The sequence below is a fragment of the Cupressus sempervirens genome, chromosome 3 (genome assembly GCF_028749045.1).
Source record: "Cupressus sempervirens isolate cs-2001-9-10 chromosome 3, ASM2874904v1, whole genome shotgun sequence".
Lineage (NCBI taxonomy): Eukaryota > Viridiplantae > Streptophyta > Pinopsida > Cupressales > Cupressaceae > Cupressus > Cupressus sempervirens.
The window spans coordinates 864,108,342-864,180,430 of NC_143120.1; the positions used below are offsets into that span (position 1 = coordinate 864,108,342).

At 34.3% G+C, this 72,089-nt stretch overlaps 1 pseudogene; it reads left to right on the forward strand.

Moving 5' to 3' along the window:
- Positions 1-35,385: 35,385 nt before the first annotated feature.
- On the forward strand, positions 35,386-38,546 carry LOC149569507 (ribulose bisphosphate carboxylase/oxygenase activase 2, chloroplastic-like; annotated as a pseudogene).
- The last annotated feature ends 33,543 nt before the right edge of the window (positions 38,547-72,089 follow it).

Sequence of the window (72,089 nt, forward strand, 5' to 3'; positions counted from 1 at the left end):
AGACAACACACAATTGAACAATTGTATCCAACATGATCAAGGTTCATAACCATACAATGCATTGAAGGGTGACATGAATATTGACATGTGATAGGTAGTGTTGTAACAATGCTCACATAGATGTAACCAATGCACCCATGCCTTCTACTGTGTTGAAACATAATTCCTCATATAGCCCTCCAATCATTTGTTCACAATCTCTATTTATCCATTTGACTGTGGATGGTAGGTCGTAGTTGGTGACAACTCCATTCTTGCTAGCCTAAATAACTCCATCCACAAAATGCTAAGGAAATGACTATCTCTGTCACTTACTATATTTCATGGAAGATGTTGTAAATGGAAAACCTCACAAAGGAACAACTTGACCACTTGTGATGCTTGGTACTAGATGGAAATGGAAAAGAAATGAGCATACTTGGTCAAATGATCAACCATGACAAAAATGTAATCCTTCCCCTAAACTTTGGGTAGCCTAGTGATGAAATCCATTGAAATAGTTTCCCACTTTTGATCAGGGATTGTCAATGGTTGGAGAAGTCTCAAAGGTAGGGTGTGCTTAGATTTGTTTTATTGAAAGGTAGAGCATTCTTGTACATACTATAAGACATAATTCTTGAGGCCCTTCCATGTAAAACATTCTCAGATCTGCTTGTAGGTTTTTAGGTATCTTGGGTGTCTAGCCAATGGTGAGTCATGCATCTCCTTTATTTTGGACTTGGGTACCAGATAAATCCTACCCTTGTAGTAGATAATATCATTTACCACATTATACCTATCATATTGTACTTGACCATCCATTAATCAACAAGAAAATATGTTCTTGGAGTATTCAACCAATAGGTGTTCCTTCCAATCTTCTAAAATTTTAGATAATGAGCATATTGTAGGCCTCCTTGATAGAGCATCAAGCACTACATTATGTTTTCCCTTCACATACTCAATATCAAAGTCAAAAGCTTGGATTTTTCTCACCCACTTCTATGGTCATTCATTTAAATCTTTCTGCTCTAAAAAATATCTAAGGCTATTGTGATCTATCTACACCACAAATTTTACCCCAACAAGATACTGTCAAAACTTTGTTAGTGCATGCATTATTACAAGCATCTCTTTATCATAGATGGAGTATAATCATTCTGCTTCTGAGATTTTTTGACACTTGAACAAAATGGGGTGATGATTTTGCATTAACACCACCCTAATACCTTCTCCTAAAGCATCACACTCCAAGATGAAGGGCATATTGAAATTGAGTAGTGCCAGGACTGGGCATGAACTCATGGCTTCCTTCAACTTGTCAAAAGTGTGTTTTGCCTTCATATCCCAATAAAAAGAACCTTTTCTTGTTAGGTCTATTTGTGGTGCACTAAGTTGTGAGAAACCCTTCATGAACCTTCTATAATAAATACACAATCCAAGGAATCCACATAGATCAGAGAGCGTCTTGGGAGGCAGCCAATGCAAGATATCTTGAATCTTTTCCTGATGTATGTGGACCCCTTGAGCACTAATTATATGCCCCAGATACAATGTTTTTGTCATTCCAAACTTGCATTTAGACCTCTTGGAAAATAATGATTATGACTCCATAATTTTGAGTACTTCATCCAAATGCCTCAAATATTTCTCCCATGTCTTATTGTAAATAAGTATGTCATCAAAAAATACCAATAGGTACTTTCATAGTTTCTTGTTGAAGATGTAGTTCATGCATGAATGGAAAGTAGTTAGAGCATTTATTAGACCAAATCGAATAACTAGGAACTCATAATGTATGTAGTGGCAAAAAAAGGTGGTCTTCTCCACATCTTTTTACCTCATATGGATTTGATGGTATCCTAAATGAAGCTCTATTTTGAAAAAATAGAGTGAACCATGTAACTCATCCAATAGTTCATCGATCCTAGGGATGGGGTACCTATTTTTAATGGTTTTCTTGTTTAATGTACGATAGTCCACACACATTTGATGGGTTCCATCCTTCTTCTTAACCAAAACTACTGACGATGCAAAGTGACTGGAACTAGGCCTAATGCATCCTTTCTCTAGGAGTTTTTGGATCATTTTTTCTATCTCTTCCTTAAACCTTTTTGGATGGTGGTAGGGTATAGTGATGAGGAGTTTTGCTTCTTCCTCCAACTCAGTGGTGTGCTCAAATCCTCTATGTAGTGGGATGCCTAAACGGATGTTGATGAATAGTGTTTGGTATGATGTTGACAAATGTGAAACTTACAATATTTCTATTTGAGATGATGTTGTTGTACCACCTAGCATGAAGAATGTTGTAAGTTTGGTACAACCATCAAGAGAGATAGAAAAAAGTAAAAAGGTTAGACCTCCTCCATTTTATGTTTCTCCGATTATAGGAGATAAACTAGTTGAGAATTGCATGATTGATTTAGGGGCTAGTAGTTTAGTAATGCCCAAATGTGTTGTATTGGAATAGTTTAGAAAAATTGGGTGGGGGGTGAATTAGTTATCCAAGGTCCAAATGTATAACTAAAACTTTTTACAACTTAGTGAACCCATAAAACATTATTCATCATGCATGCATCCATTAGATTATGCAATCACTTAAAACTTGTAGGTTACTATGAAATCAACTTGTAGAAATGTAAACATGAAACATAACAAATTCATCATCACACTTGACACAATGATTTACATGTAAACCCAATTTGGGAAAAACCACTAGTAACATGATGCTTCTTTTTCACTCTTTAGAAGTGATGCCCTGTGAAAGGCTAACCCTGTTAAAGGTTATAATACACACTATTAAATGTGACCCTATTAAAGGATTTTAATCACCTTGGTAGGAGTGAGCCTTGTTAGAGGACTTTAGACCATTCACTTGGAGTGTCACCCAGTTAAAGGATTTAAACATGATTATTAGGTCAACCTTAATCCAAAGGATTTACCCTAGACTGATACAATTGTTAAAGAGTAATAGTAAGGCTTGATATGATACAACTTACAACTTCATTTGTAGATTATAGATCACTATTTAGTCCTCAATTCTACTTGGCCTTCATACTTTACAGCTCTGATAGCTTGTTTCACCCATCAAGCATTCATCTCCTTAAGCCTCCTTGCTTAGAATGCCAATGCAATCTCTTCTCTTAGGTCACTTGATGAAGAAAAGCCCTTGACTCCTTGTCTTCCTTAGGTTATTGCACCTAAATCTCTTTGCTTCATGGCCAACCATTCCTATAAATAGGACATTAAGATATTTTACTACTTATTTTCCATCATCAAGTTTAGGGTTAGGATAGATTAGGTAGGATACAATGCATCTATCCCACATTCCATCTCTCTTCTAGAAACCTCTCCTAGAATCCTCTTTGAATTCACCTAAAAATAGTTTACCTTGAATTTTGTGCCACTAGCTCATTGTCCTTATCTTCCACCTAGTTCACAAATTTAAAGAAAATAAACTTGTCGGCTTAGATTTTTTGAATTCATTATCTTATAAATAATGTAGTAGCTTGGTATTATCTTGCTTATGATGCTTGGCATATACTGCATTGCTCAACATCCACTGTGAAATTACTCGGTATGAACTAAAGTTTACTAGTGCTCAACATCAACTAAATTTTACTCGACATACACTAGAATGAACTTTTACTTGGATTCACCTTTTTTTTTTCTTGGCTTGTGCTGAATTTTGTTGGCACCTACTATCTACTTGGTCAAGCTTGGCAGAAAAACTTTATGTAACTTGTTCTTCTAGACTTCTTTAGTGTAACCAACCTTTGTAACCTTAAATAGATTATCAATACATCATGCCATCACTATCTTAACTAATTCTTGTACTACTTTACATAATCATAACTCAACCTTTCCTCTAGGTTCTATTGTTACATCTTTTGATCAAGTCCTCTTCATCTATCATTTAAGTGATAATAGTTAAATCATATAAGGATTTGTCTTACCAACAAATAGCAGGTTTGACATTAGTGACAAAACAATGATTGAAGCATACTTGTATATTCTCAATAATCTCTCTTTACAATCTCCCTCTTTGATTAGCTTCTTCAATCCATTCTCAACATGTTGTTAATATCTTAGAAATGAAATTTGAACCCATTGTTAATGATGTATTATAGTTAGTTGGTAGTATTGTCAAGACTATAGGAATCCTAAGGAATGTTGAAATGGCCCTACATGCATGCCATGGTTGTATATTAGTTCAAAATATATCAATTGGTGAGGTTAAATTGCACTTTTCCATTTGTCTTTCAAGAGATTTTACTACCCAAATAGGTAGTTATGTATCCTTTGATTGGTCATACATGTTATTTAGAACTAGGTATGGAACCAAAGCTTCAATCAGAGCATAACCATTATTCCTCCATCATATTGAGCCCTACTCTCCTAATCTCATTAGTATGAACTACACCATCCTAGAGATAGATGAGAAAGACATAGAAAATGAGCTTTCCACTTCCCTAGTGGAGACACTTGATCCCCTCTTAGATGAATGGGCTAATGTATATCAGTTTGATTCTATGTCAGATACCTTAGAGACAAGCCTTGGCACTTATCGTATATCAGAAAAGGATGTTTTTTTCTCCCAACTTAATGCAAATCAAAGAAGGAATTGGTGGGACATGGAGTATGTAATTTCATGGATCTAGGAATAAGAACAGATCAAGGGCTAGTGTGATGTTGGTTTCTCCTACACTAGAAATGTACTACTTCTCATTTAAGCTTCAATTTAGTTGTACCAATAATGTGGCTGAGTATGAGGCATTGTTTAGGGTCTCCTACTTGCTCAAAAAAGAGGAATTAAAATATTAAATGTATATGGAGATAGTGAGCTTGTTGTTAATCAGGTGAGAAATCAAAATATTTCCAAAAATAGTTTCCTCAAGTCTTATAGACATAGAGTATGGGATTTGCTTCAAAGTTTCAATGCATTTAATATTGAGAGCATCTCTAGAAGAGGAAATAGACATGCTAATAGACTTGTAGTAGTAGATGCATCTTATGATGTGCCAAGGAGCATTGAAGAGGAGAAGAAATAGAAGATTATAGTGTTGGTTAGGCCCACTAACCCTGATAATAATATCAATTGGCAGGTCTTTGAATTTGATGTACAAATTTTGATTTTCTTGCAGAATAAAGTAGAGTTCTTAGATATAAATAAGTCAAGATTGCATGACCAGTATGCTGATCAAATCATCAACCTCTCTCCAATAAGTTGCTTAAGGTTTTTATTATCTTAGAGAGCATCTTCAATCCTAATGACCAAGCAAGTGATAGAGGCATGAATCTTATTGTAAATAAAGATGATCATATGCCAATTGTAGTTTATGATGGAAGGATGCTAAACATGGGGAAGGTATGTTCTAAAATTGAGCAATAATTTTTTGTTCATCGATGTCAAGAATTTAATGATGTATTTTCTTGGACATATGATGATTTAAAGGGTTTTGACCCCAGTCTATTTCAACATACTATAGATCTAGTTGGTAATGTCAAGCATGTTAGGAAAAAGTAGAGACTAGTAAATTTGAAGATTAAGCCACTATTGAGAAATGAGTTATCCAAATTAATTGGGGCCAATATCATTTTCCCATTAAGCACTAATCTTGGGTGGAAAACCTTGTCCATGTTAGGAAAAAGAATGGAGAAATTAGACTATGTGTAGATTTTGGGGATCTTAACCAAGTCTATGTTAAAGATCATCATTGTATCCCTTCCATGGAATAGATATTGTCTAAGGTTAGTGGTTCAAAGAGATTCTCTTTCTTGGATGGATTCTTAGGTTATAACCAAGTGTTGGTCAAAGAGGCTAAAAAATATAAGATTGCTTTCACCACCAAAAGGGGCACCATTGCCTATAGTAAAATGCCATTTGGACTAACAAATGCAAGTGCCACACTTCAAAATGCATTGGAGATGGTCTTCAAAAACATGATTGAAAGGTTTGTGTTGGTCTACATTGATGGTATCATAGTATATTCAAAAGATATAGTAGTTCATTTTGGCCATCTTAGACAAGTGTTTATAAGATGTAGGGAGTATGGAGTATCTTTAAATCCAAGCAAGTGTGTCTTTGCCACTAGTCAAGGGAAATTATTAGGAGACATTTTATCTAAGGATGGTCTAACTATTGATCTAGAGAGAACCAAATCCATACTTTCTCTCCCCCTTCCTAGTCACAAGAAAGGTCTCCAAAGTTTTCTTGGTAGAATAAATTTTTTGAGGAGATTTATTCCTAATTTCTAGCTACCATGATGAAACCTCTTATAGAAATGCTTAAAAAGAATATCATCTTTTCATGGAACAAGGAAGGGAAATAAAGTTTTGAAGAGATCAAAGTAGCTATAGCCTCAACCCTTACTCTCATCAATCTAAGTTTTGATAAGGATTTCATTCTTTATAGCTTGGGAGGTGAGTCAAGTATTTCTACTATTTTGACTCAATTGAATGATAAGAATGAAGAGCACCCTATTACTTTCTTTAGTGAAGGGCTGAAGGAGTACAAAAATAAATATGGCTATGTAAAGAAGAAATCATTTGTAGTCATAAGAGCTTTGAAGAAATTTATGCACCTTAAATGACACAACAAGATTCATTTTCTAGTACCCCATGCTAGTGTGAAAGATTTCCTATTGAGTAGAGATAGTAGTGAGAAAAGAGCAAGTTGGATCACTAAGGTGATGAAGTATGATGTGGACATCTAGATCACCAAGTTGGTAAGAGGGAAAGGGTTGTGTAAGAAGATGCTCTCATCTCAAGAAGCAATAGATGAAGAATTTGCCTTGTTGTTGGCATAATAACAAGAGGTGAGAGATGACAATCCAAGGAGTTGGATAGATGACATGAAGATCTTCTTAGATGGGAATGGATATCCTTAGGGGTTGAATAAGGCTAAAAGGAGATAGTTCAAAGTGCAATCAATCCCCTATGCTATATTTGATGGTGTTTTATTTAGGAAGGATTTCAATGGAGCCTTGTTAAGATGTATTAGTGTGGATCAAGCAAAGAGAATGATTAAAGAGCTTCATGGTGGTCCTAATGGTGACCACTTTTCAACAAGAACCACTGCAATGAAGATCATGAGAGCTGATTGCTATTGTCCATCCTTGTTCCATGACTACTATAGACATGTAAGAAAGTGTGAAAAGTGTGCTTTCTTCTCAAGTAAATAGAGACTTGGAACTCTTCCCCTTCATACCATCTAGGTCGATTAGACCTTTGCTTAGTGGGGATTAGATTTCACAAGTCTTATTAATCCACCCTCTATCTCTAGCCATAGGTGGATTTTGGTTGCAACAGATTACTTTACAAGGTGGACAAAGGCACCAGCCTTTAAGGATTCTATAGAGGCTTTAGTAGTGGAATTCCTTAATGGAATTATTAATAGATTTTGTGCTCCTTCCACCATCATATCAAATAACATCAAATCATTTGTGGGAGATCATATTTGTTCATGGGCAATTGATCATGGCATTTACTTGAGTACTTCTTCTAATTACTACCCTTAAGGTAATGGTTTGGTCAAGTCATCCAATAAGAATTTGATTAGAATCATCAAGAGGACTATTGAGGATAATCAAAGGTGCTAGTAGTAGAAATTAAAGACAACCCTATGGGCTGATAGAATAATTCCTAAGAGGGCTATTAGAAATTCTCCATTCATGTTAGTGTATGGAAGGGAAGCTAGAATTACTATTTCATTAGAGTTCCCATCCCTAGAGATACTTCATTAGTTGGAACTAATTAAAAATGATGTTATGTCTATAAGAAAGCTAAGGTCAAAAATTTCAAAGAAGGTGATATTGTTCTCAAATGGGATGTAGATAAAGAAAAAGGAGGCAGATGCTCAAAATTTGATGCCTTATGGAGTGTTTCCTATGTGGTTAGTAGTTGTAAATAGGCTAATGCTTTCTAATTGAATAGACCTAACAGTGAAATTCTGCCTATTCTAGTAAATGGAATATATCTTAAACCCTTTTTTTGAGAAAAGAGGGTGTTTCAAGTACATAGTTAGAATAGTTTCTTCCTATCTTTTCTTATTTTCCAAGAAGTGTTGAGAACATGTTTTGTTACAGAGAGTTTTTATTCCAATTTTACAAAGTTGCAGAGGTAGAAGGGCATGTTTTATGGCTTAGAATGTGAAATAAGTAATAGATTTGATGAGTTTTTATGGTTTTAGGGACTCTATCACACAATGGATCTTTTAATGGTCATTGGTCATATGCTAGGTATGCTTGCATCCCCCTCAAGTTTCCAAAAATATTGGCCAAAAGTGCCCTCCAACCAAGGATTGAATTCAAAATATTTAAACCCACCCAACGGTCACAAGATTCAATTTCATATTATATTCAAAATCTTGGAGTGGCAATATAATGGTATGATCTCAATATTACAATAGCTCATGCATTGGAAGATCCTCAGGCGAATCAAGTAGTGATAAGGTACTACGAGGCTCCTATTAGTTGAGGGATCATAAGCCAAAGAAAGGTCTTGTCGGATGTTATGATAGTAATGATCATAAGATCATAGTGCTACAAGGATGTCTTTTGATGAAATAAAGTGGAGGATTGGTGTAGTATTAGGCTTTTGTGATATCAAAGACCTCATAAGATCACGAGCCAAAAGGATATGTGTTTCAACGCCACAAGGGTTAAAGATCGTAGGATCATAGGGTTGACTTCCCAAGTTGTTGATGATACAAAGGGGAAGGTTGGTCATATGATCTTAGAGTTATAAGGTCACAAGAACAAATAAGGATACCTACCAAGGTCACAGCAAAAGATAGTTAAACCAGAATGGTAGGATCATAAGGGTTATTGCCATGGCTACCTATATCATGATGATCTAAAATCGTAAAATCATAAAGGTCAAAACAACCATGCCTTTGACATCACAAAGGGAGAATAATGGTACCACAACCTTACACTAGGAGTGTTGTCATGTCATAATTCTATCATGATATTGTAGGACTTGTTACTATCAAAGGATCATAAAGAGAATGAAGGATGGGCTCAATACTACAAGGAATAGGTGATCATAGTATCATAGAAGTCATGGTTATGAACAAAAGGTGACATGAAGAATTTTAACCATAGTTGACACTCATAGAATCATGAGTTCTAGTATTGAAAAAAAGTATATAAAGAGTTTCACCTACGAAGCTAGATAAAGAGGAACTCCCAACCAATTAGGTAGCAAGAAAGGTATAGAGTGACAGTTGAATATGGTTGATCTATACTTTTATATCTAATTTGGAAAGTTGATGATAGAGGAATCAACTCTTTGATGATAGATCTAATCTTTTCAATCTCTTGCAAGCACTTTCATTGTTCCCCAGGCTTGATAAATACAAAAGAACACTCCATCACCACTTGTTGATCCATCTACTTAGTCATAAGTTTTTTGGTCACCATTCCTATCCTCTCAAAGATTTTTTGGTGGGTAAGTGATCTTCTCACGTTTGGATTTACATTGCGATCAAATCTTTTCTAGTTTTTTGCACTAATTATTCCTTGCAAATTTGAATTTAGTTAGTGAGTTTTATCTTAGGGTGGAAGCTATCTAAGTTATGCTTACACTATAAAAGAAAATTTAGTAATCTTTCTGAGGGTTGGATCTTCTTTGTTTCTCTAGTATTTCTCTGACATACTACTATAAATTCCATATTTGCCTCTAAGTTATATGGCATCTTGTGTTATCTCCTTTAGCCATTGATGTACTGTGCAAGCTTTCTCTGCCTCTCTTTGATGTACCATGGATATCTATAACCTACACTTATGTATCTCTTTTGTCCTATGAATGGTAAGAATTGAAGCTCTTTTTCCTCATGTCACTCATTTGGTTGCATGATCTATATATAGCTAATAGATTAAAGCTAGTTTGAATCCATATATCTTTGGATTGTCATGATAATTATACTGTGCATGTATGGGTAGAGATTCGTCTAAACACCCTATTATGGTATATCATCTCCTTAGAATAGATTAGGTAGTTACTTTTATGTATTCCTTCTCCCTTTTCTCTTCAAGAGTAGTTTAAGTGCATCCTAATAGTAGAGGAAGTCAACCTTCTCCAAAGACTCAACCTCATAATTCAAGTCCCACAGCTTGGAGGCTATTTCCATATTTCACAAGGTTGTTCTTAGGTAAAAACTTTGGACAAGGGTACAAGCTTTTGTGACAACAATAACCTTTCTATCCTCCTTTGTGCTATCATGTGCATGAATAAATTATGTGTACAAAATTTGAGACTTGTGTAAATTCTATGTACTACATTTGTTGTACTTAATTTTGAGGCTTTAGTGTATAATTTTTAGAAAAAAAAATGAACATCAAAGAAAATTGTACCCAAGGGAAAAGTATCCTTACATATATGAAATTGCTCATCTAACCATCTAGCTCTCTAGTGTATGTCCTATGTACTCATATACTTGTTTCTCTTGAAATAATTCCATAAAATTAGCTACATGTCATTTTTCACTAACTCACTCCTCTTTAATTGTTTTCCATCTTTAACATCATAAGCCATGAAAAATTCAACATTGACCCTACAACAACATGTGGTTCATGTATGATTAATCTAAACATAAAATGGTTTTTTTGTCTCAAAAAACCTTTTGCTGATTCTAAGTTGAGAATATCTTTCAATAAAACTTTCATAAAATTATGTTTGAGTCAAATATAAAAAGTGTTTCAGATGTGGGTCATAGTTTGTACTCCCAATATTCCTGCTAATAATTGTTGATCCCTAAGCCATGTTGTTTGTTAGTGTCAAACACTTAGTTGTTTATAATAAAATTTTGGTGAATCATCACTGCGACCAAATCACCCCATATAAGCTAAGCATTACAAAGAAGGACTTGTACATATTCAGTTTTTAAATATAACTAAGCAAGTCCATGGTGGCCAAGTACTCTAGTATATGTTGATTCGAGTATGTTAGCAAAGATGAATGTTTGTGTTGATTCATCATATGTATAGTATATGTCAAAAACACACTTATGCCAAGTATAATGGATGTTGAGTGCTAGTATATGAGTTTAGTCATGACTAAGCATTAGGAGACTTTGAGTGTTGAGAAAGCCATTCTTCACATCTTTGTTTGAGATTGCACAAATAACTAGGTAAAGCATTTTTTTGAATATCAAGATTCTTTTATTCAATCATGGAGTTTGTTATGGATTCAATTTTATTTTTATATGGATCATTAATACCTTTGCAAGATGATTAACCAATCCAAAAATTAGAAGGTAAAGGTGAAATTTTATTTACAAACTTCTCTAGTTGGTTATAAATTGAGGATCCAAACCATATTTTTACATGGTGTATGTGTTTATGTGTAAGAATCAAAATTTGGATGCTACAAGTGAAGTTTGAAGGAGAATCAAACAAAGTGGAAAAATATTGTAGTGAAGTGTAGAGTGAGGTTATATCAAATCATAGAAAGGATCAAGCATTAGAAAGATGAGATCCATTATCAAGAATTCAAGTTCTAACCGAAGGATTAGGTACTGATACATTTTTAGCAAAATGAATCAGGGTAAATCTCTTCACAAATTGGTCCTAATAGGCCTATGTAAATCTCCTAATAGAGTGTTTTCTTAGTTGTAAGTTTTAAATCCTTTAATCAAGGTAGAATGAATGAGTATTGTAAGCTCTTAATAGGGAAAATCCCTTATAGGGTAGATCATTAAAGGTAATCAAAATTGTACCCCTAACAAGAAAACTTTGTTGCTACAGTAGTGAAGATTTGTAGGTGTCATCACCAACCTAGTTGTACCTTCACCTTGGAGTGTTTTAGGGTTACCAAATCATTGTGTTATGTGTTGATCATTTACTTTCATGTTTATGGTTATCATCAATGTCTTAGATATTATACATCATTACAGTGAATGTTTGCATGATTTACAATATTATTATTACAAGGGTTTAAGGTGAAAGATATTAGTTTGGTAATTGTTTCAAAGGACAAAAATTTTGTAGATCCTAATTCTTCCCCCTCCCCCCACTCTGAGTTTCTTTCTTTTGCAATAAACTTCTAACAATTGGTATCAAAGCTTAGTTCTCTTTGTAGAAGTCTAATCACTTGAGAGTTAAGTTCTTGGATATGGATGTCTACAAGTTGGGAAAGATCATTGAAAATAAAAATCTTGATAAGAAAATTTTATTTTAGTTACTTGAAGGAAAAAAGAAAAGAAAAGAGGAATTCCTTAAAGAAAAGGAAGGAGTCAGAAATCTAGCAGAATAAAACTCAATATCAAGAAGACACTAAAGGTTTACTTGATGATAGAAATTCTAGTCAAAGTGATACAATAATAGTATATATATTGGAGAAGAAAAACACATTGAATGAAGAGGTAAGTGCACTAAAGAGAGAACACAAAATCCAAGTAGTAAAATTGTGTGAAGCCTCTAAACATAAAAAGAAATTTGAAAAAGATACAAGTCATATGATTATAGAACTTGATGACATGAACAATGAAGGGAAAAGGCTTACACAAAATTAGTTGGGCATGGCTAACAGATTGGTCCATACAACTCAAGGGCTCAATAGGAAGGATTTGGAGATTGCAAATCTAAAGTATGAGAATGAGCATCTAAAGGATGAACTCAAACATGAGAGGGAACTCATTGAAGGATTGAACAAACCTAAGGAAGCTATGAGATACTATGAAGAGATGATGAGATCATACAGAAGACCCCATGATACATTTTTTCTAGAGTATACCAACCATGTATCATCTAATGAGGAAGGATAATTATCAAAGAGGGAGAACAAAAGAATACAAAACCAAAGAACAAACCCATATTCTATAATTGTGGAAAGCTAGGCCATAAATCAAACATCTATAGAAGAAAAATTGGTAAGCAAAATCCTAAGTCCAAATTTATTGTTAATTGCTCTAACTACAGGAAGATAGGACATCAAGCACATGAGTATGTATCAAAGGCTAGTAATACACTAGTGATACCTAGATTTGAAGGATATTGTTACAATTGTTAGAAGTATGGACATAGAGATGAAGAATGTAGATAAAAATAAAAACCTAACTAGACAACTTAGAATGAAGGAGATTCTCTTAAGAAATTGTGGTGATTATGGTCATGTTATAGTAAACTAGATTAGGACAGATTTTAGAGGTAAATCCAAGAATTAGATGAATAGAAGTTTGGATTTTTATAGTTGTCTCAAGATTGGACATGTGAGTAGGAACTACATGACCTGAACAACAACACCTTGAAGTGAATAAAATAAAGGAAAAGGTATTGTTGATGTTGAGAAGAAAAAGAATTAGATGATTCAAACCTAGAGGAAGAAGGAAGAAGCCTCTAGTAGTGGACCTATTGAAGATGAGATCACCAAATCCAATGGATTAGGAGACCACCCCACCTCAAACTAATAAAAATAGAGGTATAAGGAACTCTATATTTCAAATGCTATATTTTACATAACCTCCAATGTTTGAATGTATTGAAGTCCATATCTCCATAAGATGAGATGCACAAGGGTAGTTCTCAAGTGTGAACCAATTAAAGAACATAGATATTGAGTTGGACCATAGTTATTTCTAAGCAACTATATTAATGTCAGTTATCACTGAATCACATTATGGGTCAAGCTATTTTGCTAATCAAGTTGATGTGTTGACCAAGATAGTGAATGAAAGTATGGATGTTGAGTTTTCTTATGTAATGTATGATATCTATCACACATTTTTCATTCTCCTACTATATGTATGGAACATTAGTGATTCCCTAAAGTTGAAAATTTTGATTTTTTATCAAAATTTTAAAATTCCTTTTGGACACAATACATTCATTTTTTGGAGAGAACAGTAATTTTGAGCACCTAAAGTATTTTAGTTATGATAGAAAGAGTGATTGAATGTGTGGCATTAGTAAAAGTGGAAGTATTGAATAGAGTTATAGCTACCGAGTTATACAAAAATTGTATTTAAACCCTTACTTGATGAAATGGCACAAGGATCATCATCCAAAGTGAGGAATCAAAGTGAACATGTAAGAAATGTTCAATCAATAAGGAGTGATATATGTCCACTTCTAAACTTCAAGGTTGTGCTAAAGATTGTGATGAAGGGTGGTCCCTTAGGTGCTTTGTCATGCATCCTAGTGAAGATACTTACGATACATGATGCTAGATCATATTATATGTGTAAAGTTGGCAAAATTTGTGATTATGAACAAAGGGAAGTATATGAGAAGTTGTGTGTTGATAGAGTACTAAAGGAGGAGCACAAGTATATTGTCAACAAAGTTTTATTTCATGTCCTAGAATTCCTTGGAAACTTCAAGATTGAATGGATTAAAATAATTCTAATAAAAATTCATGATATACATCCATGGTTGGAAAATGGACTAGTCAAAATTATAAAGGACATAATTTGTTGAGTGACATGTTACCCTACTATCACTAGGAAAAAGACAATGAGATGCCAGAGTAAGGAAGAAATCAAGACAAACACATTTGTGCCATATGGAAGAAACAAGGAATGACAATTTCAACAATCACCGATCCTGAAATTGAGTTTTAAGTGAGAGTGATAGCTAACAAATTTTGTCTATCTAGTAGACTAGACATCATTCCATGTGTTGTAGTTGGTCAAGCATGGAAGGTAGTAATTAAGGATCATTATTATGATCATGATGAGCTACGTATAACAAATTTGGGAGAAAACTTGACAACAATAAGGAAGAAATATAAAAAAGTGTGTAAGTTTGAATCTTTAATTATTTATATATTTTTCTATATACAAAACTCTTTTTCTACAATTGGAGATATTATCTATGAAAAAGGAAAACTAGTTACTCAAAAGATTAATAATTTCATTAAGAAAATAGGAGATAATTTTGAAAATGTAATGGATAGTTCTTTGAGGAGTTAAAAAAAAAGATGAGGAAAATAACTAGAATTCCTAGATCCTAGTTGAGAAATTTCATGATGATGTATGTTTTATGGTTGACACTAATCTTACATATGTGCAAGTTGTGATACCTAGGTTAGCATGGTTGAAGTCATTTCCCTATGAAGACATTATAGTTGAAATATCTATAGCTATCAAAATATTGTTGGTTCAAGCAATGGAATAGAAAGCCAAAATCTTTGGTAATTATGAACAAGGGAAAGCTAAGATCAACATTGGCTTGAAAATAACTACATTAGAAAGAAAGAGAAAGAAAATAGTGAAAAACCTAGAGAAGACATTAGGACAAGTAGAAAAATAATACATGTCTTTGCAAATTACACAAGCTCTAGATAAGGGCCAGTCCAATTATGATGAAGAAAATAAAGAGGAGGAGGAAGGGGATGTAGAAAATAAAGGTAAATAAATAGTTGTGGCCAAGCCTAACGAAAAGAAGGGAAAATAGATCATTATTACCAAGCCCATAGTGAAGGAAAGTCCAACTCATAGTATAGAAAGATCGTGAACAAGGGAAACTACCACTACGGTGTTATCCAAGTCATAAAAGAAGATAATGGTGAATAAAATTGAAGGGATGATCTCACAAAAGAGGAAACAACCAGAAAAGAAGACAGAGTCGAGCCAACTTGCAAAGAAACCAAGAAGAAGAGTGAAACTTTTGAAGAAAGAATGAGATGAAGGAAAGAAAAATTTAGATGACATCAGTCAATTTAAGGTAGAAATTAACAAACCTCCCACTGACATTAATGAAATTTGTCAAAATTTAAATAGTAGTGCAAGTTTGCAAGGATTTAAATTCATTAAACTTGGCAAGTTAGAAAAGGATGAAAAGATAAATATAGAAGAGGAAGTATAGATAGAAATGATGGCTACTTTAAATACTACACCATTAGAGATAGGAACTCATATTCAAGATGAGTTATACAATAAGATTGATTAAAGATGGAAATTTTCCATAATGATGGAAAAGAAAATTAGAGAGGCCACTTTGGCTCAAATAATGATTTGATTCATCAAGAAAAAAATGTGAAAATTTTATGGAGAAATATAAGAATAGATTTGTTCCTAAATATAGAACATTAGTACTGAAGAATAAAATTGATGCTTTTGTTCATCAAAACAAGTTGATTTGGAAAATGATATTTGGCCTCGTCCTTGATAAAGAATAAAAGAAAGATAAAGAAACATCAAGTTAGATTGAATTAGAGAACATAGAGGACATCAATGAGCCTAAAAATATTGAAGAGGTTATAAGGAAAAAGGTACAAGAGAGTGAATAAAGAGGTAGTTACCATTGAGGATCTACATAATGACACCCCTATGAATATAAATGTCTTGATAGAGGAAGATCTTAAAAGTGAAATGCTTCATACTTTTTTACCATGCTCTACTCCTATGCTAATACAAGTGCAAGATTATTTTAAGATAAGAACATAGGAAAGCATACGAAATATAGGTACTTCAATTAGCACATCCAAACTTATAGTTGAGTGCAAGGATGTATATGGTGATACATAAGGAAATAGTAAAGAGAAACATGAGATGTTGGTAAGCACTACAGGTACTAAACCTACATAGAAAGAACAAAAACATCAAGCCACCAAGGATAGTGTCATAAAAGAAAGAGAAAAAGGAGAAGAAACTTTTAAACTTCTAGCAGAACATTTTGCAATAGTCTCCTTAGGACCTCACTAGGAGGGAAACAAAGAGATTGGACATACATTTTTTGGAAGTGAACTAAAAGTGACTACAACACACAAATCTTGTGATCAATTAGCTTTGCCACATGAGAAAGGAGAAGACAAGGTAAAGGAAAGTGCAGTGGTAACTAGATTGCAACAAACAATTGTACAATTCAAGATTGGGGGAGAAGTTGCTAAGCCAATTGGTTCCAAGAGTACACAAGTCACAATATAGAGATTGAATCTAAAGCTTTAGACACGTAGTATGCAATTATTATTTCTAAGCTCTATTAATCCTATTCCTAAAGGAAAGAAGAGAAAGAAAAAGAAAGCATAGTCACCTAGAAAGCTAGTGACATTGGATGAAGTCATTGTGATTCCAAATTTGTCACTGATAAGTTAACATTTGAGAAAATGAAAATTTTGTGAGATCTATTAGCTAGGAAGACCAAGCAGGAAAAGATGAGGAGGTGGAAACAACTAAAGAAATTGTTACGCAATATTAAGGACATTTTCCTTGAAGCATTTTATGTGGAAAATATTAATGAAAATGCTCATATTATAGCTCAGCTGGTTCAGATTATGGAAAATATTAATGATACTAATGTTGAATACAATGAAATTTTGATGGAATGGAGTTCCAAAAAATTTGAATAAAAGAGTTATTGAAAAGGTCGCCACTCAAATTACATTAATAAAAGTAGATTTATCAAATCTTATAAATAATGTAGAAGTTGTAAAGAACATTTTTTCATTATACAAAAAGATATGTGATGTTGAATTCTTTACAAAGGAGAATCAAGATCTCGTTGATAGGGAGAAATGAAATTTAAATTCAACAACACATACTTTCAACATGGATATAATTTCTAGTTTAATATATTTCAATAAACTAACTTTTTCCCAATGGAGATTAGTTGAGTTGGTAGCCAATGACGGCAGAATAATGGCTAAGCTCATCTCCATTTAGGTAATCTTATCAAAACTCATGTCAAAGTTATGAAAATATATCTTTCATCAGCCAAGGAGGTAGCACAAAGAGTTCTAAATCTCTCAATAACTAATAGTTTAATTGATCTACCTTCTATACTAGAAATAAAGATTCAATTACTGGAATCAATTAGAAATAGTTGGGATCATATTTTAGCCATGATATTATAGTTACAAAGACTCATATTTGGATAAGTATGGTTTATCTCCTTTACCCTGGTAGCCATAACTAACAAAAACAAGTGGGACATGATACTAAAGGGGAAATTATGCACAAGCAAGAAAGGGAAATGGATATGATCAAGGTATGCGATGTGGATATTAGAACAATTTTGATCATGAATGCAATATGTATTAAATTTTGTATTGATACTCATTTTGGAGTTTGATTATGTAAGAATTCATGTATATATGATGTACATATTTTAGTCTTTATGAATACCAAGTTATAGTCTAAGGGGAGTACAATTCTCAATTTTGAATTCAATGTTAAATCATGAAATAGTATTTTTTCCACTAGCGTCAAAGGGAGAGATCGTTGACCCATAAGACATGTTGTTTATTAGTGCCAAACACTTAGTTATTTACAAGGGAAGGTTGGTCAATCATCACTACAACTGATTCATCCAATATAGGTTGAGGAATTAATGGTCACCAAGTACTCCAATATATGTCGAGTTGAGTATGTTAGCCAAGTAGAATGTTTGTGTCAAACCATCAGATGTATAGTATGTTTCAAGTACACAGATATGCTAAGTATAGTGGATGTTGAGTGTTAGCATATGAGTTTAGTCATGGCCAAGCATCATGAGACTTTGAGTACTAAGAAAGCCACTTTTGACATCTTTATTTTAGATTGCGCAAACAACTAGGTAAACTATTTTTGTCAATCTAGAGATTATTTTATTTGATCAAGGAATTTTTTATGGAGTTTATTTCACATTTTTATATGCATAATTAATCCTTATGCAAGATGATTAAACAATTAGAAAAATGAAAGGTATATGAAAAATAAGTGAAGAATATGGATCATTGATTTTGATCTAGAAACTTCTCTAGTTGGTTATAAGAGGAGGATCCAAACCCTATTTTCATATTATGCATGCATGTGTATGAAAGAAGAAAAGTATGGATGCTACAAGAAAAATTTGATGGATAATCAGAGAGAGTAACTGAATATTATAGTAAAGTGTAGGGAACAATTATATCCAATTAAGACATGATCAAACATTGGAAAGAGGGGATCTGTTATCAAGCATTAGAGTGTTAAGAAAAGGATTGGGTACTAATAAAACCAAATTAGGGTAAATATCTTAATAGAGTGGTCCTAATAGCCCTATGTAAGTATCCTAACAAAGTTTTTACTTAGTTGTAAGTTTTAAATATTTTAATCAAGGTAGACTAAATAAGTCTTCTAAGCTCTTAATAGGGTAGAACCCTCACAAGGTAGATCATTAGAAGTGATAAAAATTGTATCCCTAATAGGAAAACTTTATTGATGTAGTAATGAATATTTCTGGATGTCATCCCTACCCCAGTTTTAGCTTCACCTTGGAGGGTTTCTTGGTTACCAAATCATTGTGTTATGTGTTGATAATTTACCTTCATGTTTATGTTTGTGATTTGTAGATTACATCCGATACATCATTACAATGAATGTCTAAATGATTTATGATATTATTGCTATAAGAATTTAAGGTGAAATATGTCAATTTGATAATTTTTTAAGAGGATTAAAGTTTCATAGATCTTCATTCACCCCCACCACCTCTCATTATCTGTCTTTGCCAATAGACTTACAAAAAAAATCTTTTTGGTTTGGTGAAACCCTTATATAGTCAAAAAAAAAAAAAGTTTTCAATTAATGTTCTCAATGCATCAAAAACAACCATGTCCTTGAATGGGAGTCTACCTAAGAATGACCAAAGATGAGCATTACTATTAGGGTCCTTGATTTTATCTTGTCTCTCTAAGTCTTTGTGTAATTTTGTTCTACTTATCTTCAATGTCATTATTATTCTTCTTATTATGTGAGATTTTTTTGTTTCCTTTCCCAATATGGTTGATGTGAAGACAAATTGACTAATATTAGCATCTTTAGTACATGATTTTGAACCAATAGCTTGATATGCATCAAAAAGGTTTCTCACAATGATTATTTCACTAACATTTTTAGGTGTTCTTAACCCCAAAATTATCACCATCTCTCTAAATTTCATATTTTTAATTACTTCATCAACTAATTGACATCTTCAACTTACATTTAATTTTTAAAAATAGTTATTCCAAATCTTATTAACAATTCTTCTAAAATTATTTTATGACATTTGATCATGTATTAGCCTCAAAAAAATTTCATCAATTTCAATTAGATCTAGGAGCTATAGATAATGGTGCATTATGTACATTAGGTGCATTAGGTGATTTAGGTGCAAGAGGTGAATTAGGTGTGTGCTCTTGAATTTCATTTGTTGTGTGCTCTTAGATCGCATTTTCTATGCTAATTGTATTAATTTCAATCAGTGTGTACTCTTGAAATTTCTTTTCTACATTAGGTGCATTCATCATTTCAATATCAATTGGTGCATTCTCACTAGTCACATCATGTGTGTTTGATGCTCTACCTTGATGTGATCTTCTCATGTGCTTCCTTTATTTTTCCTTCATATCTTATGGTCCCTTGGTTGATCTTCTCTTGTTCCTTCCCATTGTTGATAACCTACTTGAAATAAAATTAAAAAATTTACAATATTTTGTTATAATACCAACTGAAATTGGTATAATAACATGAACATAAACTCAAAAAATAATTCAATTCAATCATTTCCTATAAGTCCAAAATTACAATGATTATAAAAACAAGAACAAGACACCCAAAAACATGAAATTTTGATTATTTCAAATAATGTAGACATAAAAATGTGTACCTATGACATAGTACTCGGACCTTGTAGAAGCTTGCAATGGTAGTTGAAGATCATTAAGAAGTTAATATTTGCATAATGTGCAAGATGAGGTCATGTTATTAATTGCTAGAAATATAAAGTTCTTATTTTCTATAATGTAACAATCACAATCACATAAGTAACACAATCACATTATAAAGAACTAAATCATTACAACTAGTTATCCATAAACTTATTAGGTTATGAAGAACTAGAATCGATAAGAGAGAGAGATGGATGGATAGGTTGGGGAGAGAGAGAGAGGAAGGTAGAGGTGATATAATATTGAGAGAGTAGGAGATAGGAAGACAGTGAGAGAGGATAGGATGGAGAGAGATGGAGGGGGAGGTAGGGGTGAGGGAAAAAGGGAGAAGGGTATAGGATGGTATCTGTGTGTGTTGAAGAGAGAGAGAGAGAGAGAGAGAGAGAGAGAGAGAGAGAGAGAGAGAGAGAGAGAGAGAGAGAGAGAGAGACAGAGAGACACACACACAGAGAGAGAGAGAGAGAGAGAGAGAGAGAGAGAGAGAGTCCTCATAATAGAGATAGGGAGAGAAGGGGATATGATCAGTAGATTAAGGTATAGAAAGGAAGTGATGGAGAGAAGGGTATAGGAAGAGAGTGGGGATATGGTGGAGAGATAAAGGGATGAAGTGAGAGAGAGTAATGGAGAGAAGGGGAAAGAAAAGAAAAGAGTAGATTTGATAGAAAGAGAGAGAGAGGGAGAGAAAGAGAGAAGAATGATAGGTGTAAGGAAGGATAAAGTGAAAATGTAGATAGATGATGGAAACATATTTTTATATGCATATATCTAAGAGATATTATATATATCACTAGAAAATTTGAACTTAATTTTTGACGAATATTGGTCGAAATTTTGATTTAGGTTGGTTAAAATTTTGACCAATACATTCATCCAAATTTTTAATTTTTTGCTAGCTCTAGTTTGTTAGTGTTGGTCAAAATTTTGACCAATGTTTGGTAGAAATGTTTTTTGAATTGGTGGAAAATTTAACCAATTCTTGGTAGAAAACTACCAAGAATTGGTTGAAATTTCCACCAATGTTTGGTCAATTTTTTTTTATAATTGGTGGAAATTTTGACCAAGTCTAGGTAGAAAACTATCAAGAATTGCTCAAAATTTCCACCAATGTTTGGTCAATTTTATTTTATAATTGGTGGAAATTTTGACCAAGTCTTGGTAGAAAAGTATCAAGAATTGGTCAAAATTTCCACCAATGTTTGGTCAATTTTTTTTTATAATTGGTGAAAATTTTGATGAAGTCTTGGTAGAAAAATATCAAGAAGGTCAAAATTTCCAGCAATGTTTGGTCAATTTATTTTTTAATGCTATATCAAGCAATTTTTTTTTATCCAAGCCATTTAATTTGCAACCTTTTGAATCTCTACAAAGATAAAGTTGGAGTAGGAGATTTTTTCTTCTCAAAGGTGTCCTCTAATTGTAAAGCATCCATTCCATTATCTATTAAACTAGATATATCTTGTTTGTTGAATAAATAATGAAATGGACACTTTACAATTAGAGGACACCTTTGAGAAGAAAAATTCTCTTGCTCCAACTTTATCTTTTTAGAGATTTAAAAGGTTGCAAATTAAATGGCTTGGATAAGAAACAATTGCTTGATACAACATAGAATAAATGGACATTTATACATAGGGCACCATCAATTATGTGAGTGATGTAGATGTATAAGTTGATGAAAGAAAACTTTATAGTGTGCCAAGATCACATGCATGCAAATAAATTGCTAAAGAGAAACTGAAGAAGGAAGAGAACAAGAGCTTCGAGTAATTCAACAAAGTGAGAAAATATATTTCACAATGAGAAAATAAAAATGCTATGTAAAAATACAATGAGAGAGCCCAAATATAAAGGCCTTAAGAAAGCTTCTAGAACAAGCTAGAAATAACTAGGAGATAAGCGTGACAACTAAGCATATGTCCAGAAAAGGTGGAATGATAAGTATGGTTAGGTAGGAACAAACTCCCATGTTGTCAACAACTCATAGATGACAACTAAAAATTTAAATGCATTTATCTAAGTAAACTTAAGTAAAAGAACAAATAATTAATAAATAATTATTTACTCTAACAACCCCCCTTAAGTGTAACTTAGGGGAATGCCTTAAGCTCACAAAAGCTAAGATGAAATGTAGAATGCCTCCCAGCAACAAAGCCAAGAAAGGTACCCATGAACAAGTGCATAAGAAATACAACCTCAAAAAATGGGGAAAGAGAGAAAACCAAATGGGAAAAATCCTCCCCCAAAAGAGGTAAGTACAAGCATGCTAGAAAACATGAAGGAAGGAAGGCCTGAACAAGACACCCCAAGCATGGACCACAACTAAAGATAGTGTAGTGATGCAAAAGGTTTGGTGAAGATGTCCACAACCTATGCCTCAGTGGAATGTACTCTAAAGAGATAACACCATCTTGAATCAGCTGATGGATGAAGTGCATATGTAGCTCAATGTGTTTGGTGCGCTTATTCTCCATCAGGTTGCAAGAAATGTGAATGGCACTCTGATTATCAGACCACAAAATAGTGGAACGATCAGGAGGAAAACCAAACTATAATGTCCCTATTTTGGAAGTAATTTGATTTAATTAATTAAAAATTCCAAAATAATGAATATTTTATGAGGATGACTAATTAATTATTTTAATTAAGTAAATAAGTGGTATTAAGTTAATTATTTATAAAGTTATCAAATAAATAAAAATTAAAAGGTAACTTTATATTTAATTAATTTAATAAAGTGACTTGAATTATAAAATATTTTATAAAGTCACTTAATAAATAAAATAAAATAATGTTCTAGAAGTTTTTGGAGAAAGTGGAGAAAAAAAGAATAAATAGGCATCCTGGACTTCATTCTTGGCAGGAAAATTTGATGTTGTTGTTGTTGTTGTTGTTTCATCTTGTGGAGCCTAGGGTTTCTACAGATTACTTATTTGTCATAGGAAACAAAAACTTCCTATTGATAGCAATTTTGAGGGTGTGAAATATCACTTGAATTATTGCGGCTCAAAGGAAGATACTTCAGCCTTCTATTTGTGCTACATTGAGAAAAATATTTGAGTATAATAGCTCATGTATTATTATACTTTCTGAATAAAGGGTTTAAAGGTTATTACTTGCAGATCAAATTTAGTGTGGGCTACTATAGTGTTCACTATAGTAACTTGGTGCATCATTCAAAGCATTCTTAGCCTGTGCACAATTTTGGAGAAGCATTACACTCTTCCTTGGCATCAATTATTGAAAGGAGAAGGTTTGATATTATTTTCAAATTCTTAAAATAATAAACTCAGTCACATTAGGTATGCTTATGGAGACCATGATTTTGTTTATTACTCCCTTATCTTGGTTTGATTTTGTGTTCCTACCTTGGGCGCACTATATAGGAGGATTATTGGATGAAGTTGGTTGCATTTTGGAGCCCATAATAGCTAGGAATTATTTTATAATAATCTTCTATATCAGAACAGGAGTGGCTGTTTCAAACATTTACATTGGGCATTTGAGGCCATCACTCTTTGGAACATTGCTTGCATCTTCATTGGAGAATTAAGGCAACTTCAAGAACTAGGTTCCTTTGTTCAATTCATGTTATTATATGTCATCTAGTTGCATTTTAGGATGTACTGCTATAGGTGAAAGCTCATATCAAATTTAAGCATATGTATGTAAGCCAAGAATCTTGGCATCTCATCTCATTGCCATTGTAGAATTGTTGCATTATCAATAATATATCTGAAGTTGGGAATTCTCTATTTGAGTTATTGTCTATTTGAAAGTTTAAAAGGGATGTATGCCAACTATTTGATATAATGACTATAGGCTGTAGCTACACATTTAGGTCATGATACTTCATCTATTGCATTTCAAAATACAAAAGAAATCTGCTTTGCATCTAGGACCTTGTCTAAACATCATAGGACTCTTTTGCAAGTAGTATATGCATTGGATATCATTGGGAAAACATTTATGCACTTAGACTAGCAAGTTACAAGGTTGCACATGAATTGTTTGACAAAATTACAAGCAGCAAATTAGGGAAAATTGTGGTAAGTTTGAGCAAGGGTCATTACAGTGGTACTAGAGCTCTGATCTTTCCATCCTATAGAAATTGATTTCATTATTTGTATGAGATTATTATTAGAGTGATTAGTATTGCTATTTCCTAGCCATGGATAGATACAGGAGGTTGAGTTTGAGAAGTCAACATAGTAGTAGAGGGAGGAGAATAGAGTTAGATGCTTTGGTGGAAAGCATTGAGAAATTAAGATTACATTAGCAATGACTTGCAGAGAGATTGTTGGATCCGGCTATAGTTGATAGGGTAGTGAGATATTTTACTTTTGTTTTTAGTAGGCTAAAATCGGGTTTGCAAGGGAGAAGACTTGAGTTTTCTCCATCTGTTGATTGTGATGTTGATGTACCATTATCTAGTTTAGCACCTGCTATTACCATCCATAGTGTTGATGATAGTTTTGTTGCACCAAACTCAATGGATGTTTCTATGCCACTAGAGGATAGTAGTTTTGAACATCACTAGGTTGAGGCTCCTAGATTAGTTACTATGGGTTCTACAGAGGCAGTTGATGTTGTAGTCAACTCTGATCATTCAGATTCTTCTTCAAAGGGAATTGTCATTGGGGATGTGTATGTCAGATTCAATAGTGTGGCTCCAGTTTAGGAGGTAGTGGCTTCCTCAGATAGGCCCAAGGCTTCTATGGATTCTCCCAATGGTGTAATTGGTGATAAGATTATTACAAAGATGACACTTGATTTTAGTTTGGGCTCTAGCATTGTTGGTGTATAGGTTGACAATGAGTCATGTGTACAATGATCTGTGTCTATAGTTTAGATTCTTGCAGGTGATGTGAGAGTTGTTAGTATGGATACATCTAAGGACACTTCCAAGGATGCTATGAGTTGCATTGGTGACAATGCCCCTGTATGATATTGAGTGATGACTATGGGGAGAGTTTGAGCTATGATAGTTTTGATATTTAAGATAGTAGTCGCAGTATGGGTTCAGTACAAGAGACAACATTATATTCCTATGCTAAGGATGTAAGCATGGAGATTTCTAGTGATGACACTTAGGATGGGAGTGTTATAGATGTTTTTTTTCTATGACACTCCATGTTATAGTATATCTTATCCATAGGTCAACATTGAGCTGTGTACGTGGTCAAAGTTGGTAGAGGAGATGCAGTTAGAGGATATATACACTAGAATTCTAGATTAATCTATTGCTATGATTAAGGATGATGAGTGCTATAGTGTATTTGGATTTTTATTTCTAACTTTGGGAATAGATTTAGCATTGACAGTTGGTGGAGATGGGTTGCTTGATTCAGTGTTTTTGGAACCCATAGATGAGGATGTGGTAGAGTCTAAGTGGCAGGAGTTTGTTTCAGCCAGAATTGCCTTGTCAATTGAGGGAGTTACTTTTTCAGTGACCCCTGATGATATTTGTTAGGATTTAGACTCTCAGTTAGTTGCAAAGGATGAGGGAGCTAGAGATTGTGATGATTATATAGTTTTAGCAGTAACTTCTTTGAAGTTAGATGAGGATGAGTTTGATGCCTAAGTTTAGAGTGTGGAGGTGTACTCAAATGTAAGTACACTAAGTGTTGGTGATCTTGAGGGGAGCTTTTTTTATTCATATTTCTCTCACAGTGTGGATAGTGTATTTGAGATGGTTCATAGGAGGCCTGTAGTACAGAGTCACCATGTGACCAATTAGTTGAGAGTTGGCGAGGGAGATATCACTACTACTCTTGAGCATTTTGATACCACTCATTAGTTATTGGACATTATTGGTTGGGGTGCTTCTATGATAGATGAGTCCAGTGGTGGTTACCTTTTTTTGGTAGAGGTTCATGCTTTGTGTGAAGCCATCAAGGTTTTGAGATAGGATTACTTATAATTGGTAGCTGACCATGATCATCTGGTTGAGTGGGGGAGTATAGCCTATGAGGCACTCTTGGATCATGAGGAGGAGATGAGTGAGCTTACCCAGGTGCTCATCATGACTACTAAGGGTATGGAGGACACATAGTGAGATCTACAAGAGTCACAGTTTCAGTTAGAGGAGGTGACTATGGAGTTGGAGCATTTGTAGTCTACACCAACCTGAAACCTAGTTCATTTGTATATTGAGGTGGTTGGTGGTGAGTATGCTCCTATAGTTGTTACTAAGGAAAATGTTATTGGGGCTGACACACATGTTTAGGATTTGGGAGTACCTAGTCCCAATAAGTTTTGGATACTAGTGGAGTTGAGTCTCTAGATTGATTCTTCTCACACATATGACAGTGTGGTACAATTGGTCGTACCACCTTTATAGAGGGATCAGTTGTGGAGTGCAAGGGAGTATGTTGATGCTTTCTCGTATAATTTTTACTACACTAAACCATTCATGGAATATTTTCTAGATAGTGTAGGTGTTTGTTTGGACTCGCATAAAATGTTAGAAGGTGTTCTCATCCAAGGTACTAGTTTTATTCATAGATTGGTTGGGGAGATTATAGTGATCCTTTCTACTATGCTACCTCACAGGGATTTTGATGTGGGGTTTGTTGAGAAAATTGCATAGGGACCTATCTAGCCTACTACCACTCAAAGTCAAAGACTGGAGCCATTTGTTGATTCCCAGTTTAGTGATGGTGAGCTAGTAGCAGAGTTTGGGGGTTCCCACCGACACTATATGGTGGGGTATGCTCATCATTTTTCTTTTGACCCAAAGATAGAAGATTTGATTTTATGCAGGTGTAGATTGGCTCTACTTTCTTACCATCCATTATGGGATGGATTGGCACCATCTTTTGCAGATGGAATTGGTAGTTGCAACTTACATAACCTATTATATCAACGCACCCAGGACAGTTTATCAAAGATTGGATTTGGTGGCAGTGACTCAGGTACCTATGACTATTGTCTTATCCACAATGCAGTTGGGTGCAAGTATCAATTAGACAGGGACTTGAATTTTGACAGAGTTGATGTTTCAATTGGCTTGAGTTTCATAGAGTGGTTTCTTCTATCAACATCTATAGTTGGTCTTCAGATGATTTTGTCAGTGATGTCAGTTGTTTGGGTGTTGAGTACATTTTCTCAATTGTTGATTTTTGTACTATTGATGCTGATGATTTCTTCACATGAGTATGGTGAGGATTGGGACATTATGCAATTCTTCTTGTGGGATCTCAGTGGTGAATTGCTCAAGGACAAGCAATTTCAAGAGGGGCAAACTGTAATGTCCCCGTTTTGGAAGTAATTTGATTTAATTAATTTAATTAATTAAGTTGTCCAAAATAATGAATATTTTATGAGGATGACTAATTAATTATTTTAATTAAATAAATAAGTGGTATTAAGTTAATTATTTATAAAGTTATCAAATAAATAAATATTAAAAGGTAACTTTATATTTAATTAATTTAATAAAGTGGCTTGAATTATAAAATATTTTATAAATTCACTTAATAAATAAAATAAAACAATGTTCTAGAAGTTTCTAGAGAAAGTGGAGAAAAAAAGAATAAATAGGCATCTTGGGCTTCATTCTCACCAAGTAGATTTGATGATGTTGTTGTTGTTTCATCTTGTGGAGCCTAGGGTTTCTGCAGATTACTTCTTTGTCATAGGAAACGAAAACTTCCTATTGATAGAAATTTTAAGGGTGTGAAATATCACTTGAATTATTGCAGCTTGGAGGAAGATACTTCAGTCTTCTATTTGTGTTACATTGAGAAAAATATTTGAGTATAATAGCTGATGTATTATTGTACTTTCTGAATAAAGGGTTTAAAGGTTATTACTTGAAAATCAGATTTAGTGCGAGCTGCTATAGTGTTCGCTATAGTAACTTGGTGCATCATTCAAAGCATTCTTAGCCTGGGCACAATTTTGGAGAAGCATTACACTCTTCCTTGGCATTAATTATTGAAAGGAGAACGTTTGATATTATTTTCAGATTCTAAAAATAATAAACTCAGTCACATTAAGGATGCTTGTGGAGACCATGATTTTTTTTGTTACTTCCTCATCTTGGTTTGGTTTCCCTTCCTACCTTGGGTGCACTATATAGGAGGATTATTGGATGAAGCTGGTTCCATTTTGGAGCCCATAACAACTAGGAATTATTTTATAATAATCTTTTATATTAGAATAGGGGTGGCTGTTTCAGACATTTATTTTGGGCATTTGAGGCCATCACTCTTTGGGACATTGCTTACATCTTCATTGGAGAATCAAAGAGACTTCAAGAACCAAGTTCCTTTGTTCAATTCACATTATTATATGTCATCTAGTTGCATTTTAGGAGGTACTATTGTAGGTGAAATCTCATATCAGATTTAAGCATATGTATGTAAGCCAAGAGTCTTGGCGTCTCATCTCATTGCCATTGTAGAATTGTTGCTTTATCAATAATATATCTGAAGTTGGGAATTCTCTATTTGAGTTATTGTCTATTTGAAAGTTTAAAAGGGATGTATGCCAACTATTTGATATAATGACTATAGGCTATAGCTACACATTTAGGTCATGATACTTCATCTATTGCATTTCAAAATACAAAAAGAAATCTACTTTGCATCTAGGACCTTGTGTAAATGTCATAGGACTCTTTTGCAAGTAGTATATACATTGAATATCATTGGGGAAACATTTATGCACTTAGACCAGAAAGTTACAAGGTTGTGCATGAATTTTTTGACAAAATTACAAGAAGAAAATTAGGGAAAAAATTGGTCAATTTGAGCAAGGGTCATTACACAAATGTAGTCATCAACTATCAAAGCCATAAAATCTCCTGACTGGCAAGAACTACAACCCTATACTTAGCATCTGTAGATGAAAGTATGCAAGCATGCTACTTCTTGGATGACCATGTGATAGGACCAGAGCCAAGACAAAACACAAAGCTAGAAGTAGACCTCTGATCATCAACATCATTGGCCCAATTAGAGTCAGTGTAGCCAACAATGTGAGGAGTCCCTGAGGTGTAATAAATGCCATACAAAAGTGTACCTTGAATGTATCTCAAAATGTGCCTAGCAGCCTACTAATGACTCTCATGAGGGTCCTTAGAGAACAAAGAGACAAGACCTATTAAAAAGGAGAGATTAGGATGAATGTGTGTCAGGTACAATAAGCTACCAACCAACTATCAGTACAAAGTAGCATCTACAAAAGGTGAAGAGTGGTAGGTAGACAGAGTGACACATGACTGAAAAGGTATCAAAGTAGGCATTGCAATCAAGCATGTCAAAGAGATGAAGGATGTCAATAGCATACTTCTATTGAGAAAAAAAAATTAGAGTAGAGGACTGAACAATCTAGAGCCCAAGAAAATAGTGTAGGAAGCCAAGATCAATCATCTCAAACTAGTCCATCAATGCACATTGAACATCCTAAAGCATAGATGATGAGCTACCCATGAGGATAAGATCATCAACATAAAGGACAAGAATCAAAATCTCATCTCCAAGATGTTGAATGTACACTATAGGATCAGAATTGCAGTGGGTGAAGCTTGTAGTAAGAAAAAAAGAGTCCATCTTCTCATACCAAGCCCAAGGCACCTATTTGAGACCATACAATGAGTGTCACAGTCTAAAAACCAAGGAGGAATCCTACACAAAGCCCTGAGGCTACTCCATGTAAATCTCCTTAGTGAGATCATTATGTAGGAAGGCACTCTTCACATCCATTTGAAAAATAGGCCATCCCTGTGAAGCTGTGAGGGAAAAGACAAGGAAAATAGAATTCATCTTTGTGACAGGAGAAAATGTCTAAATGTAGTCAATAACCTCAACCTACAAAAAAACCTTCACAATAAGATGAGCCTTGTGCTTATCAATTGAACCATCAACAACAAACTTAGTACGATATATCCATTTGCATTGCACTTGCTTTCTTCCCTTAGGAAGAGTACAAAGATCCCAAGTATGATTCTTCATCAAAAAAGAATACCCTCCTCCATGGTACTATACCACTCTAAATGTCCTGTCCCTATTGAAAATAATTTAGGATCATCAAAAATAGCATGAGTGATAAGACTGGAACCTATTGTATGAGAACGGGTGCGACGAGAAGTAGAAGGATCACCAGCTAAAGATCTTGCAAACTCAACTATAGCCTGAGCCCATTTAGGAATGTGTGTATGATCTTATGGTGGAGGTAAATGTGGATCACCAAGATCATCATCCTCATCATCCTAAAAATAGTCTAGAAGAGAGGGAGGAGTAGTGGGAAGTGAAGGAGGCACTAGAGGTAGAGTATGAACTGCAGGAAGGCTCTCATCAAATTGAACATCCCATCAAAATAGGACCTTTGTGGAATCAAGATCAAATGAACTATAAGCTTTAACATCCTTGTAGTAGCCAACAAAAATGAGTGGTTAGCTCTTCCATTCCATTGTGTTCCTTTGAGCATTAGGTACAAATGCCCAAGCTGCACTCCCAAAAACTTAGAATGATGATATATCAGGCTTGACATGAGACCAAGCCTCCTCAAGAGTCATATGTCAAACCACCTTTTGAGGCATCCAATTCTAAATATAATTGGCACAATTGAATACCTCTACCCAAAAACATGAATCCATGGACCTAGATTGAATCAGACAATTAGCCATCTCTTGAAATGCTCTGTTCTTTCTCTCAACCACACCATTCTATTGTAGGGGACTAAAAAGTGATGTTGAAAACCATGTTTAGAGAAAATATCCCTGAAAGCTTGGTTCACATACTCCCCCCATTATCCATGCATATCCATTGAAAAGAAAGACTAGACTACTTCTCTACAAATATCTTGAAGACTCAAAATGATTTATACTTGAGAAAGTACCCCATGTGTGTCTGGAGAAGTCATCAATAAATATAAGCACAAATTTGGCAGCAAAAAAAGGAGAAGGAAATAACATGAGGTCACTATGAATCAACTTCAAAGGTGCCAAAGAACAAGTGGCTTTTCCATGCGAAAAAGAATCCCTATATTGCTTGCCAAGTGCACAACTCTGACAAACACCATCTGTACAAGAAATTTGGGGAAGCCCAAAAACAAGTGCCTACGTACTCATCTGCTAAAGATATTTGTAATTTACATGGCCCAAATTATCATGCCAAAGTCTACTTACTGAATCTAAATGTGCAACAAGACATGAACTTGTGTCATTAGAAGGCTCAAATCTATCAAATCTATAGAGGCGAGATTCAGAGTCAACGCTTCCAATAGCCACAACCATCTCAAAATTGTGCAAGTCTTAGACAACCACATCATGTGATGAGAACTCAAATGTCTTACTAGAGCCAGAGTGGAAAATTTGATAGATGGACAATAGGTTCATTGAAATGTTAAGGATACAAATAACATCCTAAAGAGAATCCCTAGCTAGTGCAATAGAACCAGAACCCATAACTAAAAGTTGTGATGAGTTCCCAGTAGCAATCTATGAGGTAGAACAAGGAGCAAGTGAGGTGACCAACTATAAAGTGTTTTTCATATGGTGAAAGGCACCAAAATCAAGAATCCAAGTGGGCACAAAAGTTGTAGCTTGAGCAGAAAGAGCATGACCTTTCCCTGCACAAGGAGATGAATACTTAGGAGCTAAAATATGATGCTCCTTCATATCTTCCTCTAAAGCCTCCAAACACTTACAACACCCAGAAACAGGATGTCCATCCTTGCCAAAAAAATTGTAGGTCTCACTAGATTTCTTCTTGGTCTTAGAGGTAAACTCAGTAGAATTCTAAGAATCTTTAACTTAGGAGGGTTAGCTGGAGGTTTAGTATCTATTTTTGGTGTATCTTTCTTTGATTTTTCTTTCTATTTTAATTTCCCCTTAGAATTTTGAGAAACCACTGCTTGGCTGGAAGAGCTAGAAGCATCCACCTATTAGATCTTTTTCTATTCCCATGTCAACCAATCACAAAATATCTCAAATGAAGGAACCCTATGTCTATCACCCAAGGCATCCATAGTGGAGTAGAAAGTGGAAGAGAAGATTTGATACTATCCCCTCAACTTTGAGAGTATCAAAAGATACACTCATCATCTATCTTAATTTTCCCACATCCCTACAAAATGGTATGAAGTGATTTGAACTTCATCAAAAAATCTTCAATAGTGGAAAAGTTGGTTGGTGTCAAAGATGTCAACTCTACATCGAGCTGAAGTGCATGGAACTCATTCACTATGCTAAAAAATGTCTAGAATTTCATCCAAATAGCCCTCAGAGTAGTCAAACCATCCAAGTGAAAAAGAAGACTATCTAAGATATTTAGTGCAATCAATCCCATGGCCTCATCCATTTTATTTCTCTACTAAAGAACCTCAAAAGGGCACATGAGAATAGGTTGGTTTGCATCTAGACATGACCATAAGCCTCTTGACATGAGAAGCCTAGTCATGTGTGCCTTCTAGGTGTGATAGTTGTGTGGTGTGAGCTGAGTCATAGATGGATCCAACATTGAGAGAAGAAGATGGAAGTAGAAGGGTCTTATTTTGAAGCAAATGATAGAAAAGAAAATTCCCCCCCCTAACAATGGACAATGATATCCCTCAATTACCAAAAAAAACTATAGAAAGCACAAAAACTAAGAAAAGAACCTAGATTCTGGATGTAGAGAAGGAGGAAATAGAAGCCTCTACTTCAACATAAAAAATGGGAGCCCAAATGAACTTGGAATATGATGAAACCAACATTATTGTCTCTATCTATAAGTCAGCTTTTAGGTGCTTCTTTTGGATCAGAAAAAGACCTCCATATGCTCAAGTTATGGCAAAAAAACCAATTGCTCCTCCAAAAGACTAGCTCATTGGAAAAATATAGTCAATAGAAAAAATTTGATGGTTGTACAACTATCAATTGGACATCACCAAAAAAAATTGGTCACTAGTTTGTTGACATCAACAAGCAGGAAATGACATCACCCTACCAAAAAATGATGTCAGTAGTGATGATAGCAGGTTGATGTAAGTAGCCAGAAAAGTGAAATGTGATGCTAGATTGGTGACATATGATGTCGAGTTGCTGATTTAAGCACACCAATGGGTGTAGGTGGTGACACTACTAGCGGTGGTGATGCTCAAGAGGAGAAAACCTGATGGTGCTACTAGTGCTCTATTGGTGGGGGTGGTGGGTTGGTGGCTTGACGGTGGTGGCTGGGCTTGGGCATCATTGTGATGGTGTTGTTGGCTATGGTGGCACCCTAGTTGAGCACTGGTGGTACGGCAGTGGCACTAGGGTGGCATGATGGTGGCTTGCCTATTTTTAAAAATTTTTGCAAGAAAAATCTATACAATTCATACGACTGGCCTAAGGGGGCTAAAATATTTTTTCCAGATGTGACGAAAGCCAAAATTGAAAAGTTTTATATGAATCTTGACAGTAACCAACCTTCTAAACTCAATGGCAGCATTCATTTAGGCCCAAAGCACACCAAAAAATTGTTCTTCCCCCCAATTGAAGAAAAAATTTCACAAACAAACTGGGGTTGGTGTCTTCGAATCACATCTTCAAAAAACTTTCAACTATGAAGCAATAGGGAGGCTCTGATACCATGTAGAAGTTGATGAAAGACAACTTTATAGTGCACCAAGATCACCTACATGCAAATAAATTGCTAAAGAGAAATTGAAGAAGGAAGAGAACAAGAGCTTGGAGAAATTCAACAAAGTGAGAAAATATATTTCACAATGAGAAAATGAAAATGCTATGTAAAAATACAATGAGAGAGCCCGAATATAAAGGCCTCAAGAAATCTTCTAAAACAAGCTAGAAAGCACTAGGAGATAAGTGTGACAACTAAGCATATGTCCACAAAAGGTGGAAAGATAAGTATGGTTAGGTGGGAACAAACTCTCGTGGTGTCAAAAACTCCTAGATAACAACAAAATATATAAATGCATTTATCTAAGTAAACTTAAGTAAAATAATAAATAATTAATAAATAATTGTTTACTCAAACAATAGATACAACTTTTTTTTTTGGGGTCAAAGGCATCAATTAATATAAGGTTGTTAATCTTCATGATGTCGACATTGTGGTTGTAAGGGCTATGGAGAGGGCACCATAGCTATGGTTATCATGAATTTTATCATTAATAGGGAATTTCTCTTCACATTTCAGTGCCCAAAAAAATCTAGGGGTCTTCAATCCTATTGTATCCCATAATAGCTATGTAGTTATGTTTAATTATCCAAAGGCACCAGGAATCAGATTAGATTCAAATTGAAAGTAATTCCAAAAGCACCATGTTACTAAGCACATCCAAGGTACATGAAAAAATGTACTTTAGTACATCATCTATATGTGGAATTTATAATACCACCCTTCAAAAGGCTTGCCTTTGCAACCACCCCAGATGGAACATTAACTAGTTTAAAACCTTATGTTTGAAGGCAACTTGTGCATTAAGGTATGGTCCAAGGAGACACGTCAAAACCTCTCTATCCCTATTCACTCCCTTTTTCATTTTTCTTCGTGTTCTTTTCTCATTTAATTATTTATTCAAGGATTTTAGAGTACTTGTAGATGTCTCCTTTCTGAGTTTTCTCTTAAACAACCCCATATAAAAGGGGTGTAACTTTCTTCTTTATTATGGGCTTTGTCTGAACATCAAGAGACTATATCGAATGGTTCATTGCTATGTTATTTATGAGTTTAGGGCTTGCCTTGTTCTCCTTGACATTCAATAAGGTTAAATGAGAAGTGCATTCAAAGCTTAATTTTTTTGAGATCTATACTCAAGAAGGGTTGCTTGGGTGGTGTCTCAAAAAGAAGATGGTTTCCTATGGTTAATTTTTCATTTGAGAAAGATAAAATAAAGAATGATAGATGGGTTGGCCTTGCATCTAACATTTTTGATGATCAACAAGACATCACTACAGGAAAAAGAATGGTTGATTCTATCTTTTAGGGGGCTGTGGGAATGGGAACCCAAACAATTGTCATGAGTAGCTATGATTACATTAGTTCTACTGAGTGCATGTATGTGTGTGTTTTTTGTTTAGTTTTCCATAGACCATATTTCATTTATAAATCTATTAAATTAGGCCATCTTTGTTTTTTCACTCAATCATGTTGATTATGACTAGGTATGCTTATGATGACACTAAATGAGATAGTTTTTACATAGCTCCTGCCTTCATGGATAAGTTCATCCTCCACATAGCTAAGAATTTCATGGACTTTCCTAAAATTAAGGTATGTAATAGCCTATTTTCTCTTTCAAAAGTTTATTCATTTTGGTAGAAGATGTAAAGAAAGCATGGGAATGTTATTGGTCTATCCATTTTGAGCCAATGCCTAATTGGGTAATGCAAGCGGTGTGAGGTAATGAAAATCATGTAATGCACTTGGGTATTGTTCATAAGGATGGGATAATTCCTTCTTTGATTTAATAGAATACCAAGGGTCATCTAGATCATCTAAAATCTAGCCATTGTGAGACACCCCTCTGCTAGGCAATTTGTCTATAGCCTACTTGTGAATGTGCATGTCATAAGTTTAACCAGCTTGGGTTTGTTTGAGAACCTATGATTAATAGCTTAAACCAATACACCTAACCCCATTCCACATAAATAGATTTTTTGATCTATGCATTTGATTGTTCATGTTATACTGATAACAAAGGGTTCATTTACATGTTGCTATGCATTTCATTATTCATGTTATGTTGATAAAAAAGGGTTCATTTACATGCTCCTAGGCATTGGCCTAACCATTAGGTATTCTAACCTAAGATAAACTCTAACGGATGTACATTTTTCTAATAATGTTTGAGAAGACCATGTAAGTTTTTGATCGTATAAGTTTTAGGGAGGGTGGGTAATTTAGTTGGCTTTGCAATGTTCAAACAAAATTGATCTAATGTTTGGAGAAATTGATCAATGAAAAAATTGAAAATATCAAAAAAGTTGTAAAGAATAGAATAGATGGTGAAATAGTAAAGACATGCCATAAAGATTTCTTTCTATTCTGGAAAAATCTAGAATTGGATTGTGAGCTATTGATTACCATTTGAATAATGATGTTATTGGGCATTCCAACTCTCCTCTTATTTGGAAAATCCAAGTATCTCCTAATTTTGTTTGATATGTTGTCTAGGATTAAACATACTAATGTTTTTGGCTAAATCTCTTGGTCAAAATTCACTCATCTATAACTACAAGAATAAGTGTTTTTGCTACAGAAGTGATTTTACTATTTACTTGCTTATAAATAATAGAAGTTATCAATTATTCTTATGATTTATTTCAATCATTTTGGCTTTCCTTGAATAACAGGTGCCTCTTATTTTGGGGGTATAGGGTGGCAAAGCACAAGGAAAATTATTTCAGTGTGAGCTTATATTTTCAAAGCTAGGGATCAAGTAAGTGAGACATTCTTCTGCAGACAGAGGCTTTCCTCAAAGCAAGTCATTCTGAATTGAGTATCTTTGTTAGTCAAATGCTACTGCCCACTCAGAACATATTCAATTGCAAAACTAAAGTTGAATTGATTTTCTTTACTAGAGCTTATTATTATAAATGCAATCATTAGTTATATTTCTCTAATTCTAGCAAGGATGTTGGGCAGAGGTGAAGAATGGGATTAATGAATTTCTTTTTGAAACTATGCATTCCACCATTATTGGTCTTGCAGAGAGTACAATATTACCATGCCAATTTCACTCACTGAACTATAATCCTTTGAATGGACTAGACCTAGTTAGAAAGAACTACCACATGCATAAATGTACTCTACAATTAGGGCCACAAGTTTTGAAAATTATTCAATAGCAGGGCATTATTAGGGTTGAATAATTTCAAAAATAGAATCTAATGAGGACTACAAGTTTTGAAAAATATTCGATAGGAGGGCATTATTGGGGTTGAATCCAATTTCAAAACTTCTCTTATCTAAAAACTACATATTTTTCTATTCAATGTAGTCCCATTATGATGAGTGCAGGAGAATTGGAGAGTGGAAATGCAGGTGAATCTACCAAACTTATTAGGCAGAGATACAGGGACGCTTCTAATATAATAAAGAAAGGAAATATGTGTGCCCTCTTCATAAATGATCTTGGTGTAGGTGTTAGTAGAATGGGTGGAACTACACAGTACATGGTCAATAATCAAATGGTGAATGCAAGTCTCATGAACATTGTAGACAATCCTACAAATGTTCAACTACCAGGCCAATATAAAAAGTTTGAGAATCCTTGAGTACCAATTATCATTACAAGAAATGACTTTTCTATTTTATATGCACCTTTGATTAGAGATGGATAGATGGAAAAGTTCCATTGGGCACCTACCCAAGATGAACTCATTGGCATTTGCAAAGGAATTTGTAGGGCAGATAATGTGCACCTTAACGTGATAGATAATTTAGTAGATATGTTCCTTGGTCAGTCAATAGGTAAGAACCACCTAAAAATCTTATTATTTGTAATGACTTCTAGCTTATCTCACCTTGTTTCTTTTGGTTAGGGATCCGTATTTAAAAGAATGAAGTTGAGACATTGGTTCTAGCCTAATTTAGGAAATAGCAAGTAAAAAGTTCTAATGTTCTATCTATGATGTCATCATAGTTGGTGGTATATGATGAAATGAAAAATCCAAAATTTTTGTCTTAAACAAATACACTAACACAAGTGTTTCGATTTATATTCCAAACTTCTTTGGTTCTCTAAGAGCTTGAAAATATGATGATGAGGTGAGAAACTAGATCAGCAATGCTGGTGTTGGGAATATAGAGAAGAAATTGATCAATTTGAAGGAAGGCCCACCTACATTCAAGAAGCCTCTGATGACCATGGATAAACTAGTTGAATATGGGCATATGTTAATCCAAAAGTAGGAAAATGTTAAGAGGGTTCAATTGGCATTAAAATATCTCAAAGAAGCTACTCATGGAGATGCTAATGCTGATGTAATAAATCAAGGCACATTCTATGACAAGTAGGAAAAATCCCTTGGTGACCATGGTGATGATTAAGCAATATCATCTCCTTAGGTTTGGTTGTATGAATGTGTCATTTTACAGTTTACTTATACTTGTAATTTCACATCAAAAGGATGAATTGAATTCTTTATTAATGAGCTTATATTCTTTAATTTTGTTTCTTCTCTCAAGAAGACATTTGAGCTATGACTTTAAATACAATACTTTATCATATACATGGTTCTATTATTTATTTTTGAACCCATATATATGGAAATTGTCCCCATATTTTTTATGCATTTTTGGTATTCTTGAGGTACTGCAACTTGAGAACAATTTTGAGATACCTGAGGGCCTGCAACTTGAGATTTTAAAAAAAAGCCTTATAGAAAGTGGATTTATTGATGCAAAATGAGTTGTGTTGATGTCTCATGTGGTTGCCATAAATGTGGAGAACAAGGTTAGTATGCATAATGCATGATTATATTGCTAGGAGGAAATGAAAGGAGTCCTAAAAAAGAAATATGTGCAAAATAGCTTCTCTAAAAAAGAATCCTTTTAACCATTTACCAAAAAACAAGCATAAATAATCCACAAAGAAATGTTGGAAATAATATTCCTAGACATAAGCCATTAATTTTCCTACAAACCTATTTCCATTGGTAGGATTTTGTTAAACTGATTGTAAGCAGTTACAATAAATTAAAAAATAAATCTAAAGAGATTGTCATTCAAAATAAAATCGTTTACTTACCAAATTTCCATGAACTATTTGAACTTTAACCTGTAGACCTTTAATCTCCATGACTTCTCCATCAATCTAGGCCACTTCAAAATCTTGCACTCATACTTGAGAACCTACAGGAATGTTTATAGGAGCCACCTGTATTCAACCAAAAAGAGCATGCCCACAATTCAAGATGGCATTGCTAGCAAGACACTAAATTATCTATAAGTTTTTATGTTATCTACATAACCTTACATGAATTTGGTCACACAATTTTCTACATTGAGATGATAAGAGATATTGCTACAAAGCCTTAAAGATATTTGATGCCAAAAATATAATCTTAGTACTAAAAAATATTCTTAGAGCTAAAAAATATTCCTTTCCCAAGTACACAAACAACATACATATTTTCCAAGATAAGATCCTCTTTTTGTTGATGATGAAGGTTGTGCTATTGCAGCAGTTGGCAAAGGATGCATTATTGAATGTGGTGGCATTGGTAGGGATGGAAACACATGAGTTGTTTTATGTTTCTTCCGTGATGTTGAAACAATTGGACTAGGGGATGGATCATGGACAATAGCTTAAGACACTATGACAAGCACATAAGTGGAAAATCAAAAATAAGAGGGGAAATCAAATCTATTGCACAAAAAACTCAATTTGACAAATGGCCCAACACCACCTCACTTATAATACTATTCTAACAAGCTAGGTAGATTTAGTTAGATTAAAAAAAATGATCCTAACTATAATGCTAACTAATGATTAATGAAATAACTCAATGATACAAGATGGTAAAGATATTTAGGGTTCTCAAATATAGGCAATTTCTATATTGGACTACAAGGTGAAGGAAATTCTATTTTCACTACTTATAAATTTCCTAGAGTCACATTAAACCAATTCCAATGGCTAACATTAGAAACCACATAAAATGAACATGAATTATGTTCGATTAATACCATTCTACTGAATTCTACAAACATATATGAAAACCTATAAAGGTATTTAAAATTAGATACAAAAGTAACAAACAAAACTAAACATACCCCAATAATGTTATCAAATGAAGGCTACCTTTAAACATCGCATACTCACACTATGCTTTCTCTACTATTGTCTTTGAATAGCAATACCAATTTTGAGCACCAAAAGAGAAAGAGGAGAAATTAGTTTATTGTTATGGAGATAATTTTACAAGTCTTTCCATGGTATACAAAAACAAAGTAAATAGGTTACATTGGTTTGGATGCAGTAATGAAAGTTACTCTAGTAGTCCTCATCGACTATGGTTTGTAGATTTCTTATGGGGTTGAGGTTGTTTCAAATGACTACTGCAAACTAGAACACTAAGGAGGGCTATAATTACCTAATTACAAAATAGCTAATACTAAAGGAAAACATGTATTCAAAATAAGGATTGTTTGTATGGTGGCTTGTGGATTGCAACACCATCTATTGTCATATGAGAATTATGTTAGGAGAGAAATAGATGCATTTTTAGAAATAAAAGAATAGGATAGAAAAAACTTACTGACAAGATGGAGGCTTCCATTATCAATATTGTGAATAATAGAATATTGAATATGCAAAAAGTGGTGGAAAAGATGACTTATTCATATTAAAATAATGTTTAAATAAGATTTAAACATTTTTGGGAGGGATTTCTTAATTAAATATTTTTAATTAAAATAAAGGGATTTAATGGCATAAAAATAAATAAATAAAATAATTAATTAATAAATGATGATGTCATCAGGGACTTTTTTCAGAAAATAAAAATATTTTATTTTCTAAAGGATTTTAGGTGTCTACAAGAAGTGTTTTTTCTTAGATTTGTATAATTTTATCTAAAATCTCATTTATATGTTCTTGTGTGTTGAATCTCTTTTAGGTGGTTATCATCTAAAGAAATTGTAAAAAAATATATAAAATATTGGAAAAGAAAATTTTTATAGCTTATGTGTGAAATGCAAAAGTGTCTACCTTCAACCTTTTTAAATGCTCAAGAACACTACCTCATACATCAAGTTGAGGAGATTGAATTGTGTGGACTTATACAAACAAGGTCAATGTAGATAGTTGAGAGTTACTTGAAATTTATGAAGGGCTTGGTTTGACAAAGAGAATATCTTAAGGGTTCTATGATAAAGGATATATGGTATACCAGACCATGGTGTACATTAGTGAATATCTTCCAAAGTTTTCAGCAAATATCCATGTAGATCACATTTGGGATCCCAACTCTAATGAAAAATTCAAATGAGAGTACCTAATAGGGAAAGGTAGATTGAGGATATTGGCAGGTAATTATAAGTTTTTTTTTGTAGTTTATTAATTCTTATCCATCATTAATATAAGTTGTTTCTAACTGGTCTCATTATTATTTTTATAGTTGATCATGAGTGGGATGCACTACATTTGTATATTGCAAACAATCTTGATTGGATGATGGTATGGATTGAATAGTCTCAAGAAAATGTTCACTCATTAACATGGGATAGTGTTGCATCATTTATTAAAGAAGCTCATATAATGGAGATCCCAATGTTATGCCAATGGTACTTGATCTTGTTTATGGCTTAAGAGATACAAAGGTACGTAGAAGATTACTAATTATAAGCTATAAGTTTAATATGAACTCACAGATCGATGCAAATAATCTTGACATGTTTAAAAAATTGCAGGTCAAACACCACAAAGCTATGCACTACAATGGCCATAAAATTTGCATAAAAAATTTAGACAAAATGAAGAAAATGTGTGATTCTGATATAAGTGTAGTCTTTGCAGTCACCAATATTTCATCTAGAATTGACATACATCCTCAATAATCTAAAAATTGATACTATGGCATTTTGGATGATATACTTGAGTGCAACTTTGATTCATTCAAAATAGTTCTATTTGTCACCAAATGGTATAGGCTACGACTTAATCAAAATGATCCTAATAGGACTATTATTGAACATGATAGTGGATTTACAATGATTAATACAAGGTTATTTGAGTCAGTCAGAGATGAGCCCTATGTTCTTCCAAGCCAATATAAGCAAATATTTTACTTTGGTGTTCCACACAAACTAGGTTGGTCACTTGTTGTTAAACATGATCCAAGAGGAAGGCTAGTAAAGTGTAATGTGATGGAAGAAGTAGATACTGAAGAAGTAGAAGATCAAGAAAATGATTATCATGAAAGACTATTACCCAATGATGAAGAGAAATATGGTGATGATTCTGGTCATGCTGACAGTAATGTTGACAATGATGATGATGATGATGATGATGATCATGTTGATGAAGATAGTGATGATCATTTCAATGATGGTCATGGTGATGATGGTGGTAAAGATGATGATGATGATGATGAAGATGGTGGTGGTGATGACGATAATCAAAGTGAGAAGTATGATGATGGTGATGATGATGATGACATGGATGAAGATGATGATCAATGAAATGTTTGTCTAGGTATGATCAATATCAACTATGATGGGGTCATGTATGACTAAACTTTTCTTTCAAAATCGTATGTGTAGATATAAACATTAAGTAGAACATGTCATATATTTTTTTACATCTACACATTAGTTACAACAAATTTTTGGCTAACTTAATATAAATTATTTACATATACAATCTAATTTATTATTAATATTTCTTTTTGGTAAGTCTATTACTTTCATTTCACTACTACTTGCTAAGAATTACTAATCTTTTTCACAGGGTGACATGGATAGACCACCACATCACAGAGGCAAGAATGCACCATCTCACACACTTCCTTCAACAGAGGTAAACCTTAATTATTATAATTTTTAAAATCATATAGAAATAAATGTTGTGTTATTATTTTCTTTCAAAACCATGTGTAGATACAAACATTAAGTACAACATGTCAAATACTTTCATTTTGTTATTAGTTTCTAAGAATTACTACTCTTTTTCATAAGGCAAGATGGGTAGACCACCACGTACATGTGGGGATACACCATTTCACACACCTTCAGTGGAGGTAAACATTAATTATTGTAATTTTTATTGTTATATACAAACAAATGTCATATTATTATGTTCTTTTTGTTATGGCTTTGTAGTTATTTTGATGAAATTTTACTAATTTTGAATTTTGTAGATATACACATTAGTTACACCAAACTTTTCTTTCAAAATCATATGTGCAACTACAAAGATTAAGTACATGTCAAATACTTTCATTTCCCTACTTATTTCTAAGAATTAGTAATCTTTTTCATAGGGCAACATGAGTAGATTGCCACACACAAGCGAGGCTGCACCAACTCAAACACCTTCAGCGGAGTTACACATTAATTATTGTAAGTTTTATTGTTATATAGAAACAAATGTCATATTATTATGTTCTTTTCTTTATGGATTTGGACTTATTTTGATGAAATTTATTGATATTGATGTCACAAATGATAGGAAAAAGCTAAAATGACAACAGATCAAATGGATCTAAAATACAGGTGTCATTTCTACATGACGTTACCTTTAGTGCTAACCCTATGTCCATGGCCCAACAACTCAAACAAAGATACATAGATGAAATTGTTAACATTATCATTGACTATGACACAAGTGAGGAGAAAGAGGCACTGAAAAAAGAATTGGACCGTAAGGTCCAGCCTTTGAAGGTAAGTAGTAATTGATCTAAAGCAATAATAGAAGTTCAATAGATGTTAATATTTTATAGTATCGTATGGATCATGATCTAAAATATTATGTGTTCTTGTATAGAAATATGTGATAGTTGTGAGATCGTGTGATGAACATGGTGAGGCTTGTAGCGCACAACCTTCATGTAAGTAACACTTCTTTGTTTATTTTAATCAACATTATAACACCTAACTTTTTTTTGGATGCTTCTAGCTAGTATCCCATTTTATCTTTATCTATTGCAAATTTCTTTGCTAACAATATTTTATTCTTCAACTCACGATGAAGTGTGGACACCTCCTTCGGTTGGCAATCCAATATTGCCTTGTGCATTGTCAGTAACAAGGAGCATGCAAACATCCTTGTTTATTCCCAATACAATTGGTAAAACCTTGTTTCGATATATTATGTAATGTGCTAATCATGCATTTTTTTTTTTTTTGGGTGGATTTTGTACTCATGTACCTATTTTCTATACTAATAGATATACCTTCAATTGATAGAGCAATAGAGAGCAGTACTACTAAAGCTAATCCATTTCTTGGAGCAATCCGTGTGACTAGTACCAATTCATTTGAAGGGACATTGTTGTCAAACAAGAAAACTATGTTTCCATTTAAATTATGAAAGCTTCTAGGTGCTTTAAAATTTTTATTATTAAAACTGTAAATTTAGTTTACTTATATATAACTCATTTTGGACCGATAATCCCTTTATGTTTTTGTAGGTAATAATGTTTTCTTTGACCATCTTTTTGATATGACATTGAGACTATTTGGACCCACCATATATAAAAGGTATGTAGTTTCATATCGTTATTACATAAATTTTTTTTCTTTCATTTATTGTACTATATTAAAGTTATTGATCTAACAATTGAAATTTCTTTTAAAGGTGGAATTTATAAGCTTCTAAACTAAAAAAATTAGTTGATTACATCTTTTGAGGACCTATTTAGAAAAAATATTTTTGATACTACCCTACTTATGAAAAGAGCATCAAGGCATATAAAGACTATGAGGGATCAATATAGAAGGGGTCTTATGGAGAACCCAAAGTAAGAGCATCCTCCTATGATTCCATCAATGAAGTGGAATGAAATAATAGAAGATGCAAAGGAGAAAAGGCTATGTGACTAAATAGAGTAAATGAACTAGCACAGGGAAAAAGAAGGTATGTCATGATAGTATTAAGTACATTGTAATCATACACTAATTAGTAATCTTTGTAAATATATAATCTAACATGTTTGAAACTATTCATAAACTGTAGGACACATTTGTGGCTACAAAGTGAGACTAGAAAAGGTTGGCCAACACAAACTTGGCTCTAGTGGCAATATGAATCTTCAGTCTCGACTTGTAAGTAGTAGCAATGAAATTTCATATATATATATAATGTTGCAAACAATTTTGTTTAATGAAACCATACATGGAAATTTTATGATGTTAAGCAAAAATTACAAGGCACAGAATTCAATGTGGAGCTTATAGATGAAGATAGAAAAATTGCCTTGAAGGAAGGCTATAAATTTGTGGTTACATGCCTATGCTAAGAATCTAAAAGCCTTGCCCAAGAATCTAGTGTACCAAATAAGACACAGGTAAATTGGTTAGATGAAAAGTAAATGAAATTGAATAGTTGATAAAATTCTTTTTTGGTGCTAGTTTTGAACATAAATTGACTGCACAACATTTTACTACAGCCTTCATATCCTATCATATAACCTACTCATAATGAAGACCATGATGTGCATTATAGTGGTGGAGGTATTAATTTTTTATTGGAAATTAATTATGCAATTATGAATAAAATTTAACATCTTCAATTGAAATTTGATGTGTACCATTTTTTTGAATATTTTAGAGCATGTTGAACATCATGGTGAAGGAGTACAACATGTTCCAAGTGTTCAGCATGTTGATGTGGCAGCAGATCAAAATGTTAATGTATATGATGTGGCATTTTCAGGTAAGAAAAATGCATGTTATGTTGTACTAGTACTTAATTATAGAATTATAATAGTTAAAAAAAGAAAAAGAGTATGCCAATTTAACCCATTTACTTGTTCTTGCAACAGAGCCCCCTTTAGTGCAACAGCCTCTTGCTCCTCCAAAGAGAAGGAGCCATCATAATTTCATATTACATGTGCCACAAGAAGAGGAAAATGAGGAAGATATTGATTCTCCTATAAGCCTTTTTCTTAATAGAGCTAAAAAAAACAAAAAGAAGATATGATGTTTTCAAAATGGTCTTTGATAAACCTTGTTGGATAATGAAAGAACTTTGTTTTAAGTAATTATCTATGAATTTTGCGTATTAATATTGATTTTTATTTTATGTTAATGAATATTATTATGTATTAATAAAGTCTTGATTAGTATTGTGTATTAATGAATTTTATATCATATTAATCAATTTTATGCAATTTTATTTATTGAATGTTATAGTTCATAAATGGAAGAATGAATGAATGAAGTATGTAATGAGATGATAATGGGTAATTTAGATTGATGTTATGGGGAGGGGGGTGAGGCTAGATGAGCTTCCACCTTCACATGGTTGGCCTTGTTAAGTAGAGAATATTATAGTATTTTTGAAAACAAGTGAAGCTCAAGCCAACATACCAAGAATCGCAAAACCCAAATCCATCTAACTCTCATCTTCTTCCTTATTTATTAATTATTTAATTAATAAATTGACCAAAAATTCCAAAATAAATATTTAATTTATTTTTTTCCCAAAACTTGGCCATTTTCCTTAAGATCACTAACCTCTTCCAAAATCTTCTAATCCTTCTTTAATTTCGATTAAAGGCTAATCCCATCATTTTCTACCCTTAATCCTAACTCAAAATATTTAACTAAGGTTAAATATCAATCCTCATGTTTATTAAAAATATTTTAATAAATATTTCCCCAACCCAAACCCTTGAGATAAATAAACTTTATTTATCCTCAAAACCTTATGAAGTTCTAGACTCTTCTAGAAGGACTTTATCCTCTTCCTAAGCCTATCTCTAAACCCTCTTTTTAGCTTAATCCACCCTATCCACCCATACTAACCAAACTTAGCTACTAACTCACCAACCCTCATTGAATGCCATCCACTTGCATATCTCTAACATCCCTAATCTAAATCTTAAATCACCTCTAATCCCCCCCCTAACCTTGTCACATTCCCTAAGCAAGCTTAAGACTTTCCTAAGCCAAGAAAAGTCAACAATCTCAACTCCCTCCAAAATATCCCAACCACTAAGCCTTCAATGCTCTTACAAGCCATTAAGAAGGGTTTTTATGAAGATATTATCCCTTGAGCCTCATTTGTTGACTCATCCTTGCCCTTTCCTCCATCCTCTCACCCTGTGACATGTGTCACTCTCTGATTGGTTGTAAGGAAGCATAATCCATGTGCTCTCCTCTCATGCAATCTGAGCCCTCCATGAACTTTTCCCCATTCTTGCATCTTAGCCCTCAAACCCTCAAGCCCTTAGCCTATAAATTGAATCCCCTCCCAAACCATTTCATCACAATCCTTGAGCTAAAGTTATAATGCCATTTTGAGAGCAAGTTTTACATCAAATCCATTCACCCAAGCCAAAATCCATCAAGAACACCATTGAAGCTAGTTTGAGAACCCTTGAGCATACATACCAATCCTCTACTTAGACTCATCTACCAATCAAAGAGCTAATTCCTATTGGGAGAGTCCATTCATTTGGCTCACATTCCTAATTAGGGGTTCCTCTTTAGTCTTTCTTATATGTTATATTAATCTTTGTTAGTTAATGCTTTATTCTCTTAATAGATTAGTATTTCTTGCTAACATATTAGTATATACACTTCTAACCTTGTGTATTTTTCAAAGTCGTATATAACTTGTTTAATATTGTTGTCAAACTGGTGTGGGAGGGATAGAGTTAAGACGTATTGTAATCAATAAAAAATGATCATTTAAATATATTATTAAATAATAAAATAGGTAGTACATTCAATTTTACAAATATACTATAAATAGATAACATGACTTACCTTGATGAAGGTATAACAATCATGTGTTTTCAACCTTGGCCTAAAATCAGCTATCTTTGATGGAAGAGTTCTTATATTTGCAGCAAATCCTGTTGAAATTTTTTTTTTTATGACTTCTTTTAATGCATCACTTTTTTGCTCCATTAATAACCAAGGAAGGGTACTTGTATTTATGTGGTCTCTATTGCTATTTGGTTCAATGAAATCTTTTGGTGCATGATTGGATTCATAAATATCAGTACAAATTTTGGCAACTTTTCTCTTTATCATGCCTTCCATCCAATATTTTCCATAGTGTCTCTGTTAAATTCTTTCCAATATGTATAGCATCAAATAAATGCATGATTGAGAGATCATTGTAGTATGGTAACCTACTAAATTAAGGAGGATAACTTTTCATTCCTCTAGGAAGTTGGTCATTGATGCCTTGACAACCTTCACGAGTATCAATTGCATCATTAGTAAATATAAGACATTATCAAAATATAAATTTTAAACTTTGGACAACAAATTGGACATTACCTCAATGATTTAGTCGATCATATTCCAACTTCCATAAATGAGGTGTAATTCTTCATGGCTTTGATGATGTCTCTTCTTTTCCATTAAAAAGATGTTTTTCGGTAATTCAATACTTATGATTATTATGGAGAAAGTGCCTAAAATCATTGAACACCTACTTTTCTAAACTTCTTGAATGATGAGATTTCATCTTTAGATCACAAATTGGACATGCAAATTTTTCCTTTTTTTGAAGACCTAAAATATCATGTACAATTATCATGTGCATCTTAAGCATACAATAAGTAATGTGTAAACACTATAACAGACCAAAAATATGTGATCTTAATAATATAACATACCACAAAAATGAGTTAGCCCAGGGGCATCATGTATTGTCCATAGAATCATTGCATGAAATTGAAATTTTCAATGTCTTATTGGTCTAGAGATGTCATACATAGTGACACCATTCCATAACTTTAACAACTCGTCAATTAGGGACTCAATATACACGTTTATATCTTTAACTTGGTACTTACCTAGTAATTGAATGAACATAAAAATTACATAATTATTATGACCATTTTCATGCATTGTTTATAAATTAATTTAGAAAATTATTAAATGAAAAAATACTTGGCACAATCATTGAAAACATTATGTGTTCCCTCTTTATGGATATCTAAGGAGGAATGTTATTGTTAATAGCAAAAATAGGCCACACTGAGTAGATAGATCTCATATTTCCAAATGGATTGACACCGCCCATTGCCAATGAAAGCTTCAAATTATGAGATTCTTTTTTAAAGTGTGACCATGTTTCTTCTATCTCTTTAAATGTAGAACCATTCATAGGCATTCACATAATGTCATTTTGACTTCTATTGTGTGCATGGAAATCCATAAATTGTGCCAAGCTAGTGCACCTAAATTATTATTGAAGACATAGAATAATGAAAATGTATCAAAGAACCTTGTGAGACACCTTTTTAATTATTTGATTTGACCGATATCTACTAATATGACAATTAGGGTATTCTATTGCAAATTCATGTTGTTTATGATATAGAATGTAATCATTGGGACATACATGTATTGCCTAATACTTCATTCCAATCTGATTCATAATAGTAGATAATTCTTAGTATGAATGAGGCAAAATGTTTGATGGTGGTAACAAAAACTCACCTATCAATCTACAACAACAAATATGAATTGTTAATATAATGAATAGTAATTATATGCTAATATTGAAGATGAAAAAAATGGCATACCTTAGCATACGTGACATTTCTATATTGGATAAACCATTCATAACCTTTAAGTTCACCAACAACACTATAGCTAAGATAAGAGTTATTTGGGAGCCTTCATACAGGGGCTCGTGTGCCTTCTTAAGTAAAGGTATATGAAGATCATCTTCATCTTCATTATGAGATGTGCTAGTACCATAATCATGAGCCTCTTCATCACCTACTCCAATACCATATTCTTCAATCATGTCCTCTGGCACATTATCATCTTCTTCCATGGGAGTGTTATCCTCAACTTGGACATTCACACCTCCATGTTCCTCCAGTAGGAAATCCACATTTAGCAATGGACAAAAATCATAGCCAACTTCAATGTGACCATGTTGCCTACAATGACTCTATGTTGTTGTGATTAGAATTCTTTGATTCTTTAAGCCCTTACACTTTTTGCAAAGATAATTCAATTTATCAACTTTTCTTCAAAACTAAGACCATAATGTAGCCATCGTCTCATTATTTTCTTCTAGGTTCATGTTGCTAGGTGTGATCTTTCTTCATAGGAATATCTATCTACAAATAAATTGGACATGTTGTACTTAGTGTTTATATCTGTGCATATGGTTTTGAAAGAAAAAATTGATCCAACTAATGTGTATATTATCTACAAAAAAATTGAACATGTTGTACTTAATGTTTATATCTGCACATATGGTTTTGAAAGAAAAATTGGTGTAACTAATGTATTCTCTAATTGTAACACTTCTACATTATAATACAATGAAGTTTTTGTAATTTTAAGTGCAACTCCCTGGGTCTCCAATGATGTAGAATATAAAATGATAGTAAACATATGGATACAAATGTTTTGACCACAAACCAATGAACTTTTTAACAAAGATTTTGTGAAGAAGTGTTCAAAGGTTTTCAAAGGAGTGTTGCTACTTTGTAATCATAATTGTAGCATTCTAGTTAGCAATCAGTTTGGGTAAAAATAACCACATTAGTTGTGCTAAGGGAAATATGTGTGAAGCTTCCTCCTTTTGAAGAGGGACCACAACCTATTAGAGAATAAGGAATGGCTACTATATATTCAATGAATTCACTAACAAAAATGACTCACCACAAAAGTATAGAATCAATATGTTTTAAACATGAACAACCTTTTCATGTTACTACAAACCATTGCATGACTAATCGCATTAGATTGTTAAAGCATGGATGAGAGTAGATTAGAGGAAATTTTCACCATAAATTGAGGTTGATATGACTTTAAAAAATTTATTGTTGATCATAGTCCCCAACACTTAATCAATTGGTCAAGATGAAAAGGTGGATTTTTATGGTGAAATACCTTTTTAATTCAATATCTCTAACAATAGCATCCATTTTCCCACTAAAAGGAAAAAAATAAATAAATCATGAATGTTGTTACATGTGTTTTATCAAGTTTTTAACTTCTTAATGCACTAAGACCCACTTTAAAGGTACCAAAGAATAGTGTTTGGGGTGAAATGTTATTTCACAGAGGCATATTTGGCGCAAATTTGGGAACCAAAATCTTGGAGTTTCTCCTTGTTCATATTATCATTTTGAGGACTTAAATAAGAAATAATATTTATCCATAATAATAGTAATGAACCTATTTTAGCAATTTCTAAAGTTTCCAGTTGCCTTGTTGGTGTAGGAGCACCACACACAACCAAGCTGAAGTTGAAGATTATAGAAACCCCATAGACCCTCAAAATAAACCAAAAGGATGGAATGTATAAATAGGGTTTTCAAACCAATTGGAAGGGTTTAGAACCTATAATGATACTAAAATAATGTAATTCTTAAATCATATTGTAATGTCCTCAAAGGACTACTTTATTGTGTAATGTCCTCTTATGGATTAAATACTTGATTGTAATGGACTAAAGTGTCCAAGCTTCAATAATGTTTCAAGAAGTATAGAAGGGACATGGGATAGGTCTAGATATTAGAAAAAAGATTAAGTATCAAAATAAAACTATTTTTTAATTTAAAATTTAAATATCTAAAAAAGGTAATAACTAGCTTACGGATTGAGAAGTTTCGGGTTGTATGCTTAACCTTCAACTCAACAAATGGAAGTTGGTTGAGTCAATTTCTTAAGTAGTTGTAAGGGGTCTTTTATACAAGAGAATTCTTTGTTATGACAAGGGGAGAAGAAGCATCGGGTTATGTATCAGTGACTAAGAAACAACAAATGCAAAATCTTTCTATTTTCTACAAATCGACTCCATTTTGAATCCTAGTTTGATTGGATCTCCATATGTTTTGACCAAGTCACTTCATCATTTACTATTTTTTGGTGTTTAATTTCATATTATGGTAAGTTACTACCACACCAGTTATAATTCAATCAGTCACTCTTTATTGAAACTTGTTGTTGTTGTAATACCTTAGGGAGAATGAAGGTCATTCGATAAATGTAGAGGCCTAACATTCATGGAATGACGTTACTTAACATATATCATAAAACTCTAACTATGCATATGCAAATTCGTGTTTGATAGAATTGATCACAGTTAAGGAGCAATGTGAAGATATAATTAAATGTCATGTGTGGCAGTGAATGAGGTACCCGAGAAGGAGTGGATTTTATGCTTGGGAACATTTCAATAGAGTAAAGTGTAGGTGAATCCATCACCAATTGGATGTAAGATTGGGTGGAGAGTGAACATTAAGGAAGCCCTAGCAAAATTGGGTTTGAAGTCAAGAATTGGGGATTGGGAGTTGTAGAACTCTTGGGACTAATTCCTTTTGGAATTGACCATTTGATGGTATAATAAAACATTATCTAATAGTAGGAAGTGTTAGGCAGATTTTATCCAATAATAGGTCATCCTTTATGCATAAAAACAAGGCACCAATAAAGGTTAATTGTGTTAGTCTAAAACAAACATAAAGAAGTCTATAATGTGTTGTAGTACACCAAATAGGGCATGATTAAGCATCATTACATTGTCAATTGTCTTGAAAAGGTAGAATTATTTACATTCTAAGTATGCAATAGGACTAATAGGTAGAGTATTGGACTTTGAGGTTTAGTTTGAAGAGATTTTGTAAAGTGGGGGTTGTTGGAATTATAGATGGAGTAACTGAGAGGGGGGGTGAATCAGTTACCACAAAAATAAATCCACAGATCCCTTAGATGTCAAACAAGTTACTTACTATTGTCACTCAACAAAAATTCAAAAAAATGTTGTAACTCAGTAGACTAACTTGTTACTAATTTTTAAGCATTCATAATTATTAACATGCACACAAGAGTAAATAATATGAACATAAGAGACACCAGATTTAACATAGAAACCCAATATAGGAAAAACCACCAATTAATTAGCTACCAATTTTCACTCTTCTGAAGTGAGCTTTTTTAGGAGCCAACCCTATTAAAGGTTGCAAAACACACTATTAGGTGTGACCCTATTAGAGGATTTAATCATCCTGTTAAGAGTGGCCTTGCTAGTGGTCTTTAGAACAATTCAACTAAATTGTCACCTTGTTAGAGGATTTACAAAATGGCTGCTAAACCAACTTTGTTAAGAAATTTTGGAATCACTACTACAATGGTTAGAGAGTAATAATGAATTGACCTAAATAAGATGCAACTAAATTTTCTAATTACAGATCTCTATTCTACACCATTAGATCCTCCTCAATTAAATATAGCTTTTCTGCTCCTGAATGATCTCTAATCATCCTTCAAAATTTGCTCTCACAATAATTAGTTCTCCTTCACATTCATATCACATAAAATTCATCACACTTAAAATTTGCAACTTGACTTCTTATATATACCATTCAGATTATCAAGTCAGCACATTCACAAGTTACATTTACCAATAAACCATAAATCAGTCGACTACAAATATTACATTAAACAAATAAACTTTATTTCCCAAAACAATGAAATCCTTTATTGGCCAACCCTGCTTGGTAAATACTACTCTAAAAACAATTTCCTGAGTTAACCATCTCAACTCTATTAACACTACAAATTCTTGCAAAATCCTTTGGCTACCGAGTGAACTCGATAAGAATTGAGTTTCTTTTGCTAACCATGAGAGCTTAGTAAGAACTGTTCTCTACCATATTTTCCTTTGATGACCAAGTAAGCTTGGTAGACATTGAATTTCCTTGCTAACCTTGAAAGCTTGGTAACAATTGTCTGCATAAGGTAAATTCTGAGAACACTTGGTAGACACTGTAAACCTTCTTTGCTAACCTTCTGAACTCGATGGACTCTGACTAATAACTGATATGACATTTGTGTAACATCAAAGACAACACACAATTGAACAATTGTATCCAACAATCTCCCTCTTTGGCATTGATGGCAATGCAACATGTCATAGTAGAATGAAATTTGAAAACAAGTCTTTCCTAATAGAATGCTTCTCCTTCTTACATTTCATTCCACAAAACTATAGTAATCTCCCTCTTTCATAGTAATCTCTCCCTTTTGCATAAACTCTCTTTTTCTTGCAAATTTTAGAAAGATATGATAGTAAACTCACTCTCTTTGAAAACACATGCCAACGAAAACACAACTTAAATGAAATTCAATGTACCTTAAGTATTGATTCATATGCAATGTCTTCATTACTTTGTTGCATCAACTGATAGATCTTCAATTCTAATCCTATTGATGCATCACTAAAATTATATTTTAGTGAGCTTCAGATAGGGGAATGACCCCTAATTTACCTCTTAGATATAAGGATGCATCCTTAGGTAAAGGCTTTGTGAATATGTTAGCAATTTGTTCCTTTGTATGAACATATTCCAATCTGATCTCCTTATCCTGCACCAATTCTCTGACAAAGTGATACTTTATAGCAATATGCTTGGTTTTTGAATGCATTGCTGGATTCTTGGATATGTTAATTGCACTTGTATTGTCACAAAACATAACAATAGGTTCTTTGATTTCTTCCTTCATACCTTCCAATAACTGTTTGAACCAAAAAATGTTTGAATAGTTTATTATTGTTGCAACATATTCTACCTCTGCTATGGATTGGGATGTACAATTTTTCTTTTTACTTGTCCAAGAGACCAACCTCTTTCCAAGAAAGAAAGCTCCTCCACTTGTACTCTTTCTATCATCAACGTTTCCTACCCAATCTGCATCAGTAAACACTTTTAAATTTAGATTTCTTCCAAGTTTATACCATAATCCATAATCTTCAGTTCCTTTCAAGTATCTCATGATCCTTTTGATTTCCATCATGTGATTTTCTTTTATTTTTGCAAAAATCTTGCTACAATACCAACTACAAGGGCAATGTTTGGTCTTGTATGCACTACATACTACAACTTTCCAATCATAGATCTATACAATGTCTGATCCACTTCCTTTGATTCATCATCCTTGGTAAGTTTCAATCCAATAAAATAGGAGTCCCAACTGGTTTGCAATCTTCCATACCAAACTTTTTTAGTATCTCCTTGATGTATTTAGATTGAGTGATGCAGATGCCATTCTTATTCTACTGAATTTGAAGATCAAAAAAGAATTTCATGTCACTAAACATTGACATTTTAAATTCCTTGTTCATTTGTTCTAAAATTTCTTTGCAAAGATCATCATTTCTTGTGAACAAAGTATCATCTACAAATATTTCTACCAAAAAAATTTTATTATCTGGTCCTTCCTTGACATACAAGCTACTATTATCATTAGTTCTTTGAAAACCAATCTAAATGAGATAGTTATGCAATCTTTAATACCATGCTCTAGGGGCTTGCTTCAAACCATACAATGCTTTATGTAATTTTTAGACCATGTCCTTCTTGTCTGGATCAACAAAACCTTTAAGTTGTTCAGTGTAAACCTCTTCATCCAGTATACCATTGAGAAATGCTAACTTGACATCCATCTGATGAAATTTGATTCCTTTGTATGCAAAATATGCAAGTAAAGTTTTAACACCTTCCAATCTTGCAACAGGAGCAATAGTTTCTCCATAGTCTACACCTTCTTCTTGAGACTATCCCTTGCATACCAGTCTAGCTTTGTTCCTTGCACCTTACCATCTTCATTTAACTTGTTTCTGAATACCCACTTAGTTCTAATCACATTTTTGTCTGTAGGCCTAGGTACAAGAGTCCATGTTTTATTTTTCTCTGTTTTCTTTATCTCTTCATTCATATCTTCAATCCAACTTTCATTTTCTAATGCATCTTTGATATTTCTAAGTTCAAAATCAGCAAGTAAACAAGTGTCTTTCAACTTAGTTATTGTCATAGTTCCTTTAGATTTATCTCCAATGATCTGATCATGTGCATGATGCCTCTTGACATACTTAGCTAGTATAGGTTCCTTTCCTTTTGAACGCTTTGCATTTTTATCTTCTTGCACTTCAGCTTCATGTTCTGACTATCTTTTCTACAACTTTGGTCCTTTAGACTTGGTAGGCATTGCCTTGGTAGCATCATAATGTGACTCGGTTCCTGTAGCTCAGTTTGAACTTCCTACATCTCAGTTAATGAAGACTTGAGAGTAGAAGATTCTTGATTGACAAGTGTATCTGGCACTGTATCAAGTTCAATGTCGACAAATCTCCTATAGTCTTCTAGTTCCCTTTTGCTTTCTTCTTCAGTTCTTTCTAAAAACTCATCAACTTTCACATGTGCACTTTCTATGACTTTGTGAGTAGACAAATTCAAACATCTATATGCTTTACTCTTGCAAGAGTATCCCAAAAATATTCCTTCATCTCCCTTCACATCAAATTTACCTTTTCTAGATTCCTTCAAAATGTAACATTTGCTTCCAAATACTTTTAGGTAACTTACATTGGGTTTGTAGCCATACCATAACTCATAGGAGGTTTTGAATGAGTCTTTCTTCAGCTGTACTTAGTTTAAGGTATGAATTGTAGTGTTGATAGCTTCCTTCTAAAATTTGATAGCAATGCTCTTTTCAATTATTAAGGTTCTTGCATAGTCCATGATAGATCTGTTCCTTCTTTCAACTATTCCATTTTGTTCAGGAGTTCTAGGTGCTAAAACTTTCCTTTTGATTCCCCTTTCAATGAAAAATTTATTGAACTCATGTGAAATGAATTCACCACCTCTCTCTAACCTCAAGCATTTTAGTATTTTGCCTATTTCCTTCTCTACTTTGGCCAAATACCATTTGAACTTCTCAAATTCTTTTGATTTCTCTCTTAGGTAGATGACAATCATCATTCTTAAGTAATCATCAACAAAAAGAATGAAGAACTTTTCATTAGTATAACTTTCAATTCTAATAGGTCCACAGAGATAAGTATGCACAATTTCTAAAACTTTTTTAAACTGATAGTTTTTACTTTTAAAGCTAGTCTTTCTCATCTTGCCAATTTGTCAATTCTTGCATAGACCAACCTCAAGTTTCTTTATGTTAGGAATGCCTCTTACTTTCCTAAATTTACTTATTTTCACCAAGTTATCAAAGTTCACATGACACAACCTCCTATGCCATAACCATCTTTCTTCAACTTGAGCAATAAAGAATGAACATTCACCAAGTTTAAGATAAAACAAGTTACCTTTTATTTGAGTTCCTGCTCCAATCAGCTTTCCTTTACCATCCATCAATCTTGCTATTCTATGCATGAATTCTACTTTGAATTCATTATTGAGTAGTTGTGCCACACTTAACAGTTTTTGTTTTAGTCCTTCTACCCAATATGCATTATCACATACAAGTTCTTTGCTTAGTGAGATTCTTCCTTTTCCTTTTATGCAACAAGGTTCATTATTACCAAACCTCACACTACCACCATCATAGTCTTCAAAATGTTCAAACTTAGTTTTATCGCTAGTCATGTGATGAGAACAACTACTATCTATAATCCATCTATCATTTTTTCTCACATGAGAAATAAGTGCCATTTCCTCATCATTATCAGACTCATCCTTTATAGCAATGTAAACAATTTCATCTTCTTATTCTTCATCAAAATCATTAGAATCTTTAGGCATGAAACATGTTTTCTTACCTTTATCCTTGAATGATTTGAAGTCTTTCTTGCCATTGCACTTGTGACCTTTCTTCTCATCCCTGTTCTACTTATTTGGGCACCTAGCAGCAATATGTCCAATTTCTTCACAAGAAAAATAGATTAGAGGATCCTTACCTTTGTATTTCCATTTGTCTCTTGTATATTTCCTTTCTAGCAGAGCTTCAACCACCTCAAGATCATTGTTTCAATTTTGTTCTGATTCTTCATCACTATCTGACTGAGAATCCTTTATCTTCTTTCCTTTCTCCTTGAGTGAAAGCTTGGCTTCAAATGTTCATTCAATATTCTTGGCAGCCAAAACATAATTATCATAGTTATCTAGCTCAAATGCAGTCAATCTTGCAACTATGGCCTCTAAATTTATCTTGTGATTTGCTTCACATCTTCTATCTTGAATTATAGAAACTCTAATTGCATAGATTGGAAGTAGTGTTCTAAGAACTTTACTTATAATTGTTTCTTCCTTGATATCTTCTCTAGATGCTTTGATTGCACTAACACTTGCTTTAACTCTTTCAACATATTTTGCAATGTTTTCATCTTCTCTCATCCTCATTTGATCAAATTGACCTCTCAAACTTTTTTCTTTGGCTCTTCTCACATTATCATCACCTCCATAGATCTCTTTTATCTTTTTCCACATTTCAAAGGCAATTTTAAAATCCTTGATATCATCAAATTCTTCATAACTTAGGGCAGATGCACTATCTATCATCATGTTGTTATGAGTCTTATTTTCAGCAATATAATTGACAAATAGTGTGCCAATAGGTTCTTCATATTTTTTATCAAGGTACTTAATCCCTATATCACCAATAGAAACTAAATGAAGTCTCATCAATCCCTACCATGCTGAGAAGTTGTCCCTATTAAGTCTTGGAATTTCTCTTTTGTAAGACATCCTAATCTTTAGCTTAGATACTTGAAATCCTTTACTATAAGCACCAAAAGCTCAAATACCAATTATTGGAATTATAGATGGAGTAACTGAGGGGGGGGGAGGGGTGAATCAGTTACCACAAAAATAAATCCACAGATCCCTTAGATGTCAAACAAGTTACTTACTACTGTCACTCGGTGGACTAACTTGTTACTGATCTTTAAGCATTCATAATTATTAACATGCACACAAAAGTAAATAATATGAACACAAGAGACACCAAATTTAACGTGGAAACTGAATATGGGAAAAACCACCAAGTAACTAGCTACCAATTTTTACTCTTTTGAAGTGAGCCCTGTTAGGAGCCAACTCTGTTAGAGGTTACAAAACACACTATTAGGTGTGACCCTGTTAGAGGATTTAATCACCCTATTAAGAGTGGCCTTGTTAGAGGTCTTTAGAACAATTCAATTGAACTGTCACTTTGTTAGAGGATTTACCAAATGGCTGCTAAACCAACTCTGCTAAGAGATTTTGGAATCACTGCTACAATGGTTAGAAAGTAACAATGAATTGACCTAAATAAGATTCAACTAAAAATTTTTTGATTACAGATCTCTATTCTATACCATTAGATCCTCCTTGATCAAATATAGCTTTAGTGCTCCTCAATGATCTCTAATCATCCTTAAAAATTCACTCTCACAATAATTAATTCTCCTTCACATTCATATCACATCAAATCCATCACACTTAAAATTTGCAACTTGACCTCTTATATATACCATTTAGATTATCAAGTCAACACATTCACAAGTTACATTTACCAATAAACCATACATCAGTCGGCTACAAATATTACATTAAACAAATAAACTTTATTTTCCAAAACAATGAAATCCTTTATTAGCTGACCCTACTTGGCAAATACTGCTCTAGAAATAATTTTTTGAGTTAACCATCTCAACTCCATTAACACTGCAAATTCTTGCAAAATCCTTTGGTAAGAACTAAGTTTCCTTTGCTAACCATGAGAGCTCGATAAGAACTATTCTCTGCCATATTTTCCTTTGATGATCGAGTAAGCTTAGTAGACATTGAATTTCCTTGCTAACCTTGAAAGCTCGGTAACAACTATCTGCACAAGGTAAAGTCTTAGAACGATTGGTAGACATTGTAAACCTTCTTTGCCAACCTTCTAAGTGTAGTGGACTCTGACTGATAACTGATATAATATTTATGTAACATCAAAGGCAACACACAATTAAACAATTGTATCTGTTGTCACTTAGGTTTGCACCCTTGTCCAAAGCCTATGTATGAGGACAACCTAGTGAAACATGGAAACAACCTCCAAGCTGTGGGACTTGAAATGTGAGGTTGAGTCTTCGGAGAAGGTCGGCTTCCTCTTACTATCAGGGTGCACCTAACTACTCTTGGAGAGGAAAAGGGAGAAGGAGAGCATGAAAGAAAGTCTACCTAATCTAATCTAAAGGGGTGATGCACCAAAATAGAGTGTTTAGACCAATCTCAGCCCATATATGCACTATTGAATCAGAATGAAACTAAGGATATACACATTCAGACTTGCTTTAATCTAATAATCACATGCAGATTAGAAGACCAAGATGAATGACACAAGGAAAGAGAGATTCACTTATATTATCATTCATAGGCCAAGGAGATACAGTCATGCAGATCATAGATCTCTACAAAACATCAATGAGAGGTAAATAATTCTTGCACTTGCACATTAATGGTTGAAGGAGATAAAACAAAAAATCATGTAGTTCAGAGGCCTAGGGGAATTTACACTAAGAATCTACAAAGCAGTAACAGAGAAAATAGAGAAAGGTTGACCCTTTTAGAATTCACAAAAAATGCCTTTATAGTTCAGGCATAACTGAGATTTCCCTCCAAAACTATCATGCAACCACCGCCATTAAGGCTCTACCAAGAAAAATCATGGGGATCTGAAGAAATCTTATCTAAGTATAGCTTTAGGTACCATGAAATCTGACTATTAACTAAAATAGGGCCTTGAGAAGATAGAGATGGCACCATAACTATGCTCTGACCAAGTAGATAGGTTGGATCGAGGGGGTACAGTGTTCCTCTTTGTTTCGTATTTACTCTAAGGTGGTTGGAATTGATCATGAAGATCAAGTTTGTGTAAAACCTCAATTTCTTATCATTTTTGGTGCATGAATCAACAGAGTCAACAAGTCAGCCAAACACTATAAGAGAAACAGGCCATGTGGAACAATCAGTTCATTTCTCTTTGCCACCCATAACGTCTTCCTGAGGTTGACCAATCTTTCTTTACTAATTGTGCCACCTTGCAACCCTGACCATGATAGTCACATTAACTGCCAGCCGCTAGCCATTACTACCTCCACTAGAACCATCGGGACACGTGTCATTGAGGTGCTATGTCACTATGCATATCCTCTTAGCAATTTCCCATAGTGAAATAGTACCCACCTTAGATCCAAACTGATCTGACAATCATGAAGACTCACCATATTATTGTGCTATCTCCGTAAAACCTCTAGGCCCACAAAATACTTGGCAACCACCTGGCACAACCTAGCATCCTCATCTTGGTGATACCTAGCCCAACTGGTCCACGTGGCACAATGGTGCTATGTCGCTATGGGTAATATCCTCGCAGCTTTCTATAGCGAGATAGTGCCTACCATCAATTTTCTTAGATCTACAGTGATCAAAAAAATTGTACAATTGCACACTGAGTTGGCTAAATGGACCAATGAAATGTCACCACTGTACTATGACCCACCTGACAACTTCCATCGAGGATGAGCCATAATATTACTTTGGAGAAGGGGGGCCCATTATGTCATCTATGCCACATGTCGTCGAGGTGTTGTGTCGCTATGGATAATATCCTCATAACTTCCCATAGTGAGATAGCGCCCACCGTTGATTTTTTGAGATCTAGCGATGAGCAAGATGGATCTGACCTATCAATATACCAACCAATAGAAACTAGCCATGTGTCAACCTTTCTGACAAATCCTCATTACTGATATCCGATGGGGCATACTTAGGACCCATCTTCCTTCAGATGTTGCCATTGTATCACTTTTCATCTAGGTCCTATGTCACTAACGATGAGGAACACAGATTTTTCAATAGCGCCATAGCACCCACCATTGATCTAAAAAAATTTGGTGCCAGAGAAATAATGAGGAAAGGGAGGACCCACCTAGCACATAGCCTAAAGGTGCTATGTCACTATGGAAAAACAATGTGCAACTTCCCATAGTGAGATAGCACCAACCGTAGATATCTCTTGATCTAATGATGGGGACTTGCAAGCCCACAAACACATTAAAATGCATAGGGAAAGAAATATTATCAAGTTAGCATAAGGTATTTTGTGCCCTTTTGAATATTTGAATATTTAAAACTTGTGAACGTTAATACGTCAAATTCAAATGTGATGATTATGGCAGGAAGGCAAAAATGACCAACAAATCTGGCGACTCAGAGGGGATACAAGCTAGTTATGTGTAGACCAATGACCTCATGCATCCATTAGGCTACAAAGTCAAAAGATGTATATCCTGTATATACTGTGAAACCCTAACCCTACCTCTCAGAGGAAAACCCTGAAACCCCTATCTCTGCAACTGAAAACAAAGACCAAAACCTCCTTTCTGCAACCACAAAACTTCGAGAAAATTGGCTATCTCATAGAGAAATAGCTTGTGCTCATGCACTTCTTGGAAAATAAGAAAGCTGAAAAAAGGAAACTACTCTACTTATATACATGAAACCTTCAACCTTCATTAGAAGCATGGTTTGAGATAAATCCCATTGACTGGGATGGGCAAAATTTCACCACTAGGCCTGCTTAACTGAAAAGCATTGGCCTATTTGCAACTAACAATCAGATAGGGACCACTCCATAATGCATCAAACTTTGAGTGTCATCCTAGTTTTGCCCAATTTGCATCCCATTTTAGAACCAAATCTCCCTCCCTGGAGATTTCGAACTTAGCCTTCCTATCAAAACTCTTTTTTACATGTTGTTGGTGTGTCTCTAGTGTCTGCATGACTTTATTTCTCTTCTCTTCCAGCTCCATCAACTCTGCCATTCTTACTATCATGGCATCATCTTCAATCAACTTCAACTGATGAGCTAGCTCTAGGGATGGGAACTCTAATGAAATTGGAAGCCTTGCTTCTTTTCCATAAACTAACACAAATGGTGAATTCCCTATTAACCTTTTAGGCATTATTCTGTCAGCCCATAGTGCAGTCTTCAATTTTTTATGCCAACACCTATGGTTATCTTCAATCGTTCTCTTTATGATTCTAATCAAGTTCTTGTTGGATGACTTAGCCAAGCTATTACCTTGAGGATAGTAGTTTGATTATGTGCTCATGTAAATGTTGTGGTCAACTACCCATGCACAAATCTGAGCTCCAACAAAAGACTTTGCATTATCTAAAATAATGGTTGAAGGGGCACCAAACTTGGTCACAATTCCATCAAGGAACTCAACAACTGAAGATTCAATGGCATCCTTCAATGCAACTACCTCTATCCATCTGATGAAGTAATCTATAGCAGTTAAAATCCATTTGTGACCTAAATTAGAGGAGGATTGATAGGGCCTATGAAATCCAATCCCCATTGAGCAAAAGACTGGTCCACCTGAATAGGATGAAGGGGAAGAGATGCAAGTCTTTTTTTGTGATAGAAGAAGTTACATTTTTCACACTTCCTCACATACTTATGACAATCATGAAATAGAGATGGCCAGTAATAACCAACCCTCATGATCTGCATTGCAATTGTCCTTGCTAAGAAGTGGCCACCATCAGGATCATCATGAAGTTCTTTGATCATTATTTTAGCCTAGTCTATATCAAGGCATCTTAATAAGGCTCAATTAAAATCATTTCTAAAGAGGACACTATCAACTATGACATAAGGAATTGACTGTAATCTATACTATCTCCTTTTAGTTCTATCTAATCCTTGAGGGTATCCATTGCCTAATAAGAAATTCAGCATATCATCCATCCAACTCCTTGGGTCACTATTTCTTACCTCTTGTTGCTCTGTCAGTATCATAGTAGCTTCCTTATCAAGTTCTTGAGATGATAACATCTGTTTACACAACCCCCTCCCTCTTACCAGCTTGGTAATTTTTATGTCAATATCATATTCCATCACTTTAGTAATCCAACCAGCTCTTTTCTCACTAATATCTTTACTCAAAAGGAAATCCTTCACACTAGCATGGGGTACTAACAAATGAATTTTATTATGAGACAAGAGGTGTCTCAATTTCTTTAAAGCTCTAATGACTGCAAGGGCTTTCTTCTCTACATAGTTGTATTTATCTTCATACTCTTTAAGCACTTCACTAAACAAGGCTATGGGCTGCTCTTCATTATTGTCATTTCTTTGAGTCAAGATAGCAGAAATGCTTGACTCACCACCTAGAGTATAAAGGATGAAATCTTTCTCAAAATTTGGATTCATGAGAGTAGGGGCTGAGGCTATGGCTGTCATGATCTCTTCAAAACTTTCCTTCCCTTCCTTGGTCCATGCAAAGACCATACCTTTCTTGAGCATAGCTATAAGAGGTTTCACCATGGTAGCAATATTTGGAATAAATCTTCTTACAAAATTTATCCTACCTAGGAAACTCTGCAGCCCTTTCTTGTGTTTAGGAAGAGGAAGGGAAAGTATTGCTTTTGTTCTCTCTGGATCAATGGTTAAGCCATCCTCAGATATAGTATGCCCTAATAATTTTCCTTGGTTAGTGGCAAAGACACACTTGCTTGGGTTAAGGGAAACCCAAAACTCTCTGTATCTTAAGAATACATGCCTTAGATGATCAAAATGATCCTCTACATCTTTTGAATACACAGTGATATCATCAAGGTAAACTAAGACAAACTTGTCAATCAATCTTTTGAAGGCCATCTCCATTGCCTTTTGAAGTGTAGCACCTACATTGGTTAGCCCAAATGGCATCTTACAATAATCATAGGTACCCCATTTAGTGGTAAATGCAGTCTTGTACCTATCAGACTCTTTAATCAGCACTTGATTGTAGCCAAAAAATCCATCAAGAAATGAAAATCTCTTTGAACCACTGACCTTGGACAAAATCTTCTCCATACAAGGGAGATGATGGTGATCTTTAAGGGAAGCTTGGTTAAGGTCCCTAAAGTTCACACACAATCTAATTTCTCCATTCTTCTTCCTAATAGGGACAAGGTTTGCTACCCATGATGAGTGTTTGATGAGAAAAATTATATTGGCCTCAATCAACTTGGATAGCTCTTTTCTCATTAAGAGTTCCATTTTAGGATTCACTGGTCTCTTTTTTTGTCTCACTGGTTTGCCATTATCAACTAAATCTATAGTATGCTAAAATAACCTTGGGTCAAAACCCTTTAAATCATCATATGTCCAAGAAAATATATCATTAAATTCTTGACATGGATGAATAAAACTCTCCTGCTTAGTTTCAGAACATACCTTACTCATGTTCAAGAATTTTCCATCAGCAACCATGACTAGAATATGATCATCTTCATCAGCAGCTAGGTTCATGTCTCTACCCCTTGTTTGGTCATCAGGATTAAAACACTCTCTAGAGTAATGAGACCTTTAGGCAATTTGTTAGAACTGAGATGAATGATTTGGTCACCATACTGATCTTGTAGTCTCAACTGGTTCTTACCTGAAAACTCTGGTTCATTCTGCAAGAAGCTTACAATTTTCTCATCAGACTCAAACACTTTCCAATGGATGTTGTTATCAGGGATGGCAGGCCTTACTACCACTCTGATTTGTTGCTTCATCTCCTCCTCAAGATTCCCTAGCACATCATAAGATGCACCTATTGCTGCAAGTCTATCAGCATATCTATTTTTCTTTCTAGAGATGTTTTGAATATTAAATGCATTGAAACCTTCAAGCAAATCCTATACCCTATTTTTATAAGACTTGAGCAAACCATTCTTGGTGGTATTCTGATTTCTCACTTGATTAACCACTAACTCACTATCTCCATACACCCTTAAGGTTTGGATTCCTCTTTTTTGAGCAAGTAGGAGACCTTGAATCAAGGATTCATACTCGGCCACATTATTAGTGAAACTAAATTGGAGCCTAAAGGAGAAGTAGTACCTTACTTGTGCAAGAGAAATTAACATCACACCAGCCCCTGATCCATTTTTATTCTTTGATCCATCAAATTACATACTCCATATCCCACTCATATCTTCTTTAGTCTTCACAAGATTGGGAACTAGAGCATCTTTCTCCAATATACAATATGTACTGAGACCTGTCTCAAGGGTTTTTGGCATAAGATCAAATTTATATGCATTGTCCCACTCATCCAAGAAAAAATTAGGTATCTTTACTAGGGAAGTGGTGGGCTCATTCACTATGTCATTCTCATCCATCTCTAGGATAGGGCAATTCATGTTGATGGGGTTGGGGGTGTAAGATTCAGTATGATGGAGGGCTTGAGGCTCTGCTCTAATTGAAGCATTGGCTCCATATCTCATTTTAAAAGACATATATGACCAATCAGAAGATATGAAACCACCTATTTGGGCAATAAAGTCTCTTGACATACAGATGGAAAAATATGGCTTGAACTCAGCAACAGAGATATCTTGGGTTACAGTACAGCTAGGGCATGCATGTAAGGCCATCTCCACATTCCTAAGGATCCCTACAGTCTTGATAGTACTACCATCCAACTGTAATACATCCCTAACAATGGGCTCATATTTCATTCCCAAAGCATCAACAACACACCTAGGCATCATTGAACTGCTAACCCCTGAATCAATCATGCAATTATGGACTAGTTTTCCCCCTATAATTAGAGAAACATAGAATGGAGGAGGTCTAACATTTTTACTTGTTTCTATCTCCCTTGATGGTTGTACTAGGCTTGTGGCATTTTCCATGCTGAGTGTATGATCCTTTGGTTCAATTCTTTCCAATTATTGTTGCAGCAACCTCTTTTGCATGGGTATAGTAGCAATAGCATCCCATATGGAGATATTCACATTTTTCTTCTTTATTTTCTCTACCATACTAAATGGCATAGCAGGCATTTTGGTAGAACCCTTGGGAGCTGCAATTGTATGAGGTTGAGATGGAATAACCTGAGGATCACTTGCATCCTTTCTGCCATGATTTTGCCTTTGCTACTGAAAGGTACTTGATTCATTATTTGCTACTGTAGACACCTAAATTTGATTACATCACTTTGGTAATCCTATTTAGTTATCTCTAAAGGAATCATTAATTAAATGCTTATTTAATTAATCCTTTGCCATCCCCTAGCTGACTAATTTAATTAATTATCTATAGTCCTAATTGATAAATCAAATAACCTATTATTTATCAATTAAATCCTATTCTTCTATCTAAATCCAAAATCCCCATTTATTAAATAAACCTATTTGATAAATAAAACCCTCAAATCTAATAACCCTTAACTTATTCCTAAACCCTCTTTTTAGCCTAATCCACCCCATCCACCCATACTAACTAAGCTTAGTCACTAACTCACCCACCCTCATGAATGCCATCCACTTGCAAATCTCTAACATCCCTAATCTAATCCTAAACCCAAGCCTAATCCACCCCCTAATGTTGTCACATTCCCTAAGAAAGCTTAAGACTTTCCTAAGCCAAGGAAAGTCAACAATCTCAACTCCCTCCAAAATATCCCAACAACCCAACAATGAATGCTCTTACAAAATCCATAAAGACTCTTACAAGCTCTTACAAGCCATAATGAAGGGTCTTTATGAAGATATTATCCTTTGAGCCTCCTTTTTTGACTCATCCTTCCCCTTTCCTCCATCCACTCACCTTGTGACATGTGTAACTCCCTGATTGGTGCTAAACAAGCACAATCCATGTGCTCCCTTTTCTAGTGCATCCTAGCCCTCCTTAAGCTTTCATCTTTCCTTCCATCTTAGCCCTCCATCCCTCAAGCCCTTAGCCTATAAATTGAATCCCCTCCCAAGCCATTTCAATCACAAACCATCAAGTAAAGTTATAATGCCATTTTGAAGCCAAATCCATACTTTTGCATGCATCCACACCAAAAATCCCAAAAATCTCCATTGAAGCTAGTTTGAAGCTTGAGCATACATCCCAAACTAATCCATTAGACTCATCCCTAAATCAAGTGACTATCCTCATTGGGAGAGCCATTCCATGGCTCATATTCTCATTTGAGGGTTTCACTTTGTCTCTCATATATGTTATGGTTTATATGCTAGTTAATGCTTTTGTTCTTTTGATAGATTAGTATTACTTGCTAACATATTTCTCATATACAGCTACTTGCTCATGAGATATAACATTTGAAGTTGGGGCCTGATTGGGAGGAGGAGGGACAACATCTTCCATAGCTTTTCTTTTTTCTTCTAGTGTTATGAGCAATGGAATCCTGGTTTACATTACAATGCTCCTCCATCTGATGATTCATAAAAGAGAAATCGCTCTGTCTTTGCATATCTGAGGCATCTTTAAATTGGTCCTCCTTGTATGATGGTTGTATTGCAGGCTCTTGGACTGTCAAAGCCATAAAAGATTCAGCCTTCTAACACATACAATAGGTATAGGAATAGTTACAGGAGGGACAAAAATCTTGATCTTAAGCCATATTGTTTTGAGGGACTATGGCCCTACTTTGGTTTACATTTGAGGTTGAAGCATGGCCCTACCTACTTTGATCAAAAGAATTGTTCCAATGATTAAGATTTTGAGGCCTACCACTGCTTGGAGTTTGATATTACAATTGATGAGGCTTACTACCTTGAGCTTGCTATCTTTCTAAAATCACCACCTTGTTGCTTACTTTCTGCATCATAGAGGAGTTATCCTCCAGCTTCTTCCCATAATCTTGTAATCTTTTCTCTAGGTTCTTTTCTCTTTTATCCATGTTTTGCATCAAAGATTGCATCATCTCTTTGATTTCATCTATCTCATTTGAAGATGTGGAAGCTTGAGGGACTGGGACAAGGGATTGTGATGTAGAAGTTGTAGGAAGAGGAGCCATTGCTGGTTGATGATTTGGAACATCAGGGAAGAAAGCCGTAGGAGGCCTTGGAGCTAGCTTACCTCCTTGTATTAGGATGTTCTCTGATTTTATTGCTATATCATAAGCATTAGGCAAGGTATCTCCTCCCATAGTTTGGATTGTAGTGGCAATATCACTATTAAAAGCTCTATGGTAATGCAAGAAGGCATTACCAGGGGTAGGCTTCACTGAAGTAGGTATTCTATCCCATGTCTTTTGAAATCTATAATTAAAATCAATCATACATTCATGGGGGGCTCTTTTTATAGTAGTCAACTGCTCTAAAAGTGACAAATAGTCACTTTTATCCTCAAAATGTTTGCACAATCCTACTCCTAAGCCATCCCAATCTATTATAGAACCATGAGCTAAACCTCTATACCATTATAGTTCTTTTCCTTTCAAGGATGAGTCTAGGAGCCTAACTACAACATCTTTTTTAATACCATGGATATTGCAGACATTTGAAACCTCTTGAATGTGTTCTGAGGGAGAGATAGAAGTTTCACTAGTATCTCTCGTATACTTTTGAGGGCAGCTACTCATATGTCATGTCTTTGGGCTAATAAGAGAGGGCTCCCACCACTAAAGGTGGAAAAATTATGATCTCTAGGCAATACCATATAGACAAGTGATCTATTGATATGTATTGATGGTAGTCTAGGCAAAGATCTAACAGCAGCAGCAGGAGTAGAGATAGATCTTGTAGGTGTATTTGTTACTATCTCACTCCTAACCAGTGATAAAGATATTCTAGTCTTCCTTCTTCTAGGGTTTGAAAGTGAAAGCTCTTGGTATTGAAACTTACCTCTAGAAGATGCCCTTTTTTTAGCTCTGGGCATAAATCACTACAACTTTGGTCTAGAACCAAATATGTATTTGAAGCTTAGAGTTGCCCAGTACTTTGAAGAATGAGCCTCTTGATGGCTTAAACACCGAAGCCAGTACTATCTCCTCGGTATTGATATTGAAATCTTCCCTTTTGACACCAGTAGGCTTGAAATTTTTTGAAAAGTTGTCCCACCGAGCGTGCCAAAAATTGTTGTCACTTAGGTTTGCACCTTTGCCCAAAGCCTATGCATGAGGACAACTTAGTGAAACATGGAAACAACCTCCAAGCTGTGGGACTTGAATTGTGAGGTTGAGTCTCAGGAGAAGGCCAGCTTCCTCTTACTATCAGGGTGCACCTAACTACTCTTGGAGAGAAAAAGGGAGAAGGAGAGCATGAAACCAAGTCTACCTAATCTAATCTAAAGAGGTGATGCACCAAAATAGAGTTTTCAAACCAATCTCAACCCATATATGCACTATTGAACTAGAATGAAACTAAGGATATACACATTCAAACTTGCTTTAATCTAATAATCACATGTAGATCAGAAGACCAAGATGAATGACACAAGGAAAGAGAGATTCACTTATATTATCATTAATAGGCCAAGGAGATATAGTCATGCAGATCATAGATCTCTACAAAACATCAATGAGAGGTAAATAATTCTTGCACTTGCATATTAATGGTTGAACGAGATAAAATAGAAAATAATGTAGTTTAGAGGCACAGGGGAATTTACATTGAGAATTTGCAGAGCAGTAATAGAGAAAATAGAGAAAGGTTGACCCTTTCAGAATTCACAAAAATTGCCTTTATAGTTTAGGCATAACTGAGATTTCCCTCGAAAACTATCCTGCAACCACCACCATCAAGGCTCTGCCAAGAAAAATCATGAGGATCTAAACAAATCTGATCTAAGCATAGCTTTAGGTACCATGAAATCTAATTTTTAACTAAAATAGGGCCTTGAGAAGACAAAGGTGGTGCCATAACTATGCTCTGACTAGGTAGATAGTTTGGATCGGGGGGGTAGAGTGTTCCTCTTTGTTTTGTAATTACTCTAGGGTGGTTGGAATCGATCATGAAGATCAGGTTGATGTAAAACCTTGATTTCTTATCATTTTTGGTGCATGAATCAGCAGAGTCAGCAAGTCAGCTAAACACTATAAGTGAAACAGGTCATGTGGACCAATCAGTTCATTTCTCTTTGCCACCCACAAGGTCTTCTTGAGGTTGACCAATCTTTCTTTACTAACTGTGCCACCTTGCAACCTTGATTGTGATAGTCAGATTAACTATCGGTTGCTAACCATTAATGCCTCCATTGTACCCACTGGGACACGTGTCATCAAGGTGCTATGTCACTATGCATATCCTCCAAGCAATTTCTCATAGCGAGATAGCGCCCACCGTGGATCTAGACTGATCTGACGATCATGAAGACTCGCCGTATTATTGTGTTATGTCGTTAAAACCTCTGGGCCCATGAAGCACTTGGCAACCACCTAGCACAACCTAGCATCCTCATGTTGGCAAGACCTAGCCCCACTGATCCACATTACACAATGGTGCTATGTCACTATGGGTAATATCCTCGTAGCTTTCCATAGCGAGATAGCACCTATTATCAATTTCCTAAGATCTACAGTGATCAACAAAATTGTACAACTACACACTAATTTGGTTGAATGGACCAATGAAACATCACCATTGTACTATGACCCACCTAACAACTACCATCGAGGATGAGCTATAATATTACTTTGGAGAAGGGGGGGCCCATTACGTCATCTATGCCACATGTCGCTAAGGTGCTATGTCGCTATGGATAATATACTTGCAGCTTCTCATAGTGATATAGCGCTCACCGTTGATTTTTTGAGATCTGGTGGCAAGCAAGATGGATCTGACCTATTAGTATACCAACCAATAATAACTAGCCACATGCCAACCTGTTTGACAAATCCTCATCACTGATATCTGACGAGGCATACTTGGGACCCACCTTCCTTCTGATGTCACCATAGTATCACTTTTCATCTGGGTCCTATGTTGCTAACGGTGAGGAACACAAATTTTTTTATAGCGGCATAGCGCCCATCGTTGATCTAGCAAAATTTGGCTCCGAAGAAATAACGAGGAAACGGAGGACCCACCTAGCACATGACCAAAAGGCGCTATGTCGCTATGGAAAAATAACATGCAACTTCCCATAGCGAGATAGCACCAACCATAGATATCTCTTAATCTGACGATGGGGACTTGCGGGCCCGCAAAAACATTAAAATGTGCAGGGAAAGAAATATTATCAGGTTAGCATAAGGTATTTTGTGCCCTTTTGAATATTTGAATATTTAAAAGTTGTGAACATTAATACGTCAAATTCAAATGCAGTGATTCTGGCGGGAAGGCAAAAATGACCAACAGTATCTGTAATACCCCAAAATTGGCTCATTGCCATCTCAACCAATTCTAGTCTATTTCT